Source organism: Centroberyx affinis, unplaced genomic scaffold, assembly GCF_046629955.1.
Source record: "Centroberyx affinis isolate AG114_WGS23_722 - 3 ecotype Tasmania unplaced genomic scaffold, CSIRO-AGI_Caff_v1 ptg002186l_1, whole genome shotgun sequence".
Classification (NCBI taxonomy): domain Eukaryota; kingdom Metazoa; phylum Chordata; class Actinopteri; order Beryciformes; family Berycidae; genus Centroberyx; species Centroberyx affinis.
This window is the reverse complement of record NW_027280494.1, coordinates 18,712-90,800: the sequence shown is the minus strand read 5'-3', so window position 1 is coordinate 90,800 and position 72,089 is coordinate 18,712. Positions and strand designations below refer to the sequence as shown.

The 72,089-nt window shown below is 43.2% G+C and overlaps 1 protein-coding gene across 1 annotated transcript; it reads left to right on the top strand.

The window, feature by feature from the left end:
- Positions 1 to 14,473: 14,473 nt before the first annotated feature.
- Positions 14,474 to 42,222, top strand: LOC139655057 (chemokine-like protein TAFA-4). Its single transcript, XM_071532360.1, has 4 exons — positions 14,474 to 14,588; positions 22,836 to 22,991; positions 33,775 to 33,899; positions 42,049 to 42,222. Exons 1-4 carry the CDS (start codon positions 14,474 to 14,476, stop codon positions 42,220 to 42,222), a joined length of 570 nt encoding a protein of 189 aa, XP_071388461.1.
- Positions 42,223 to 72,089: the final 29,867 nt, after the last annotated feature.

Sequence of the window (72,089 nt, the reverse complement as noted above, 5' to 3'; positions counted from 1 at the left end):
CGAGGATGGGGTCAGAGGGAGACTTTGGCAGTAGAGATGTGGAACATTTTCCATGGACGGCAGGGAGAAGGGTGGTGACTGGCTGACTGGCTGACTAAATGACTAGTGAGCTGAAAACAACTTTGATGTTCTTGGCTCGGAGCGCAGCAAACAAATTTGCTGAGGGGCGATTTCTTAAAAGAACAGCAGGATTTCCTCCCAAATCTCCCCTGATCTCCAAGTGACTCTGCTCCGTCTCAGCGCGTGATTGCCATGCGTAAAATGAAACACATGATAAGCCAATTTAAGCGGCGTCAATGCCAATGGCCGTAGTGCGTGCTGTTGGAGAGGGCAGCGAAGATTGAGGTGAGATTGATGCAGTGTTCACTACTGTGAGGTTAAATAAGCGATCGGTCGGAGCTCGGCGCTGCTTAGCACCTATTGAGTGATCTGCGAAGCTGATCCGCTGACCGGGCTCTTTTCACGGGCTCCTAATCGCTTTGCATGGACTGTGATCGGCTGGGAATAGAGAGGAGAGCGCAGAGCTCAGGCGTGTGGGAGAGAAATGAGCTGCCGCCGGGTTCTCCGGGCAGATTGCGCACAGAGGCAGGGAGGTGTGTTGCAGAACCTGATGGGCACAGTCTATTGGGCGCACACGTACACACGCACAGACAGACACATAATCTCTCTCTCTCTCTCTCTCTCTCTCTCTCTCTCTCTCTCTCTCTCTCTCTCTCACACACACACACACACACACACACACAGAGGAAAATGACTTGGTGCATGTTAATGGGCGCAGTAATGAGACCCAACCCCTATCGTGTTGTAATTGTTAGTCATCCTTGTCTCCACCCCTCCCTCCTCTTTCCCTCCTTCCCTCCCTCACTTTCCCTCTCTCTCTCTCTCTCCCCTTATATCTCTCGCTGCCCCTCTCCTCCGCTGTTCGGCTCTGCAATTTGTACTGTATTGAGAGAGTGTAATTATTTCCCCATTGTTTTAGGTGCGGCAGTGGCACTCCACAGAAAGCGGTGTCATTAGTGTGACAGGGGGGACAGGAGGGAAGAGAGGCAGAGGAAGAGCCTGGTGGCGAGAGAGAGGATTCGTCCAGGGACTTAATTCTCATTGACAGTCACATTAACACAGGAGCAGCACTCTTAATCCTGGGGAGATTACTCTCTGCAACCTGCCCCCTTGTCACCCAGCCGTCCTCCACTCACACACACACACACACGCACACACATACACACACCCCCCCTTATTCATAGGCCCGGCATCTTTATGTCATTGAGTTTGAATCTCATTTTGAATGACGGTGGCACGCTGATGCCTGGCTGCGCTGCCTTCCTGTCTGCAGTGGAAGGCTTCTCCTCGGTTTCTGTCACCCTCGGTAGTCCCATTTTTATCGCCTTACACCCATCCTCCCATTGCATTTCACACAGATTCACACACATACACACACACACACACGATTACACACACTTGCAATTATTCCTGACTCCAGGCTCACTCTCATCCGGACCCTTCCTCTCCCCCTATAGCAGGTCCCAGCGGTGGGACAGCCAGCATCCTCAGAGGGCCCTACGGCTCTACATGTTACAACAGCCTCCTATCTACTTACACCACAGAGGGCTGTTCAGGATGACTGGCTGGGAATGAGGGGGAATGGATTGTGTGCATTTGTGATTGTGCATGAGGACACGGCCGAGCAGAGAGGTGGCGGACGGCGCAGAGGGAAAGGGGGAGCAAGGGAGGCGCGAGAAATGAGCTGGAGAGACAGAAAAATATTTCTGAGAGATGAGGCGAGGGAGAGAGATTGTGCGCGTGTGTGTGTGTAGGTTTGTGTGTGTGTGTGTGCAAGGGAGAAAGAGACCGTGGATGTGTGAGATGACCTGTGTGTGTGTGTGTGTGTGTGTGTGTGTCTGTGTGCAAGTGATTTAGAGGGATTGTGCACGCTGGGATGATGTGTACATGTGTGTGTTTTTGTATGTGCAAAGGAGAAAAAAACGATGTGCACATGTGAGATGACGTGTGTGTGTGTGTGTGTGTGTGTATGTGTGTGTAAAAGGCCAGTTCTGGGCCTATCTGCTAGATGAATAAGCAGGAATCCGACATGTAGGACTGGTGAGGCAGCAGCACCGCGACAGATTGGAGATCACCTCCTCACACACACTGGCATTAGCAGATTGACTGTGATGAATGGATACTTCCCAAGTGGAGAGGAGAGGAGAGGAGAGAAGTGGAGAAGAGAAGAGGCGAGAAACACTCTTTAAAGTCACGGGTAGAAAGATGGAGAGAGAGAGGGCCTCTCATCTGTAAATGACATTGCTCTGGATAGCTATTCATCCTCCCACTCCTTCTGGGTGTGTCGAACCAGAGAACAAGAAATAGATGTCATGCAGAAGACGTGGACGCTGGGATTAGTGTCTCGCTTCGGGGGAGGCGAGGAACGGGAGGTCCAGGACTCTAATGAAAGGAGGAGAGATGTTAGATGATGTACGAGAGAGTGTGTGTGTGGCCTCTGTATGTGTGTGCGTGGGTGTATCTGTATCTTGTCTCGACCACAAAACCACAAGCGGACAGGGGTCATGACTCCTCCCCTTGTGGTACATAGGGCAAAGTTCAGAGGGCGCTGACAGGCCAGAGTGCACTGCTAACACGCGGTACATTGTTAACTATGTGTGGCGGCTTAGACTAGATCCACTGAGCCCCAGCCTGCATGAATCAAAGAGGAGCTCTCTCACTCGGGGGAATGATTAATTGAAAAAAAAACAATTGAAAAAAAAAAGCACCTTCACTCTTATGCATCCTCTCTCCATCTCTCTCTATCTCTCTCTCTCTCTCTCTCTCTCTCTCTCTTAGGATAACTGACCCATTCTCTGACACACACACTAAGACACACACCTATCCTCTCCCCCGTTGTGTGTAATTGTGTGGCCCCAGGAGGCTGTGGACTACAGCAGATAACATAATGGAAAATCAGCATGTGATGGTGGACAGATAGATAGATAGATAGATAGACAGATAGATAGATAGATAGATAGATAGATAGATAGATAGATAGATAAATAGATTGCATAGGCCCTTAGAACTGTTCTCTCTGTTCTTTCCATCTTCCAGTAGCTCAGTGTTAAAGTGTGTATGTGTGTGTGTGTGTGTGTGTGTGTGTGTGTTTATGTGATTCTATATCTATCAGCCTACATGTGTGTATACAAAATGATGGGATGGTTGCATTCAAAATATCATCCATGACTCATTACTGAATATTTGTTTAGGATTATAATCAGTAACACAATTTACAGGAATACTCAAGTTTACTAACCATATCTGATAACTTTAAATTTCACTTTTGGAGTATTCTCCACATTAATTTAAACAATTTATTCCACTTTAAAGACTGTAATTTGAATAATTTCATTACCATCATTTACAACTATTATTGACCATTATTTTGAAATGAGCCAAATCGCATTAATGTTGATACATTCTCAATATAAATGCCTTTCTAATCCAGCACGCAATTGCTAATTTATTTCAGTGGTGTATGTAATCTAATTTCTCTGTTTCTCCAAAAAAATGATGCACTGCAGGTACCTTTTATTGTAATCAGATTAATAAATCGTATTACATGTAATCCGTTACTGCCCAGCCCTGTGGGTATTTGAAGGGTTTCACAGTTCTATGTATCCAGGGACATAACAGAGACTAAATCCACATAAACCCAGTTTACTCACCTTTTTATTTGCAGGAATAGAGTTTACCCAACTTTTTAGACCTAAATTCCTAGTATACATTAAAATATGTAGCATCAAACAGATGTAAGTTTAAGATGTAAGTCTTATGAGGAAAATAAAATAATGTTTTTGTGAAAGTATATTTTCTTTTTGTTTATATAGGTGGTTGTTTGCCTGACTGACTGTATAGTATCATCATAGTTTACCCACTTTTTTATTTACCGCTACATCACCGTATATATCCATTTTGTAAAAAATAAATTTGACCCGAAATTCAGTTAATAAGAACACTGTGCACTCATAAGTGCAAAGTCCTATCATTCCTGCCACACTGCCCCCCAACACACTGCCACACTGCCCCCCCGACTCCCCCCTCCCACCAGCCCAGAGAAGATGGTGAAAGGCGCAGCAGTGACATTTCAAGCTAATGCTCTCATGGCTTGAAACTAGTTGACAGATTCCTGGCTAGTGGATTACTGTTCCTTATGTGCCAAATGCTTTAAAACATTCAGTCATATACCACTGACGTAATATTTTTTTTCAACAGCTGTTAGGGATTTTCGAGTAATCAATTTTAGCTTCAATTTTAGTCATTTTCAATTGTAAGAGACTTTTGAGGGCACTGTAACCCTACTGTTGCTCAAACTCAAAATAACACTACTTGAGTGGTCTCAAGGTGATTTTCTCCACAGATCCAACTCACTTTGACCATGACAAATCTCCCTAAGTGATAGTAATGATTGTAATTGAACAGGCACAGTTCCTTCCCATGGTGCTCTATCTATCACCTTGGACGCAATCTGCTGCTTCTACTGGTGTGTGTGTGTGTGTGTGTGTGTGTGTGTGTGTGTGTGTATGTACTCGTGTGTATCTGTGTGTGTCCATCTGTGTGTGACTCTGCAAGAGACAGAGCGTCCCTGTTCGCTCGCCTCTGGCAGCTGGCAGATGTGCCAGTAACCGTGAGCGACAGTGTGTGTGTGTGTGTGTCTGTGTGTGTGAGAGTGTGTTTGCAGGATTATGAAAAGCTCCCAGCGTAGACTGCAGCGTGGGTCCATTGTGCGGCCGGGGCGAGGAAGCAGTGTGTTGGTGGCAGAGCCTGGGGTGGTCATCACAGCAGCCCTCAAACAACACAACGCCCCGTGAGGGGGGAAGAGGGTTTAACCCTACGGGATGCAGAGCTTGAAAGAGGAAGTGGTGGAGGGAGGGAGGAAGGGGAGGGGGGGGGGACAGAGAACGACAGAGAGGGGCAAGAGAGTAACCCAGGCCCAATGTGGCTGTTAATTGAAGAGAGAGATGGACTGAATATGTGTGAGAGAGAAAGCGAGAGACAGAGAGATGTGTGGGTCTTTGTGGGTATAGTCAGGATGGAGGAGTGAGTGTGTGTGTGTCTGCATGTGTGTGTTCGAGGTGATGGCTATGTAATGAAAGCACTAGGCAGCCGGTGGTCTGGGGTCCTTCTTGGTGGCTGACTGATGTCACTCACAGCACCGGCGGACAATAGCTTCCCCTGGGGATGCCTGCCTGGACGAGGATGAAACATTATTGTGTGTGTGTGTGTGTGTGTGTGTGTGTGTGTGTGTGTGTCACGGTTGGAGTCAATTCACTTTCAATTCAATTCATTCAGGAAGTGGATTGAAGAAAAAAAAGAAAACTTTTCTTTCTTAAAATGGAAAATAGTTCATATATCTTATGTTGGATGAAATAATTGTTTGTCATTAAGCAATCAATAGCAGCTTCACTTATACTTTTATACTTTGAATTGATTGAATTGAAGGTGAACTGCATGCCCGTGTGTGTGTGTTTGTGTGTGTGTGTCTCTGCGTTAAGAGCATGCAGGTACATTTGTGTGTGAAAAAATGTTTGAGTGTCCATTCATGATATCCTAGTGTTATCCTTGTATGGAGTTGTTTTGAGAAATGACACTGCATGTCACAGTGTGCTAATGTATGAGTATGTGCATGTGCATGTGTGTGCATGTTTGCGAGTGTGTGTGTGTGTGTGTGTGTGAGAGAGAGAGAGAGGGAGGGTTAGAGGCCCTCCTTGTCTCGGGGGAGCAGAGCGATATGGTGTCATGCTCCGGAGACCCACAGACAAATTAATTCACTTATTGACACTGCTGACACGTCTCAGTGACTTTGTAAAATGAACAATTGATCAGGCCTCTTCTCTCTCTCCGCTCTCCCTGTCTGTTAGTCTCTCCCTTTCTCTCTCACTCTCCATTCTCCTGACCCCTCTCTCTCTCTCGCTCTCTCCTTTCTCCCTCTCCTCCCCTCCCATTTCCTGCCCTTACCATTCTCTCTAACTCCTTCCTCTATCGTTTTCTTCCTTTCCCTTCTTTTTTTGTTGACTCCCTCGTTCTCTGTGACACTCTCTCCCTCTCCCTCTCCTCTCCTTGGCTAGTCAATTGACAGGCGTGGCACGTTTGGTAATTAATATAATTACGCGCTCGCCGGCACCAAGCTGGTCATTAGCGGCAGAGGGGACTGATATAATCAAGATGTTGGTTTGTCTGCATATGTGAGTGTCGATGTCTGTGCATATATGTGTGTGCGGAGAGAGAGGGAGAGAGAGAGAGAGAGAGAGAGAGAGAGAGAGAGAGAGAGAGAGAGAGAGAGCAGGAGAGAGGATGTGGAAGCAGATGTGAGTGAGCTTTGCACCTGGGCTTCTTTATCTGTGTGCCCATTGACTGGGGGCGGTTGTGTGAATGCAGCACGTGGGCTAGAGGTGGGCTCCAGTGCATTTCTCTGGGCTAAGGACCAGGGATTAGCTGCAACTACAGAGAGACCGAGGCTCATAGAAAATCAAAGCAGCCTCCACATCAAGGTTGTTTATTTTCCATTAATCATAATTTGGACACAAAGCACGATGAATGGCCGCTGCTCTCGGGCGACTCGCTGTCAGGGCCTCAGCCTGGCTTTGTTTGGCTCTGGGCCGCCATTCGATACCGACAACCATGAAGGCAGGGTCCAGTCAGGCTTAGCAATACAATGCCTTCTCAGTCTTTTACTTCCCTCTCTCTCTCTATCTCTGTCTCGTTCTTTTTCTCATTCTTTTTCTGACTTGGCGCCTATAGAAAGGAGCAGGAATCAGTGAATGGGTGTAGGAACACGCTGTATGTTTTCATTATAGCTTGGGTTCTGCTGTCCTCTCCTCTGTCCCTCTGTCCCTCTCTCCCTCTCTCCCTGCCCAATTTCTCTCAATACGTCTCCTTTTGATCTGTCCCATCTGCAGGTTGAGAAGAGAAAAATGGATGACAGAGGGAGGGAAACAGACAGAGAGGAGGGGAGAGAGAGAGACTCAGAGACAATATGAGAACAGGGGGGAACAGGATAGATGCGCATGGGGAAGGAAGGAAGAAAGGAACTGTACACGAGCATTGGTGTCTTCCCACTGCAGGAAAATTGTCCTTGCTTTTAGAAATATGTTTAGATAATGAAAATTCTAAATTTGGCCTTATTGCTCAACAATTACATGTATCCAATTAAGAAGCACTTTTGAACTGCAGAAGGTACTGACACTGGTAACAAAGAGTTAAGTCAGGAGCCGGGAACCAAAGTTACACTTCTGTTTGTGTGTGAGGGTTAGAACAAAGTGTATGTGTGTGTGTGTGTGTGTGTTCTTGCATGCATTTGTGCATGAGGGTGGGTATGAAAAGCACATTCTAGGGGGAAACATTGCTGGAGACGTAGCGGGGAGGTAGGCAGATCAGTAGTGGAGACAGAGAGCTCAGCGCGAGAGCAGAGCAGTACATAAAGATTGCGCTTCACCGTTCTAAATCACAGTGTTTACTGTTTATCACGAAAGCTAGCTGCAGCCAGCAAGAATAAAAGAGGAGTAACAACAGGAAAAAAGCATCAATATAGCAGATACCTAGTCTGTCTAGAGCGGCGAGGGGGGGGGGGCTTCAGAAAGGTGTCCAGGTGTGTACACCCGTCTAAAATTGTCTCCGTGCCTTTCTACCTTGCCATCCGTCTTCTAGTGCTGAGGGACACTGACTTTTAATGGCCTTTTATTGCTTTATTAGAGTGCGCCGGATTTACGGCCCGGGCGCTGCCTCTGTCTGTCTGGGGCACTGAGGAGGGTTGCTCTGATCTATGTCGGGCCACGCTGGCTGTCTAGGTTTAAAACGACACACTCGTAAAGAGGCAACCAGAGACTGGGCCGGGGCCACGGACTTGTTGTGTTAGCGAGCTAATGTTTATTAGCCTGTTAGCGTCTGCGCTTGTCCCTCCATAAAACAAGGAACAGCCCACCTCCGCCTCCCCCCCTCTGCTTTAGTGGGAGAGGTTGTTACAAGAGTTTTTAATAAGACTCTGTTGCAATGCGTGAATGTGACAGGTACATTCAGCAAGCCTGTGCTGTGGAATAGGCTATCAAACAAGCTCTCCACTCCTGTTTGAGTTTGGATTATGGGCTTGTGTCTGTGTAGACTGTGTGAGTCGAGCACATTGTATGTGTGTGTCTGTGTGTATCAGTGTAAGTATATGTGCATAGGTGTGCCGGTCTGTTTTTGTGTGCTGGTTTATAGATAGGCTTACATGTATGTACTACTATGAGTGTGTGTGTGTGTGTGTGTGTGTGTGTGTATGAGTGTGTGCATGGGGTGTGCGTGTGCTAATGTGTTTGTATGTATATATCAGCAGGGGAAGAAGGCCCAGACCCTGTGGAGCGGCTGGTCGCCTGCTTGGTTGGACACATGAAACACGCGGTGGGACTTGTGGTCACGTCTGCTTTTCGACCAGGAGAAGGGGAAAGGGGGGATAGAAAAAAAAACAAGAGAGAGAGAGAGTGAGAGAGAGAGAGAGAGAGAGAGAGAGAGAGAGAGAGAGAGAGATGAACAACCATGGAAAAAAGAGATTAAAAAACACATGGACTTGCTGGATGCTTGCACACGCACGCGTACACACACACGCACACACACACACACACACACACTCATACCACACACACACACATATATATTTTGCGGTCACCGGATCCTGAGACAATGGCTTGTGCAACAGGGTGAGATTTGGACTTAAGTGCAGGCCGATCAATTGAGCTGTAATGGTACCTTAGTGCCAAAGCCATTCTCTGAACTCTGCAGTCAATACCGCAGCCAGGTAATGGTCCTGAATTCAGACTTCCACTCACAACACTTTCTCCTCTTGTTCCCCTACCTGGCCATTTCACCAAACGGAGGATCCTCAGCTTAATTGCTTGTGGGTGTAAGGGAGGAAATAATACTTTGTGTGCGTGTGGCGGCTGGGTTTGGGGGTGGGGGTGGTATGGAGGATGGATGGAGGGACGGGAGAAAACAAGTGGGACGGTATTATGTGTCTCTGTGATGGCTTTTGACCTCTCTGGCTGCCCGCGGTGATGGAACTGTGGTGTGTGTGTGTTTGTGTGTGTGTGTGTGTGTGTGTGTGTACATGTGTCCAACTCGCATGCAGTATGTCCAGGAAAGACTATTGCTTTACTGTCTGTGCTTAATACCACAGTGGGAAGAACTCCCACGCACATTCTGACACGGTTATAAACACACATACGCACATACAAACACGCACGGCAATGTGTTCATTTATAAGAAGAAAGAAAAATTGGTTGGATATGATTGGAACTAGCAGTGGGGAGATATTGAGTTTGTTTGGAGCAGACAGAAAACAGTGGGAGAGGAGGGAGCAGAGATACTCATCTGCACACTGATAAAGGGAGGAGAGAGGGAGAAAGAGAGAGAGAGAGAAACACACACACAGACAGATGTACTGAGACATGGATACTGTAGAGAGCAATAGAGAGAGACATAAGGAGGAACAAGAAGCAGCACAATAGCAGGCCACAGAGACTGAACATAAGGAGATAGAAAAATGTAACGGCTGGCTTCTGAATAAATACTGGTGTATTAATTTAGGTTTGTGTGTGCGTGTGTGTGTGTGTGTGAGCACCCACCCGCACACTCTCTATCTGCCCAGCGACCCAGAGGAAATGGCGGGGAGCAGCATGCTGTAATGATTCGGAGTTGGAGGCAGATAAATATATAGAACCAGAACATTACACACCCTAACTGAATGTTAATACTGTGCACATCGGCAGAAATCTGAAACGCTTCTCACAAGATTCCACTGGGCTTTGTGCCTTCACCCGTTTCATTTTCAATATCTTTCCGCCTTAGGGAGATGCACTTTGTTTCACACTGATATGCCTTTTGTCTGCTTGGTTTGTGTCTGGGCACAGAGAATTCAGCATGCTGAGATACTGGTGTGATACTTGTGGTGTCTTAAGACTCACTTTCTCTTTTACACACACGCATATAATGCATGCATGCACATTCATATTTGCTCACAAGCATGCACACATGCGTTCAACCAATATGGGTATTCAGTGTTTCCCCCAGAATTGTATTTTTGTCAGGATGGAAAAGTCTCTGAAACAGCATTTAGACCATCGTGTGACACTAAAACCATCCGTTCAAACCCAGACTAATGAAATTCTTTCTGGGTTAGCTGCTGTTTATGGTGACCCACCGCACCTACAGTGGTAGGAGAAACTCTGGGATACATTACTGCCTCTAAATGAAGAATTAATGTAAAAAAAACTGTTATTGAACCATTAAATTACAAAATAAAATGTGCAGAGAAAATCTAATTTCATTGCAGGTTTACAGACTGATATCTGCACAAAAAGCCAGTATTGGTCTGGTATATTAGTCTATCCCTAACGCGCGCGCACACACACACACACACACACACACATAGACTGCGAGAGTGTGTGTGTGGGAGACAAACAAAAAAAAAGCATATAATGATGTCTACCTAATCTAACAATGTGATGCAGATTTTTACAGATACATAACACATTGTTGTTATTTTTTATAAAGTTGACTGGGCTGAAAAACAGCACTTTGAGAAATGCAATTAATGTGAGATAACACATCTGTTTAAGAATTAGCTGGGAGGGTGTTTATGAAAGATAAACCAGAGACACTCACAAAAGCCCAGAGAAGAACACTGTTCCATACCAAACAGGTGACACAGAGCTAATCTAACCCTGTGCTTATCAAATAATGATGCAATGCCTCTTCAGTGCAGCTGTGTTGAACAAGAGCTTCCGGTGCCGTCCTGCCACATGCATCTCATCTCTGTGATTGCATGTTACTGACACACAGCGTATTCATCCCCATCATGCAAAAACTGTTGCACTGTTTTGTTTTTTTTTGACGTGCAATATCATGTTTCCTCTGCCGCGATATTTGACATTGAAGTGTGTTCCTGTGTGTGAATTTATGTATAATTTTGCACATGCGTGTGTGTATGTGTCTGTTTGTGATTGTGTCTGTGCCCTGCGAGCGCTGCTGTCAGATGATGCCGTTTGGATGCAGGGCACACAGATATATTTGCGGCCGAGGTGGGATTGTCTCGCTGCATGTCAATGAGCCCCCGTGTCACTCCTGTGTGATTACTGCAAGAGACGACACAAATCAGCCCGATCTCCCCTTCAGCCCGGAGAGACGGAGAGAGCGAGAGAGGGGGAGAGGGAGAGAGAGAAGTAAAGAGACGAGGACCGAGAGAGAAAGAGAGAGTAGGTGGAGAGGATGATATAGGAAGCGGAGGGATAATTTTGGAAAGTGTGCGAGTTGATGTTCTCAGATAATCTTGAGCTTGGCTGTGCCCTGTTTGTTAGAGTGTGTGTGTGTCTTTGTGTGTGCGCATTGTGTGTGTCCTTACTGCTGCCAAATCCAACAACTCTTCACAGCCATGATGGCCAGCTGCGCCCCACACACACCTCTGCTCCCTTCCACTCTTTGCCCAAGGGACATTGGAGTGTCTTTTTTTTTTTTTTTTAGATAGATGTTTTGTATGAACATGTTGCTTTTCAAATTAAAAATGATCATACGCTAATGTACATGCACTTAAGCATAGCAATGCACAGATTGTGCCCTTATGATTTTACTCTGTGTGTGTGTGTGTGTGTATGTGTGTGTGTGTGTGTGTGAGAGAGAGAGAGAGAGAGAGAGAGAGAGAGAGAGAGACAAGGCAGGGCGACAACATCATTGTGACTGATGGGACTCTTTGTCCCTTAAGTCCTGACGAGAATGAGCTGCATCTGGAGACCACACACACACACACACGCACACACACAGACACACAGACACACACACATACACACACACGCACACACACTATTGTGCTCTTTTAATGAGCGCATCAGAGAACAAAGCTGATAAAAATGCACGCCATGGCCCAGCCTTTAGAAAGAGAATAAGAAATGGGCTACTGTGCTGCCATGCAGCATGTCTAATCACTCGACACACACACACACACACACACATACACACACACACACACACACACCCACACACACACACACACAGCACATGCACTACGCACTCTTTCATGTACTGTACAGGAATGTACTGCACACACACACGCACACACACATGCACACACCACACAAATAAATCAACATGCACATACAGAGTACACAAACAAATAAACACACAAACTCAAATCCATGAACACGCAAACAAAAAAAAACACACCTACCCACACATACCCACCTATGTAGGCCCGCCACTCCACACTCCACTATATGGGCTGCCTCCGACACTGTTTTTGCATTTGCATTCAATATAGTATTTCCTCTGCAGAAGCGCACACTTAGGAGTTACTCAGTATCTATATTCAAAGTCATTCCCTCTTCCTTCACAGTGTGCATGTGCAGCCTCTCCTGAAAGAAACATATGCAGCCTATATGATGTTCTGAATTTTTCCACTCCCCTTATCTCTCCTATCATCCTTGCTTTTTTCTTTTTCCATAACCTTTCCTTCCATCCCCTGTTCATTTACTACCATCTCATCATCGCTCCGTCTCACCACCTCTCTTTCCCTCCATAACATATATCATCCTATCTCTCTCTCTCTCTCTTTCCCTCTCTCTGACCTATGTCACTCCTTGATGAATATTCTCTCTTGTTTTATGGCAAAATTTATCTTTGTTTTTAGTGACTGTAATACCCAAATGATGAATTCAACTGAAATCTATTAATTCTGTCTCTGTCTCATCGCTGTGTCAATTTGTCATTATGTGGTAGGGTATCTCTTCCTGTCGATGTTATTGCACTGATCACTGATCATTGCTATGATTTCTTTCTCCACAAGGGGGCAGTGGCATTACACTGATGGCTTGGTAGGGGCAATGGGCTTGGTTGGAGCTGACACACTACTAGGAAGTTTGAGAGCATATCAGCACACTGAGTTGAATATCAATGAGTCATGATGAATAATGAAGGTTCGGGGAGGGGAGAGCATTTTGTTATTAATGTGAATCTGTTGTCTTTCATTTAGATTGCAGAGTTAGTCCCTTTGTAAAGAAAGGTGTGTTGACACTTACAGTAGGATGGTAATTCACTGTGTGTGTGTGTATGTGTGTGTGTGAGAGAGAGAGAGAAAGAGAGAGAGAGGGAGAGCGCAGATGCATCAGAAGCTGTCACTCAGCTGTAATTAGAGAGTCTCCTGCTGTCCTCTGACACTGTTTGAATTTACCTAGCAAACACCATGTGTGTGTGTATATATGCGTGTCTGTGTGTGTGTGTGTGTGTGTGTGTGTGTGTGTGTGAGCGTCAGCTTGTGTATATGGATTGTTTGATCATTGGGCTTGCTACTGGTGTATGTTTTAACTATGACTCCCTTCTTCCTGTTTTTCTATGTGCATCCATTTTAGAGTCAGTTTATGTTTTACTGTGTTATGTATACTGTTTTACTGTGTACTGTCTGTGTCCATCCATATCTGTGTGTATATGCATGGGAGAGAGAGTATGAAGGAGTGTGTGTGTGTGTGTGTGTGTGTGTGTGAGAGAAAAAGAGTGTGAGAGAGAGAGAGCTGTGTGTGATGTCTAGTGTGCGGATCACATTCAGCCTGCGGGTAGGTGAACCCATTGTAAACAATGGATCTGACAGAATCTAGGTCTTCACATCTCTACCCCTGTGTGTGTGTGTGTGTGTGCACGTGTGTGTGTGTGTGGACCTTCGTACAAGGCCTGTGGTGGCCACTGAGGACCCCCAGGGCAGACCGCCCTCTCTGACCGTGTGTCTTTGTACCTGCTTCCCTAGGGGCTTCTTCTGTTTGAGGCGAGGAAGAGGAGGAGCGGGAGGAAGAGGGGGAGGAGGAGGAGGAGAGCAGAGGTGTGAGTGAATGCAGCTATGGCCTGTACCCCCTGTCCATAGAGGAGCTGCTCACGGGACAAGAGATCAGAGAAGACAGAGACGACTGACAGGTGAGACGACATCCAGTATAGATACACAAGATGGGGAAAAAAACCCAGGAAAAAACACACCGGCCCATAGAGTCTCATCCAAACCACATATTTTTTAATTTGGTGGTGAACCGCATCTTCATTTCTGTTTTCTTTTTCTGTTAACTTGCCATGATTCATACTGTTCGCTGTGTCAACTTTTCATATTTGTTAACAGGGAGAATTAATCCCAATGTAATGTTAATAGGCATAAAGAGATGTTGGTAGAATTGCTGGTGAGTTGGCTGAACCCAGACGGTCTTATGTGTATCTGTGTGTTGGTGGAAGACCATTTTCCTCAGGTCCCTTCTGTTCTGGAGCTTGTCTGTGTTTTTTTTACTGACCTTTGCTGGCTCACCTCTCACATTGCTTCTGCTCGTTGGAAGAGCACCATTTTTCTAACCTCTTGTGATGCTCTCTCCTTCCCCCTCTCCTCCCTCGCTCCCTCATTCCCCTCTCTCTCTCTCTCTCTCCTCTGTTTCCCTCTCTCAGGATGAAGCTGTGGGCGAGGTCAGCTTGGCCCTTGCAGGTGGCCTTCCTCGTCGCCGTGGTGATGCTCTGCGTTGACCCCTTGTCCGCCGGCAACCGTAACCATCGGGGACCGACAGGTACACAAGGTCTTGCTCCACCCCTCCCCTCCCCAACACTGCAAGAGGTTAATTACACTGTCAGTGTGCAGGAACAACACATGTTCCCTGAGCCTGTCATTAACTGAGCTCCCCCGATCGCGGGGGAGGGGGGCTCTGCGGGGACAATTTGCTCTGTCCCTCAATATGACAGACTGTAATCTAGACGAGACCTCGTTTTGGGCTTGGATGCAAACACACCCCCGTTGAATGATAGAGCCCATGCAGCAAATGGCACTTAAGCTGTCACAAGCTGTCAACACAAATAGATCAGTACGGGTGTGATCTGATCTATTCAGAGTGGTTGCAGACATCCAGTAGGATGGAGCCGATAGCATTGTTCTCGAGGGGCCTGATTCATAGTGGTTTAGGGTTACTGTAAAATAGGGCATAGGTCTCGTGTGTTAGAGGCCGCGTATACCAGGCTAGGCTGGTAACTTCTAATCCCAAAGCTCATAATTGCCCATGCCTACATTAATATGCATAGCACTGCAGTTCCTCCCCTTCCACCAAAGCACCGCCTCAGATATTCCTAAGAAATCCATGACAAAAATAAATAAATAAGAAAACCATATCCACCGCTGCCTTAATTGAGACCCACAAGCTAAATCTATTCTCTATCTTTAATTTCCATAAGTCATTATGACAGGCTTCCCTCCCAGCCAAAAAGTGACCAACACAATCTTATTAATATTGCATTGGGGCTGGCTACAGGGACAGTTGTGCTGAGTCACAGCCTTGGGTCTTGCGCCGTGACTGGTCGCCGACACCTTCCCAAGTCACTTCTTTCTGGCACTTAATTATGACAATTTCCTTAATTATCTCTTGGTTTCTTAGCTCTCACTGCTCGTGTTTTTCCTCCCGATGCAAGGTGACCTTTATGTGCCACAGAAATGCCACCAGCATCCAGTCTCCGCAGTGACTGATGGTATTAGTTTCCTTTTGACGGAGAGGAGGCAGCCTGCTTACGGCAGGGACGCTGCTAATTGCAGGCCCGGTGTGTTGTGAAGGTCAGCCTGGGTCCCCCTCCTCCTGCATCTACCCCCTCCATTCACTCTCGCTGTGAAAAACGCCAGATGACTTGCTCCCAAACCGACTGGTGCATTTCGTTAGAGGAATTCCTCTAATTGGTGGAAGTTTAGGACTTGTTGGCAATGAAAAGCCACATGACACACACACACACACACACACACACACACAGCGGTTTGAGGCTGAAAAATAATTGGCTGTACATTATGACTGCTAGATAAGTTTTTCTCTGTTTTCTACTTAAGTGTTCCCTGTTACTTTCTTGGCAGGTCAATGAGGCATTTGTTTTGATCCGTGTTGGCTGGTGTTTTACCATTTGCTGCCACATGGTGGCTCTGGAGGTCAAAAAATGCTCCACTAGAGCTTTGTTTTTTTTTTCTTTTTATATCTCAGGCTCATTTACTCAATGTCATTCTCAGAAGCAATCTGTCGTTTTACAGAAACTCACCACGAAAACAACAACTCTATAATGGGAATGGATGGACTGAATGACATCTAAACATGCAGAAATGATTTGACTGACAGTTGTCAGTTTACATAATGTGCCTTTTTCTTGTTTCCTGCCAATGCTCTCATGGGTTTAAAATATATACATTGACTCACCCTATTTGTTCTCCCTTACAGTAATGGTGTAACTCTTAGTAACTTCCCCACTTGGGACAGACTTACATGTTTGTGTGGATAAAATCTTGTACCTATAGAGGCAGTCAGGTGACAGTTAGGTGCTACAGGGGCAGGCCTGTGAGTCTAAAAGCCAATTTATGTTGTGTTGGTGCTGCTTTTGAACTGACCTGAAGGCCTGAAGTGAGTTTCAAAAGTGTACTGGAAAACCAACAAATCTAGCCATCTGACCTGCATGTCCCCGGTATACGATAAAAAAACAAAACAAAACAAAAGCATGGAAAAAGAAGAGCTCTAACAACCACAGTCAGAAGAGTATTTTTACATTTTGGGACCCATATTGCTCTCCATTACAGAGGCCCTATATCTGACTAGCGATTTCATAGCTGGAAGGTTCCTCCCGACTCTAAGGCTTATCAAAGTCAATGAGCCCTGAATATCAAGATATTAAGTCTACAAGTTACTGCAAGCTCACCTCTGCAGGAGACCTTTAACCAAATACACTAGTTCTCTAGGAAAGTTATGCTTCACTCACAGTGTTTAGACTTTAGAAAAAATGGTTAAATACAAAATTAATATTCACACATCATCTCAGGGATTATTGCAAAAGTTCTGGTGACATATCACATTGGTGAGTTCCACATGTGAAGTGCTGTAAGTTTGAGAGGCACTTGATCATTTCTTGAGCTGACAATGTCTGAAATGCATACATAATTGCATTCAGTTATATTTTACACATATGGAGGCATAGTCCTGGAAAATGTTTTTACTACTCCACAATTACTGTATTTACAAAGTGATACGAGAAAGCTGTAAAATTGGGGATTTAGAGCATTCTAGTCTGCTTTAAATGTGAGGCATTTTGTTATAAACACATCAAACATATGTGTTTGCATGTATATGTGAACATGCATGTGTTTCTAGATGTGTGTGTGTGTGTGTGTGCATCTGCAGCTGCGCGTGAGTTGTCTCCTTGAAAAACAGCGCTGGCAGGGTCTCAGTGAGTAGGTTTTATTGGGGATAGATTTGCGTATAAATGAGGTACGTTGCGCAGGAGTAGTCAGCCGTACCAACAACCTGTTATAATAATTAGCATAAAGCCGGGGGTGGGGCCTGATGTGGGGCCTGTTAAACACAGATAATGTCAGGAGGATTGATGGGCTGTGCAGGATCAGGGAGAGGGGGAGATGGAGTAGGTGAGCAGCGGAGGCGAGGGGGAAGAAGGGCAACGAGCGAGCCGAGGGCTTAAGGAGGGCAAACGAAAGAAGGAAGGGAGGAAGGGTTGGAAATTAAATGTGAAACAATATCATGAGATTCAGCGAATAGGGGGAATGAGTGGAAACAGGCATGTTGGGTTTGTAGAGCAGTCCAGTAGAGGATATGGGAAGACATATGAGACGTTTCCATTTTTGTGTCACACACCTGATCATCATAACATCTCATCTTTCCCTTTGGCTGGTACTTATCATATTATCTTAAATTACATCCCATTGAAATCTTCAGTGCTCCTGAAAGTGGCCTGCGTGTTCCCACAGAGACCTTGCTGCACTGTGACAGGAACCTAGCCCGGGATGTCCCCTCTCTGCATTGACTTGCCGCCGACAGAGATGCTAAATGTCTGGCCTTTCACGGCAGCGGACATGCTCGTCAGTTATTGACAGGGAAAGACACGGCTTTTTGATAAATTGCACAATGCTCCTGCTCGCCTGTGTCTGTCAGAATACATCAATCGCCTGGCTAACCCATCAGTTCAAGGTAGCTCAGTTTGTTGGCCGCCCAGCTAGTGTCAACCCCCCCGTCTTTTTGCCTGCCGTAGGAATAGAAGCATTTAGCCATGCTTGAGAAGTCTTTTCATCTCAGCTTGTGCTCGGCTGTATTACACTGAGACGGCCATAACAGGATGGTTTAAAAGCAACATTGAGACATTATACACTGTCATTATATATATATACAGCTGGAGGCTGACTGCTCAACACATGAATCTTAAACAGATCAAGGGCCACCTAGAGCGAGAGGCACGCTCTGTAGTCTGCACAGAGGCTGGTGGAGGAAAGACTAACTAGAAATATGAAAAGGCTTACAATCAGAACTGTAGCACTTGAGTCTCAAGGCCACTTTTCTGACGACTTGGACTTATCGTACCTATTATGACACTATTTTAGTTTCTGCCACTATTGGATGTTGACTCGACCTTTTCCTTCCTATCTAAAAATGTTCAAAGTTGTTTTTCTCCAGCTGATCTAAGAAAAAATTACTGGCTGCATGCAGCCCATCTTAGATCAGACCTGCTAATGGAGTGCTGAGCATCTTTTGAAAATTCTTCATAGGCAGGAAGCAGTAACTTTCATCTGAGCTAGCTGGCCAACCACCTTAACCTCCTTTAGGTAGGCAAGATGTTGGCATATTCTACTTCAACTGGTTGCACCAACCATGAAGAATTTATGAAAAGTTTATTGTAATAGAAACACTAAGGCATCTAAATTTTGCAGCAAGTCGAAAGTTGTGACAACCTCCATTTTTAATAGAATGTCAGAACCTCCAACCACATTTGTATGATACCATGATGCACTAAATATAGTACATGTAAATGTGTGTATTATGCACTAAAATAAATAACAAAAATAAAATTGCATGACACCTCTTATTTCTGGTCAATAAAAGTGTGTAATTTTATTGAGCTTATTTTCTTTCTTTCTTTTTACATTTACAATTTAATAGATTTTAGCCATAGAATCCTGTGTATCTAACACCCAAGTGTTCTGACCTTTTGAAAGAGCCTACATTATCAATGGTGTGGCATGATGGAACATTTTCTCTTCATGGGAGAGAATGTCAGCTGTCCATTACAGTTAAAAATAGCAAAAATGGGCATACAAAAAATGTCAGGACGCCATCAATATGGAGCAGTAATAAAATATTACTATTACTGCTTACACTGTGGCTCTTGGACACATGAAAATTCTCATCAGTCCCAATCCATAATTTCAGTATGACACCACTCGTAGAAACATTGTCACCAGTAGATTTAAGACAGTTTTTCACTCTCAAATTGATTGACTGCGCTCTGCATTCAAGGACTGATAGAGTCAAAACAAGAAATAAATCAGTCTTTCGTGTATTTTGAGGCTGTAAAAGATTTGATTTGTTGAAAACAGTGAGGTAAAACAAATCAATATTTTGAATTACATTGTGTTATAAAAGTTGAAAATAGCACATTTGTTCAGGTCTAAATCTCTAAGAATCTAAAAGTGAAAATACCTCAAGTTTATATCGGGAACTTTAAAGAGTAATTCTGCACCCAGTTTGAGCTTCTCTCCACCTACTGTGTGATTTAAAATAAAATGCAAGACACTGGGCGTGAAGAGCGGGGGAGAGGAGGAGGGTCTGGGGGTCCTGGTTGGAACGGGGTGGAGTGTTTGTGAGCGTGTGCATGCTGGGGTGGTAACATGTTTTTAACAAATGACGCCTCTTTGTAGTACATAAAAAGGTGGGTAATCTATCACCTCTAGTCTGTGATTGTTACAAGGCAAACAACCAGCAATATAACAAAAATCTGTTTCTACTTGCATTTTGGAGTTGGAGTTGTTTTGTAATGCCCTTTGGAACTAGCCATGAAACAAAGCTTTTTCAAATTTTCTCTTGAAGAGCCTTGGAACACCTTTTCTCATTAAGCACCAACCTTAAACCAAAGTTCAACAAATACCTTCACACACCAAAACCCCAAAAGCTCTCTCTATCCTCTTTTCTTTGAACAACAAAAATCACCTTTAGTTTCAGGAAAAAAAGTAATGTATGTTTTTTTCCCTTAAAGACTACAGTATATCCTCATATAACTAACATCAGTCCGACACTATTTACTACTATGATGCATACCATGAATTTACCTCATGTATACTATGCATTTACTTTATTAAGTTCAATTCAAGTCAGCCTAAATAAAAAAGGTTGGGTATTCTGCAAATAAAAAAAAGACGGGTAATAAAAGAGTTCAGGGGGGTTTACCCTCCACTGCGTGCCTGCTCACACACACATTCATTACAGTTTTAAAATACAAACAGCCTTGGCCCAGGTCTGATGTATGCGATAGGAAGAGAGGAGACCTGTGAACCCTCTGACCTCATTATGCCAGCAGGAGGCAGGCTGCTCTTTGTTCTCCCTGCTGCCTGACACAGCCTCTCCTCCTCCTCTCTCTCTCTCTCTCTCTCTCTTTCTCTCTCACTAACAAGCTTCCCGTTTCTGAGATGGGGGCAGCTGAGTGACCATCCTCACCCAGTTATTTGCAGGACACAATTTCACCGCTGCACGAACAATGGAAATAATTTTCAATCCAGTGGAATGATAATGATGGTACAAGTCTGATTAAAACAAAAGCAATTTGTTTTTTTAATTGTACTTTCAATTAATTCCAGTGTTACTCAGTGCTTAAATTATTAGAATTACTATTGAGGCTATGTAAGGCTATGCAGACCAGCCTTTGTCTCGTTGAGTCCAAAGGAGAAAAAAAAGATTGCCATTGTTTGAACAATAAAGTTCTATTCTGTTCTATTCTATTCTAGATTTTATCAGTTTGTGTGTGTGTGTGTGTGTGTGTGTGTGTGTTTGTGGGGTAATCCGGCAGCTGCTCCAGCCCCAGGAGAGCCTGAGACAGAGGAGTGAGGGAAATGAAAGTGGAGGGATGATAGCGGAGGGGCGCCCTCCGAGAGCCAGGGATCATTGATGGGGCTCTCTGGAGGAGAGAACAAACAAACTTTAAATCAGAAAGGATGAGAGGGGCCACGGCCTGCAGAAATGGAACCCTCTGCAGAGTGTGTGTGTGCGTATACGTGAGTGTTTGCGTGTGTGTGTGTGTGACTGCGTGCGCCTGGGCGTGTGCACGCAAGCTTACACACATTTGTGTCTGTCTGCAAAGCTCATTCAGCTGAACATGAAAAGTTTTGGAGTCTCGACAAAGTCACGTACATAAATGAAAGCTGGGCTTATGGTACAGTATAACCAAGGTTTTTCCCGGGCTGTAAAGAGGCTTAGGCAGCAATGTCGCCAGCAGGGTTTGCTTTGCCTGGGAAAGGTTGTCGGAGACTCTCAGGAGCGCACAACAAGCTTTGAGAGCAAATACAAGGCTGCTGGAATCTGCTCAGAAGCCATACGCTAAGATTAGATTTACTAAACATTTTACCCAACATTTGGTGTTCGCATTTTCCTTTAGGTGCTCATAAATAAACTCTCCTTCTAAGAGTTAGTGGGCTGCATAAAATATAAGATTAGCATTGATGTATACACTAGGCACTATGCAATACACGCTACTTAGCATTAACATACAGCATACGCCCACATTCACACATTATCCTCTCTCTCATACTGTATGTGTAGAAAACCAGTGTACAGAGTATATATCAACAGATTTGTGGCAAATATAAAGATGTTAAAATATGCACTGTAACCTATAAATTGTTGTTTTTTTTCAGTAAGAAGAAGCCACAGAGATTGTGGTTGAACGCTCACTATTTAGCATCTGGAGAATGTTTTAATTAACAAGACACAAGTCCTTTTGTGAAGGGTGGAGATAATCAAGGGAGAAATTATAAACTGTTTGTTCCAACAGAAATTGTTCTGATTAAAAGCATATGACTCTTAGTAGCATCACACACACGCAGACACACATTTTGCCACTGGCTTGAATATATACTGTATATATCTGTAGGTTAAATCCATGTTAAGCTAAGCATGCCCTTCTATCTCATTACTGTCAGGAGAATGTTATAATTAACGAGAGCCAAGTCTCCTGGGAAGTGTGAAGATAATCAAGGGAGATTAGAAGCTGTTTGTGTGTTTGAGGTGTCAGGTGAAAAGCAATTATTCTGATCTAAAATATGACTTTCAGTATCACCACACACACACACACACACACACACACACAAATTCAAACCGTTCTGATGGTTTTGCCGCTGGCCAGAACCCACAATGAAGTGTATCCTACTTACAGAGCAGTGGGTTGTTAAAACTCTTCCACATGACCTCGTGCAAAATATTCACATCTTTTGTTTGCTTACATCAAGTGGTTTATTATGAGCGAGAGAATGGAAATCAAACCAGCTTATTGTTTTTTTTTTTGGTTTTTTTTACACTTCATACTATTGGTGTTGTTTTTCCCTGTACATAATAGCAACAACAGAGCTGCCTCCTAATGAAGGCACTGGGCTGAGAAAGGAACCAAAGTATCACTAAATAGCTTTTACTTATGAATCAAAGTGTATGGGACTGGAATAAGTTGTGGAGTTTATACAACAGTAAATAATTCAGCAGTTTTTATTAGGGCTTAGGCCTAATCCTTGGAGTAGCTGGTGTGGTGTATATTTTATTGTTATTTGCAACACAAATTTAATTGAAATTAAATTGGATGCTTTTGCACCAAAAAACCTTCAAAACACCACCACAAACCACACCAAAAGGAATGAATTTCAAGTAAATAATCTCTCTCTCTCTCTTTCCGTCTCTCTCTCTCTCTCTCTCTCTCTCTCTCTTTCCTATACCCTCTGTATCTCTCTCTCTCTCTCTCTCTCTCTCTCTCTCCCTCTCTCTCAGTCCCCTACCAGGTGAAGCAGGGGACATGTGAGGTTGTGGCCATCCACCGCTGCTGTAATAAGAACAAGATTGAGGAGCGCTCTCAAACCGTCAAGTGTTCCTGTTTCCCCGGCCAGGTTGCTGGCACCACCAGAGCCAGACCCTCTTGTGTGGAAGGTAAAAATCCCAATGACCTTATTCACACAGCGGCCATTTTGAGCATGCCGTGTGAGAAACTGTAGCCTATACGGAAGATATAAAAGTAGTGTTACTTCATCAGACAGACTTAGTTAGCTTGCAGTCTTGGGAACAACAACCACAATGACTGTTTGTATTTAGCAGGGACGTTAGCTAGCTTAGGCTACTTGTTAATAAGCTATCTTACTAGTTAGTAGGCCTAAGCTATGCTACTAGCTACCTAGGCTAGACTCTGGTAGCTAGTGATAATGGGACAAATATATGAAATTGTGAATCTATATCCCTCCGGTTTCTTTAGATCCATTTGTTTTGTAGTTTTTCAGTGGGGAAGCTGTGAAATGATATGTATTTGTATGATGTGCATCTTGGTACACAACAATAAGACATAGCTAGTGTTCAAAATGGCCACTGTGTGAATAACTGTGTGTATTCAGGAATATGGATATATCTTAAGGTGTGGTATTTAAAGCCCTGCTATCCAAAGCCGCCCTTTATATTTTCATCCCTGGCTCAAAGCATCATTCACCAGAGTTGTGAATTTATCCACACAATCAGACATTTGTGCAAAGACCGCACAAAACCCAATGTACCATGTTCAATTTGTGAGATTTATTTAAAAGCTGGTGTCAATTGTCACCATATTTTTAGTGAAAGCTAACACTACATAGAATTTTTGAATGAGAAGAACTCTTCACCCGTTTGACAGCTGCCCTTGAGCATAACACTTAACTGACAAAGTGGAGCTGCTCAGTGACCGACAGCCCCAGCCTGTGCTTATCCAGGTCAGCTGCAAAGTGTGAGTGTGTGTAGCAGTCCTTTGCAACTACTCCCAAGGGCACTTGCTGTAAAAAAGGAAAGCATTTTTGCTCTTAATCAGCTTGCCTGGTGGTTAAAGATGCTACATGTAACATCAATAAATCATTACCACATTCATCTTGAGAAATTAGTACAATTACAATTAAGCTTAGCAGTTTAGTTTGTGTGCTACTAGGTTGAATTTCACGGGAAATCTGCTGGATTGATTTACAGCACAAAGGGGATTGCTTTATGACACAAATCAGGTAGAGGCACTCTTCTTCCAGTGCAGATAGAGCTAAAGCCTTCAGAGTTTATACCAATAGCACATGGTGGAAGGGGTGAAAGGCTGATGGAAAAAATACCTTCCAACTTCCTTCCATCTTCCTCAGTAAAGCCAAAGAGAAAACAAATGCATGTGTAGTGACACCAGGGAGGGGAAGGGAGGACTAGTAGCATCCTCTTTGCCACAGGAAGCAGCAGGGTTTATGAAAAATGTGGTCTTAATTTTGAGAAACGCATGCAATAACAATACCAATGGTGTGAGATAAAGACTACAAATCATCTTGGTCTCATTTGTTGTTTCTCATTTGTAACTTTACCAAGGTATCACAATTAATTAGACAGTTGTACTATAAAATGGTACTTGCAGCATCTTCAAAAAAGGGTTAAATAATAAAATTTTTATTGTGTAGTCTTGTGATAAAGTCAGGCTGTATATCTTGCTAGCCCAACAGTTTGCGGTTCATCTTGTCCCTAAGGAGATCATGTAACATTAAAAGTTAAAGCCACTAATGCAGGTAATGGAAAACCAGTCACTAGTGTCTCCTTGCTCTCCTTATCCCCCTGTGTCATATGAAAGGAGAAACAAATATACGACAGCTGTCGGCCAAGGCTGCCTCAGCCCCAAGACTGGAAATTCAAACCGCAGTTTAAAAGGCCTGATTTTATTTGGGACAGCGTTCCATTTCACATCTAGTCAGGAGTACTTGAGCGCATGTCAGATGGTAACAGATAAAGTAATTTCTAGTCTCTTGCACTTTATCATCAACTGGAGACTCAAAATGTGGTCGGATCATGTGAACACAAATAAGACCCAGGCATGGGAAATGGGTAATGTTTTAATATATGGGGATATGGGAAATTAAGGATGTGTGAAATCAAATAAGGGTTTTATTCAAACGCGCTAAAATACAATATGGAAAGAATTATTCTGTCAAAAAAAAAACCCAAATCTAAAAAAAGATTAAAAAAAAAAAAAAAAAAAACTTTATTAGTTATCCAGAGGGAGTTTTGCTTTCCTACCAGCATTTGCTTTATCAGAACAGGTTTTACATTTTTAGTTGGGGGATATTTCATTTTTTTAAACAAACTATATATCTCCATATACTGTGTGTGTATATTGGCATGGGTATGTGTGTATAGGTTTGCTTGTGTGTGTGCAAGTCCATGTGTGCATGTATTTGTTTATGTGTGTGTGTGTGTGTGTGTGTGTGTGTGTGTGTAAAGCAGTTGTGACTATAGTGATGGGGGTCATTTTCATGGACCTTGGTTCCACCAGTTTGTCCCCTCTGAGAGCTTCAGCCCAGCAAGAAACATACAATGTCACTGACCCCCACCATCCATAGACACTCCTACTCCACTGGGATCACACACACACACACACACAAACACACACACACACGCGATCAGCCAATCTGATCCAATCGAGCTGTATTAGCCCCCTACCAGTGGGAAATAGATAGTTGTCTGATGTGTGAGTGGAGCCAGTGAATCACGGAGGCACACAGGCTATACAAACTGTTAAGGTCAGCTGGGGTGTGAAAACTGAATCCACACAAATATACAGACTTTGATGAGATCTGTTGACAAAGCTGTGGAGATACATTTTCATAGACATAGAACTCAGACATAGTCGCCCTCATGCCTCCTTTCCTGTTTGTTCATTCAACAATTATTTCCTATCATCCTATTGAGTTATGTATGAATAGATTTTTCACTGGAGAGCTATCTAACTAGCTTCGTTCTGCAGTGCAGATGCACAGTATGGAGTGGGTGTTCAGTAATGCTGTATAACCCATTTTTTGATGGCTTGGGAAACGGTTTAGCATTTTACATTACAGGATGAAAAATAGGCCTACTTGTGATTATTTGAATGGAATTAAACTACAGTTCTTATTGACAAATTTTAGCTTGGTGGGTAAAACCAAAAGTGGTTTGCACTCAAGAGACTGAAAAAACAAAAATGCTTGTGCTTATTTCATTTTTATTTATTTATTTATTTAATGCAGATTAAACCTTTGATTTTTTCCCAGTTTCTTCACTTTCTTTCCACTTTCTGTATTTATACAGAATACAGACATACAGAAATAAAACAGAAATAAAACAGAAATAAAACCAAAAAATATAGATTATGTTTTTATGTGCAATAGCTTTAATTCTTCCTTAATGCTGGCTCAATTCTGCATGCACTCGATTTCCCAACCACCTCCCACATACAGTCATAAATATCCATATGGCACCACATCTCATCACTACCTCCATCTAGTGCGGTGCTGTTCCTGCGTCTGGCCAGTAGAGGGTGCTTTTCCCATTCAAATGACTGAGTTACAAAACAAACCTGCTAGTTCATTTCAGCACTATTTTCAAAAGGTAGATTTGTTATTTAACCTCTTTGATGAGTTCCTAGATGGGAACAATAGCTTGATAATGATAAAATCAGGCAACCATAACAAAGATGATTGGCTTTTTAATGAATGCTGAGATAAATAAGGATTTTGGGAAAATTTCCCAACTTCTGTCTTCACTCCTGCCTAGTTTTTGTTTGTTCACTTCTCGTTAAAGACTCAGTATAGTATGCTGAGAGTAAGAAAATGGCACAGAGGAGAGACAAACAGACAGACTGACAGCATTAATGCCTGACTGAATGGCATTCTTTCTTGATCTCTCTCTCCCCCTCTCTCTGTCTCTCTCTCTCTCTCACACACACACACACACACACACACACACACACACCACAGCTCCCCCGGCCACTCATCATGAGGCTTTCTAATTTCTTATTCAGACCTCACCTCTGAGGCTCACCACCTCTCATCACCTCCAAATCCACTTAAGTCATGAGTCATGCCTGACCTCTGAGCTCATAGTTACAGAGGATCCCGCCTTACAACACTGTGTTATACACCGAAAAACACACACGCACACGCTTGCACACACTTCTCTCACCTTTTAGGGTTTAGTGCTGATGCAAAGAGACAAAACCCCCTCAGTAGCTAGCCTTTGTAGAAAAGCTGTAGTGTAAATGGAGCTACATTATTGATGCTGGGTGAAAGAGGAGTAAATGGCAGCGGATCCAGCGGATTGCTGACTGCTGCATGGTCGGGCCTTTTAGTGTGAACGTAACTTGTTAAAGAGAACTCTATTCAGCATGATATTTTTCAGATTTTTTTCTGCTTTCCACCCCTATTATGAAGTCCACTTCTGTTTTTTTTATTTGATGTTTTTTTAATTTTTGCTATGAGAACGCATGGTGATGCTGTGTGTGAATAAAAGGCGTGTGCTTTAAGTAGCAAGGCGCTTTGGGAAAGTCCCTTGAAGACTTCATCAGTGCTGGAGGCTTACAAGATTGAGTTGTCGGGGCGGAATTGATAATAGCCAATAAGCAGAGGTCAAGAGGATCAGCTCTATTTATTAGAATGCAGCACAGGGGAAGTGTGGTGTGTCCGCTTGGGTGTGTGTGTGTGTGTGTGTGTGTGTGTAGACGACTGTGTGTGTTGTGTGTGCATTCAACTGTCGCTTCGCCCTCCTGTGCGTGCCTATTTTTGTGTGTTATTACTCCATGCTTGTGTGTGTATTCAAATGTTGCTTCACACTCTTGTGCATTTGTGTGTGTGTGTGTGCATGTGTGTGTGTGTGTGTGTGTGTGTATTCATGCGTCTGTTGGTGTGTGTTATTTAAGTGTCCCTTTACACCCTTGTGCATTTATGTGAGTATGTGCGTGTGTTATGTATATATGTGTCTGTACGCTTGCAGGTATGTGTCTAGTTGTGTGTGTGTGTGTGTGTGTGTGTGCGTGTGAGTGAGTGTGAGAGAGAGAGAGTGTGTTTGATGGCTACACTGGATCCCAGTAAACATGGACATTAAGCCTTGTCAAAGACACTGCCACTGAAGTGTGTTTGGTGATGCAGGAAGAGAGAGAGACCAAAGTAAGCTAATAAAAGGTGGATGAGTGGATTTATTTTGGTGTGATACGGTGGACTCCCGGGACACACACACACACACACTGTGTGTTCCGTTATTGAGCAAGGGAATCTAGTTTAGATTTTCATCACACGTTAACCTGCTGTTTATATAATGTGTGCTCTTTAATGTCATGCCTTTGTCATTTTGCCATAGTGTCCATCCCTGTGTGTGTGTGTGTTGTGGTTGTGCAATTGTTCACCATGTATAATCAATTTCTGACATTTTTTCAATTGCAGTTTTCACTTGCGTTTTCTCGTCATGCATACCTGGGTGTGCTGGCATGGCTGTGTGAGCCAGAGCAACAGAGATACAGTGTGTTAGTAAATCATTCTAGAAAGAGATGGATGCTTCTCTCCTGCTGCTTCTGTACACTGGGATCACTGAGTGGAACAGTTACAATGCCTGAGGGTATCTATACCTCTGGGTCCACCCCACTTCTCTTTCCACGTGTGTGTGTGTGTGTGTGTGTGTGTGTATGAAGGTACATTATATTCCCTTTAAATAGTAATGACCTGGGAGCAAGGGCATCGGAATGCTTGTGATGCTTTTTTACGCACTCACTGCCCAGTGGGGACCGCATCCATGTACGCACACAAACACACAAAGGCATGTATGCATACATGCATGCAGATGCACAGTCACACAACCCACACACACACATACACACAAACAGATGCATTTTAAAAGTAAACTTCCCATCCCAGTTTGCGTTGCTCTGCTCTGAGTGAGTTCAGCCAGCGCCTTTGTAAAGTATTAATGGGCAAACACTCTAAAAGACACATGCCTGAGTGCACATATTGTATTAGTATGCCCTGCCTTATATCAAACAGCATCCATTGGGATGATACAATGGAATATGTATTCACTGAGTTCTGCCTTCTACAGTATATCAAAGGCTAATCTATTATTTTTTATCATGTGACTTGAATGCACACAGATGAAAGGGTTATAGGGCGAAGGAAACCCTTTGAACTTGCATTGTCGGCAATGTATATCCAATTATATCACATGAAATACATTTCCCAGGTCAGCTGTTAAATAGTAGAGCAAAGTGACTGATCTGATCTCACATCTCCTGCCTTAGTATGGTCTAAAAGAGAATATTATATATACTCTCAATGGAATTATTAATGTAGTGTGTGATAAAATAAACCACTTGTATGCATCACCAGAATGACTGAAGCCTGAATTTCATCTTTCTCATTTCTCTTGTCTTCCCAAAGGAGCAGGTTGTTAACTGTGTGTTTGTGTGTGAGCTTGTTTTGTTCTGATCAGAAAGTCTTTCCAGCCAAAATAAGTGTATGCATAAAGTTTCTGTTTGCAGTGTTTGCGAGGCTGTTGTTTGTTTAACACCTGATGTTGCCTGGTTAACACCTGATGAGGGTTCTTTTTCAAGCTTTTGATTAGCCAATAAGAATGCAATGGGGAAACAAAGATGCTGAACAACTGAATTATTGAACATATTGGCTTATAATTGCTCACAGGATTCTGACTAACGCAGCAATTGTTTATGCATGTGAAGCCACAGAGTAAACAGGCGACGTTGGGAACAGAGGGAAGCTGCAGTTTCGACTTTGTCCACTTGATGTCACAAACATTACAATGACAATGCTGCCGGCGGTGTAGGAAGAAATATAAACAGTGGCTGTTTTGGGATGAACACCCATATTGCTGACTTGTTCCCACAAACAACAAAATAAGAAGTCTTGTGTCTGTAACCACAGTAGGCATTACAATGAGCTCCATTCGTCAGGTGTGTGTTAGATCGACATGTCGTGATCAGTGGGAGGAGAGACAGAGCTGTAGGCAGCCTCACAGCGCCATACCTCCACAGACCTTATTTAGAGAGCCCCAGAGACGAGACAAAAACCCCGGGACTAACATAGCCTCAGTCCTTGTGTTGCTTAATCACCTGCACCTAAAGCAAAGCAGGCGCACTGTCTAGACATTTGCCCTCGACTGAGCCCAAATTGGAAGTTTGAGTGAGAACTCAAAAGGGAGTAGCCATTTTGAGTGCATATTCTTTTTCTAATGAGATGATAATAGCCCTAATGAAGTGTATGCATGAGCTGTATAAGTTTTGCAATTAACATACACACCTTTTGTGAATATAAATGTAGAGCCTTAATGAGACTGACGAAAATAAAGGAGGTAGGCTGAGAGGTATGTGCTATCCATATACGACTGCCCTCTTTATATTCATAGAACATATTGAAGATTTTTACATATACTTGTTGGAAAAAATAGTAAAAAATGTTTAAATGCAGAAAAATGATTAGTTAGTTTAAAATTTTGCCATCCACTCTCTTCACGTATTCACTGCTCATTGAGACTGAGGTTAAAGAAGTGGAACAATGTTGGAGTAACACAAGAGAATGACAGGAATCAGTGGCTGTCTTCTTTAATGCAGCCCAGCCAATGGCAGCCCAGTCATGTGACTGAACAGGCCCGGCAAGAGCAGAGTGAAGTGAAAAGACTAAATGAAAAGCTAGCCGTGGGCTACTCACGCAGAAGCAAAAATAATGATCCATGACCGAGTGTTGACGACATGGTACAGTAAATGATAAAAGTACAGAATTGGAGAGGTCCTGCAACCTCAAGACGGTAGACATACTCAGAGTGGAAATCAAACACTGTACTTGACACTGCACATATTCACCTTTGCAGTTTTGGAACTGTGTAAAAAGAGTCTTCATTGCAGGTCATCTATATCTGATCTGGAAGGCCTCAGTTTTATAGTGCATGCAATTAGCGCCCATCACCCAGCTCTCTCTGTAAGGATTAAAGCACACACCCACTATTAGTGCGGCAGCAGAAAATATTGTCCCAGAGGTGAGGGTCTCACAATTAACTACTGCACACTCATTGAGCACCTCTGTAATCTTTTTATCATTGACCTGTTGAGACTCTCTTGAGTGCTATCCATCCAATTGCCTTTGACCTATGCATGACATCACAGGCCATTCACCCACTCCTGTTCATTTTCTGGCTTGACAGACAGGTGCTTAGGTGTCATGGCCGCCCCGCCCTCCCAGTATAGCGTGAGATAAGCTGTGGGGAGCTCTAACTCCATAATAGCACTCACAGGCCATGCTCATTAGCTCTAAATAACACCCTCGCAGTGCAAAGCACCATCGCCGACACCATAATGGCCACATTAACGAGCATTACACAGCCATTGGTTTTTAGAACCACTTACTGCCACTGAGCTCGTGCATCATAACAGCATGTTCAGCACCGCGCTCCCTGATGGCTGTGAGAAATTTATTGTGGTGACTTGGCAACTTCCTCAGCGCTCGCTTCCTTCTTCTCTCCCCATGTCTTCCTGCCTCTATCACTGTCTCTCTCTCTGCATTTGTGCCGCCTATTTTCCACTCTTTGCCTCAATTCGTTACTCTCGTTCTCTCTGTTCTCTTTGTTTAATCCTCTTCCTTCCCTCTTCCTCTCTTGCTCTCTCTGATAGTCACCCTCAAACGGTCTCTTTCCTTGCTGCCCTCCTCTCTCTCTCCCTCTCTCAGGTCCCTTCGTTACTCATTTCCACACTTCAAAGATGTTTTCTTGGTGAACACCTCCCATTATCTCTCCTTCTCTTCCTCCCTAGCCCCCCCCCCTTCTCTCAGTCGCGGCTCTTATTCTTACACGACGCTTGAGAGGATTTGTCCATGTTCTTTTGCATAATTCTGCTGAAAGCCCATTTTGCTGCTGATACCTCCTCATCCTCTCCCTTTGTTGGAAACAATAGTCCACAGAACGAAGCTCTCTAGGATTCTGTCTAAACAGCATCATTCTCCGGGCTTATTGAAGTTAGAGAAATGTTGTTGGAGTTAACTATTTTTATCCATCCTTCTATCCACACTTGAGAAGGGAGGATGGGTGGGTGAGTTAGTAGAAGAGGTATTAATTTATTTTCACTTGTCTGGCTGTCTGCTGTTTAGACAGTGGGGCAGATGATCTGTAAGTTGTGATGAAAGTTTGGGCTTTCTTACTGTTGTTTATCTTTAGATCTAGTAAAGTTCTGGATCTGGATTTTATCCATTGTACTAGATATACAAATTTCACTTGATTTTTTAGACCAATTTTTAATATAGTAAATTTCAGGTTCAGTTAAAAAAAAAACCAAATATAAAAAGCCCTTTTTCAGATTTTTTTTTGTTTTCCTATAATTTCATTAAGGTGTTTCATGAAGGGCTTTCACACCTGCCATAATCATAGGTCTTTAGCACAGTGTCTCTTGTCTAAAATACCTGAGGGAAGTTTGACGTTTTAATTGGTTGCAACACCTCATCATTCTCTCAACTGTTTCTCTCTGTATTATGCAATAGAGTGACACTGGCTCATGTATAACTGTGCCTGGTGTTTCCGTGATTATACCAGAGACAACAGGAGTGTTAGATGAGTAGCAATCATTCTGATTTAAATTACAGGATGACTTCCAGTAACAGACACACACACATGCACATGCATGCACGCATGCACATATGCACACACATACACACACACACACACACACACACACACACACACACTCACACACACACACACACACACACACACACACACACACACACACACACACACACACACACACACACACACACACACACACACACATGCATGCCTCTGGGAACACTTTTCTCAGATATCTAAATGACCAGCTTTTACCACTGGATCCGGGCCGAGGGCCCAACACTTGACATTGAAACGTCTTCATTTTCACAGTGCCAGCATGATAGCCTTTTAAAGTGTGAATGTGAAAGGTAAGTAATGTCTCTCTGAGGCATTGCTTTGGACATTAATAGGTGAACAGCACTGTATGAATGTTTAATTGATAGGTGGTAATGTCTGGTACATTCTGGTGGGCTCAAATTGTATGTCTCTCCCTTTCTGTCACTATATTTCCTGTCACTCTCTGTCAATAGTATCCAATAATGTAGAATGACATAAAAATAACCATAAAAACCAGGAACAAATAGATAAATGGGCTGTCTTCTGATGCAGAGCACCGTCAGCAGCACAGCATGACTGCATCTGATTGGTCCTATCAAGGATAGTTCAAGGAAATCTGTTGTCCTTGCTGCCTAGGTGTGACAGTGTAGTCTTGCGTCATATTTCTCAGTGGCATCTCCTATTCTGTCCAATGCCATCTATGTTTCTCTTACGCATTCCATACAGGGCTGGGGAGGAACAGATCCCATGTTGAGGGATTATATTAATCTGATTACAATAAAAAAGGTAACTGCAATACATTTTAGCTTCCCTGAAAATCACGGTAATCTTATTACAGATGAAAAAACGAGATTGTTCAGAGCAACGGCATTTACATTGTGAGAATAGAGACACTACCATAATTTTGCATATCTTCAAATAAGAGGTTATAATAGTGGAGGGTGTTAATAATAACAAATAATCAGGTTACAGTATGTTACTGACTTAAAATATTCCAGTGATTAATTCCAGTGAGCAGATAATCATTAAGAGATTATTTTTTAAATAGGAACCTTCCCAACCGCATACGGGTCAATGCAGTACTCCAAAGTTACCCTTGAATGTGAGCAAGGGATCAGCTTCCCAGGCTCCAATTTTAGCTGTCACACTCAATGGGGGGAAATTGAAAATCCAAACCTAGTTTAGCATTTGGCGCTAATTCACAGTGCTCCTTATCGTATCATCCATTCAGTAACCTGCTGTCTTTCTTTTCTTCCAAATGTCCCCTCCTCTCCTCCAGCCTCTATCGTAGCCCAGAAGTGGTGGTGCCAGATGCAGCCATGTATGGATGGAGAGGAGTGCAAGGTCCTGCCTGACCTCACTGGCTGGTCCTGCAGCACCGGCAACAAAGTCAAAACCACCAAGGTGAGAGGGATGCCTATGTGTGTGTGTGTGTGTGTGTGTGTATGTACTTGCTAACTGCTTTCCTGCTTGCATGCCTCTCTCTCTTTCTTTCAAGGTCTGTCTATCTGTATGTCTGTAATTTTTGTGTGACATTGACTAGATGTTTGCACGTTTTATGCATATGTCACCTCACACACACTTTTATCCTTCCCTTGCATGTGCTCCCTGTAGTGTTTTCTGTGCCGCCACAGTGTCATCTATATCTAGCCAACTCCAATTAGCGCAGAGTCTTTGATAAAGACTGACTCCTAATTTGAATGTAACAACAAAGCACATGACCCTATCAGCGTTCACATCAAAAAGTCCCTTGAGAAACACATGATGTCCAGAAAGAATAAATAAATGCATTACTGAGCATGTTCCAGCTTGAGTAACATTTGATGTAGCTAGAATTGACCTTGATCTTCAGTTGAATTGATCTTGGGTTTTTTTTAGTAAAGCATCTTGTCTCAATTAGTGTTTGGTAAACAAACTTTCAACAAGATGAATCTTATTCCTGTTTTTCATATTTGAAAAGAAGGAACAGAAGTGTGCTTACCGAGCAAATTAAGGATAGTCTTGTAAACAAAGGTTGTTTGGATCTTTAAGATGCACACAAAAGTGAGTGTAGTGTAATTTAAGCGCTAATTCAAAACATCAGTAAAAATAACAGAAAAAAGAAAGAGCTAATCAACAAGCAAGCCCCCTAGTGAGCCTTATTTGTTAATCCGCTGTAACTGTATCTGCTGAGGCGAGGAGGAAAACACTTGATGGAGAAAACAAGAACTCTATACGTTGTACACCACACAACCACTATCTGATGCCATGTAAATTGATGCTATTCAGATGAGATAAATTGATTTAAATGAGGATCCTTCATGGCCCTTTGTAAGCTGTCGAAGTGTGAAAGTTAATTTGCGGGACTGACGACCGGGGCGTGTGTGTATGCGTGTGCAAGAGTGCGTGCTGTGGGATGGAGCAGGTGCAGTTTACTTACAGGTGAAATATAAAAAGAGAAACAGTTGTGGGGGGAGCGGCGCAGGCGCCATAAGAGTAATTGTTCCGAGAGATGGCATAACAGCACAACATCTGTCGCATTCATTAGAATGCATTATGGCTCGGGCCTTCCACAGAGGCTTTACAATTAAGAGTCGTAATTAAATTGGTGAGTGGGATAGACTGAGGAACAGGGGGACTGCTGGGCTCAGTCGCTGGCATCAGAATTAATGACCCTGGGCCAAACAACAACTCAGGGATTGAGAGGTGGAGTCGTCCTGATCCTGTTGCATGTCGCCTCTCTCTCTTCCTCCCTCTCTGTCTCTCTCTTTGTCTCTTCCACCCTGACTGACTAGCCGATCAGCTGTGAGGGGAATGAGGAGCCAATGGCTGACTGCATCAGTGGACATTAATTGTGCATTTGCTAGGTGCCGTGGGACTGGGAAGCAGTTACTAAGAGACTTGGTGGCAGATGTCACTGAAGATAGCTGCAATGTGACATCGACTCCCTGGCAACTGCTCCCTGCTCTCTCTCCCTCTCTCTCTCTCTCTCTCTCTCTTTCTCTCTCTCTGTTACTCTCCCTTATCCTTCTTCTATCTTTCTATCCATGACCTCCTTTCACTACCTCAGTCCCCCATTCAAGATGATGATCTGTATCTCTCTTTGTCCACCTCTCTTTCACTCCCACACAGTGTAGGTGTGCTGTAGAAAGATGCATGGGTTGTCTGACTGAGGCGCTGGAACACTGTTGAACAAGGAATAGCGAAGATACGGTGCTATAGGACACATCATTTCACATCTCTCATTTCATAAAATTGCCCACTGTATATGGTCAAACATTTTAAAAAACACTAATAAAGGATTTTTGAGTATAAGAACTATCTCTATGGGATAGAGTAGGATTTGCTGATGGAAAACAAACTCTTGACAACTCCAAATAGACTTTTCTGCTCCTGTGTGTAAAAGCAATGTGTAACTGAATCATTACAGCTTCAAGACATGTGAAATTCACTTTTAGCGGATGACACACTGTTGGTCCTTGCAGTCAATCAACCAATCAATAAGGGTGCAAAGAAACATTTTAAATCAAATGAAAGAAACATAAAGCCAGGAGTGGAGTGAAAGTGGCTGGACGGGGAATTCTATACTCTGACCCTAGACTGGGCAAAATATTCATATCAAGTGTGAAGTAGAGCACAGAGTCACTCCAGGTAATTACATGTCTCAGTGTCACTGGTTCACTTCTCTCATCTGTGGTACTGTTTCTTTTCTAGGTCACACGATAGCGAGAGAGTCACTGAGCCAAGATGAAACCTGAAACTCTGAAGAGATACTGGAACTCCACGTGCAAAGGATGGATGACTCACTTATATTTACCATACGATGAGGAAAATATCAATGAAAGGAAAGCTGTCAGGCTATCCATCACACAACAATGGGATAAAATGTACTCATTACAAACTATGTATATCGGGGTGGATGGAGCCGAACATATGGCACACTGCTGCTTGTTGAAACCAATGGACTACAATTGCGGATACCCAGGGTACATCGGGACAAAAAAAAAGCCTACAGTCATGGACTCCCTAAAGGCCCGATAATGGACAAAGTGTGGATTGATTAAAAAGGGTCAATTTCAAACGCTGACTGAGCATTTCAACAAAGCATTTGTGGATGAGTGTGAGATGCAAACTAAAAGCTGTGTTTAGATTGCTACTGGACACAATCCAGACCTGTTATCAATATGTAGAGCTTGTTGCTATACTGGAGATGACTTTCTATTTATGATCTGGGAAAAATGAAAGCAAGAGATAGCAGCTCATAACTAGCGAATAGCAAATTAGCGTCAAATTGCTCTTGTGGGTCAAGTCACTATCATGAAGACTGTTTTCCGAGAGTCATTTTGCAGTTCTAATTAGGATTGCAGCGTAGGATCATAACAACGTATTAAAAATTCATGTAAGATATTTGCACTAGTTGAAACCGTTTTGGGAATGTTTTGTTTTTCTAGATATCTCCCATCTTTTGCCGTGGATGTCACATGAAATTGAGGGCGAGCAGGATGTTTTGTAAGATGTCTGCCTCTTGAAGTAGATATCATGCCCCATTATTCCTTAGTAGTCATTGGTTAAAAACTGGCTCAGATTATTGAGCCTTGCCTCCATACAGCTTGGTACAGTATGTGACCATGGAGCTAGCAAAGTGTGATTCTTCTGTCTCATTTTTGCCCAGAAACATTTCCAAGCTCAACCTCCAAAGCTATATATCTTTGATCTATTATATTCTGTCTGTGACATCTCTTATGTTAACTGTTAAAAGAAGGCCCATAAAATGTTCAAACAAGGATATAGAGTTGTCTTTATGTTGTGATTCCACTTTATTGCAGATGTGTGTTTTTTTTATTCTCTGGTATTTTCTTCTTTCTCTCCAAGCTATCATGTTCTTTCCTCCAGGTTCTTAATCTTTAAAAACACTGTAAATACAAAACAATTGTATACATAGAGGTCTCTCTAACTACCTTAATTAGGAGATGTGCTTTTGTACTCACATTGCCTATTGATTGCCTCCAGAAACCCCTACCACATCAATGCTTCACTGAGATATACAGAAATAATTGCCACAGATAATGGCAGTTCAACCTTTTGCAAACATGTTTTTCCCTACAGGGCTCGATCATTACTGCGCTGAGTACAATAGCATAGTGCCCCAAACAACCATCTCACATCTCTCAATTATCTCTGTCCGTTTCTCCCTCTCCCCCTCACTATCTCGCTCACTCACTCTCTCTCTTTGTGTCTTTCTCTTTCATTTCCCCACATAGCTTATCACATAAATGATGGCACAGTTAAAATACTTTTCACACGCTCTGTCCTACACACTATATCTCTATTCCTCAGCTGTTTGTACTGCTGAGATGCTCATTGCTCTTATGCTTTCCCAATTTGTCCCCCCCCCCCCCCCTCTCTCTCTCTCTCTCTCTCTTTCTCTCTCACACACACATGCACACACATCATCCCACTGCAAGTCTTTCTCAAACTGTCTCTGTCTGCCTCTCTGATATGTGAATGTGTTGGGTCAGTGTGCCCAGGGGCCAGGCCAAGGGGGGCTTCTCTTCTGCGGGTGAGAGCCCCCCCTTCAGACATGCTGCTTTGTGAGCAATGATAAATCTATGGGAGCGGAGCTGCTGCCTCTCCAGCTCCAGTGCTGAGCTCTGAGCCAGAGGGAGCTGGGGGACAGCAGGGCTACCAGTGGCAGGCAGCTCCATTCTCTCATTACTGAGAGGCCTGGATAGCACTGGGCTCCTCCCGGGACCGCTGACATGGAATATTTTTAGGCCTACGGTGCAGCACTGCAGTTAGGCCAGTCACACCACAATGCCCTCTTTCCTTGAGCTGTGTCTACAGCAACAATGGTCCACTTAGAGCGGGGATATGGTGACATGGCTGCATTCAGGCACTTAAACACACACAAGCAAATACACGCACAATCATATAAAGTCATGCAGCCACACATTTATACACTTTCACCCACCTACCCACACACACTCACACCGACACACACTCACACACACCGATGTGGGAGAAAGTGACAGGCCTTAATTACAGCCAACATAAGTCCAAGCGTCTCAGCGCACAGTGCGGCTGTGCAATATCGAGCCAGATGAGGGCTCTGTTTCCTTTCCTCCCCCTTCGCTCTTCCCCTCTCTCCATCCCTCTCTCTCCATCTCTCTCTCCCCCAGAGGTTTGGTGTTCAGTAGATGAGCCTGGCGCCTTGCTCTCTCCGTCCTACATGGCTCTCTGCAGCAGAATCAATATTTGAGGACAATTTGCGCTGCGCTGCTCCCTGGTGGCTGGGGTCTGACGCTGCAGCTCCAGCTCCAGTTCCAACCACGCTCGGAGGAGAGACAAAGACCTGCTAGAGCAGAGACAGATTCACAGCTCGTCTCGGGTCACCACTATTTAACCAGGGACGCTGCAAAGAGCACCATGTATACAATTACAGCTGCTGTGCAGGCCGGCTGCCCCTGCAGGAAGACAGAGGTGCCCTCCTCCTCCTTTGCCAGTTCCTGAGAAGGAAGGGGATTGAGCACATTCAGAGGCCTCAAGCTATCTTGAAGGGATTTTGTATCGCCATATCCACCTTTAATGAGATGTTACATTGTGTGCCAATTTAGCAGGAATCAGTCCATACATTGTCCTTTCATCGTATAAACCCCTTTATGTTGGAACCATTTCAAACATCCGTGTAACCAGTTAGCTTCAAAAATAATAATGAAAAAATATATTCATTGTATATGAATTATGCTTATAGGCATAATTTTTTAATGTAAAAAATCTTCAATCTTTAGCTGGTAGGGGGTGTGTCTCGGTGTCAGCAGGGGTCTGACCTCCTTGTCTGATTGGAGGATAAGCGTCCCGTGGTGATTGGTTGCTTTCATCTCCATGGGCAAGCAGCGGGAGGGACCCAGAGGGCAGGACTCACAGGAGCAAACAAACAGCATGGAGGAAATGACTGCAGAATAACATGCTAATGAGAGAGGAGGGGGAGTAAGAGAGAGAGAGAGGGAGAGAGAGAGAGAGAGTTGAGAGCATAAGAACGATGTGCTTCCTAAAAGAAAAAAACAGAGATAAAGAGGTATAGCTATAGTGTGTGAAGAGTATTTTAAGTACGCCTTTGTTTATGCACTAAGTCTGGGTGGCTCCCGAGAGGCCACTTGCATCGTCAAACCAAGCACCTCCAATAGTCCATCATCACACTCTTCAGCAATTCACACAATCACTACCTGGAGGGGGAGAAATAAAGGGATGAAACACCGTTGCCTTGGCTTCTTCGTCATCTTTTGTCAAGTCCAATTTGTATTAGCCTCCAGCCATATCCAGGAAATATGGGTTCAGTATTCATGTTCAGTGAGAATGGTAATCTTCAGATGAACAAGTGAGTCTGTCAGAGGCAGAGGGATGTGTGACAACTTGAGTCAGCTCTAGGAAAAGAGAGCTTTGCCATCGCGGAGAAAACTGTCTCGAACTTGTGCTGTCTGAATCTGACGCTGATTTAATAGATGTCAGACGGAGATTAGCTGATGATGAAGATCTGATAGGATCGGCATTATCTCTGTCAGAAGGCAGTCGCCGGTCATGTCACTGTCACTTCAGAGGGAATAAATCGACTTCAGCGAAAATGCTTCCTTCATATTTCTTTTTTACGGAAACCATGATATATAATTACTCAAATGTGTGCAGACGTGTGCTCAAAAGCTCTCAAAACACTTGATTCAAACCTCATCTAATCATATTCAGGCCTATTATCAACACTCAAACTCACTGGGAGTCATATCATCAGCATGAGAAAATCTGTCCTCTTTGTGCTCACCTCTGCATTTCCTGTCATTAATCCCTTTTCAAGAACACAATTCATTCAGCCCTCTTCATTCTGTATTCTAGTGCAGCACACTAGAATTGTGCAACATGGTCACGTGATTTTATTGGCTACCACAGCTGGTTAGCCTTCAGGTGATGGTGCGGGGATTAATTGCATTAGCCACACTCTCTTACCCAGCATAGAATATGTGACAAAAACACCACAACACAGGCCATTAGAATTCAATGAAACCAAGCAAAAAAACGGCAAACAATCAAAAGTGTCTTTAATATTCATTTTGCGGTGCGCCTGCGACGGGCCGATATTGACGGTGGAGTGAACAGGGATTCATTAACGTCTTCTCCCTCGCCGCTTCCTCTCGCTGAGCCGCTCTTTGCTGCGTCGTCAAACTCACTTATCTCTCCGAAGCAATTAGCCACTGGAGGCTCCATTGACCTGAGCCTTTGTTAGACTAACGGGTTGCATTAGCATGGCCGTAGCCTGGCAGTCTTGGCAGTGCCTGTGCCGATGCCAATGTGAACAGCACTGATAAAGAGGAGCCCTGCGGTGTGCGTGTGTATGCATGCGCACATGAGTGTTTGTGTTTGTGTGTGTGTGTGTGTGTGTGTGTGTGTGAGAATGGGGGGGGGGCTAAATACATGCATATTAGCTGGCCACCAGTGTGTCCTATTGGTCTGAAGCAGCCATGGAGGCATTATATTACGTATACTCTATGTGTGCGTGTGTGTGTGTGTGTGTGTGTGCGAGCATATTTGTGTGTGTGTGTGTGTGAATCTGTGCATCTGTGTGTAAATTGAATTTTGTCTGCCTCTTTATGCAACAAATTAAAGAATTGAATGCACAATAACACAGATAACATACATAGCTATCAGACACTAGCAATATACACACAATATCTACATGCAGAATGTGGTGCACAAACACAAGTGACAGCTTTGATTTTGCCTACTGAAGCTATAAGATTACATGCACATACACGTGACAAAATAATGAGTTTCAGCACTTGCAGTGGAACACATTTTCTGCAGTCTCTATTCAGCATACTGTATGACTATACAGACCGTAGCATGGTGCATGGCCTGTGGCACTCAGTTGGAGAATATATGGTATAGTAACTGTGCTATTTAAAGCCCGTTTCTAATTTGTAGAAATTGCATTTGCTTTACTGTCACAGTCTATCACTGTCAAACATGTAGCGAGCTCCCTGACATGAGACAAACACAACAACAGGGAGAAACCACAGTAAGACGACAGATAAATATGAATTTCACCGGCAGGCAAACAGCCTCCATTTATGCTAAGCAGAGAAATGGCTTACCAGTAAGTGTTTCAGTGTTTACGCCAATGACAACAATGGCTAAGTACGCATGCATTATTCATAATTAATAACCCCAATGTGCTACTCTTTCCTTATTTACCAAATTAATGGTTTGTTTTCCTGAGAAATGTCTCCTGTCTAGTATGTTGGGTGGAGAAACAGTGTCCTCATAAATTTCCCTGGCAGGTGAGGTATGGAGAGAGTGATGAGACAGAACAAGGGAGGATCTAACACAGAGAAACCATTAGTTCCACCGCTTCTGTGGCCTGCTGTTGATATTTACAACTTTTACAATCAGACAGATGCCTCAGTTTGTTCAAATTATAAGACATTACGGTACTTGTAGTGTAGTACTTAGGCAGGCTGTGTTGGGAAACGGACTGCATGTTTTCAGCCTATCAGCCGTCCTGGTGGGTGCTATAGGCTGATATTTTCAGAGGCTCCTGAGCGTGGCCGCACAGCTGCCGGGACTGGCAGCCAGATGCCGTCGCCTCACCCAGACCTCGGCCCAGACAACAAGCTCCACGGGCGGCGACTACGCGTCTCTTATCCCGCTTTACCCTGTTCACCCTCGGAGCTCGGGGGCTATCCGCCTCTACGCCTGCCTCTAGCGCCAGACTGACAGATGCCCTGTCAGCAGAGATGTGTATGTGAGCGGTGTGTGTGTGTGTGGAGGGGGGGTTGGGCATGTGTGTGGCAGGACAGGGCTAAATCACCATGTAATCAACGAGTGTGGTTGGGAGGTGATGGGGACTCAGCGGGCACGCAAACATTTACAATTGGCCAGGCAGTCCTTGTAAACAGGAGTGGTTGTACAAAAGAGGCAGGTTGAATAATTGATGGGATGTAAGAGGATCTGGCTTTGGGGGATTTTGGAGCATTGATTCTGGCTGAGGGGAGCGAACACGGGGGAGGGAGAGAGAGTGAGGCTTTCCTGGTGCTAACCTTTATAAAAGCTTGTCTCTTTCGTTTACCCCCACCTCCGCCCCCCCACACTGCTCCCTACCTCCAACCCCCACAACCCCCCCACCCCCCACCCCAACGCTCTCTGCGTTTCTATCCTGGCCGGGTCCGTTTCCTCTGTCTGCCTCATTCCCATTCTGTCTTTCTCTCCTCTCTATGTTCTCCTTTTGTCATCCCTTTCTATGTGAAATGGTGTGTATGCCATCATGCCAACACACAGCAACAACACACCCCAGAGAGAAACAAAGGAGCAGATGGCTGCAGAGAGAGACAGAGAGAGAGAGGGAAAGAGGGGGAGAGAGAGAGAGAGAGCGAGAGAGAGGGAGAGAGAGAGAGAGACAGAAATGATAGAATGAGAATGCTAGAGGATAAACACGAGACAAAAAGAGAAAGACAAAGGGAAATAAAGAAGAATAGATAGATAGATAGATAGATAGATAGATAGATAGATAGATAGATAGATAGATAGATACTCAGTGAAAGGGTAGAAAGAGGAACGGTGTCATATAGCAGAACATTTCAGTCTGTCTGTCCCCGGCACAAAATGTCGGATGATGTAAGCTTGTGAGTTTTCCCCACTTTACCTGGACATGATTCATTAAAAGTCCACTCTCACACACATGCACCTACACACAAACACACACAAACACACACATCCCATATGCTGTGGTAACCCTTCCCTTTAATCTCTCTAGCTGCAGGCATCACAAAACGAGCTGATAGATACATTGACCAGCCGGGTCTCAACCCCTGCTCCCAGCCTGCCCATGTTGCATCTATAAGATGCACACACACACACACACATACACACACACACACACACACAAACATGCAGATGCACACTCGCATACAGAAACAAAGACACACACACACACACACACACGCATACAGAAACACAGACACACATGCAGACTCACACGCATGCCCATGTACACACACCCTCACACACACGCACACACACACACACACACACACACACAGCCTCTTTTGACTTGCACACTCTGCATTCGCACCACGTCCACAGACTGAGACACGAGCTTATCTGTGGTTGTTTCACTTGAGCTGTGCTTTTGAGAAGTAGCAGAAAATGTCTTGAAGTCTTATTCTGGTCTCATCAAACAGAATAGGTATCAAGATGTGACAGTTCTCTCATTGGTCACTGGTAAAAGCGCTACCGCCTTGCTCCTGTTGTGCAAGTGACAGGCGCTAGCTCTATTCAGATGCTAATTCTCTTTGATGGAAGACGTATTACAACTGTTACATACCTGCCTTGAAGTACTGCATATTAATTTGGAAATATCACAAACAGTAGAATGGAATATTATAATAACAACAACAACACCACCACTCAACAACACAATAATATCATTGCTGCTCCAAAGTCCTACGGATCAGAATTTTTGCTCAATGCCCGACTGACTGCCATTGCTGCAGTAATTTCGGTGCTCTGGTCTTGCCTTACCGTGACACTTTGCAATTAGCTGTAATGCCTATGCTAATGCAGTCCCTCCTCTTGGCAACTCTTCCCTTTGGTTTCCTAGCGGAGCTTGTGGGTCCAAGGAAAGTAAATAGAGATGAGCTCTCTTCTTGGATTCTGTCTTGCTGGGGGATTTGGTTTATCTGTACTTCAAATGAGGCCCTTTTTGTGCGTGAAGTAACTGAGGACAGTGGGTGGCTTCTCCTAGACAAGAGACATGTGTTTGTTTGGCATCGGGTGGGTGGGTTACATCATCTAGCTGTCCGCCTCATGGCCATGCGCTCCTCTGTGCCGACACAAAGACATCGCGCTAAGACCCTCATTAGAGGAAATTAGCTCAGTAGCGTTGAAAGCGCTCGCTTCTCACAATAGCCAGTGGCCATGCTAAATCATTAGCCTGTCACTTCGTTGGGGTTGAGTCCAATTATTCTCTCAATCCACCTCCGAACCAAATTGCATTATTGCAATTATATCCATTGCATGACATATTGTCGCAGCAAGGCAGTATGAGATGGGGGAAGCAGGAGAGGGACAGAGAAAAAGAGGGAGATAGAAAGGGAAAGTAATTTCGGTGGCATTAACAAGCACCGGGGAATGTCTCTGTGTTTGCTGGCTGGCTCTTTAAAAGGGCATATTGATTGTGTTTTCCATTGTAATGGACGTTTGTATTTACCACTTAAACGTCTCTCCCAATCACCCTTTCTCTCACTTTTTCCCATCGATTAAGACGTTTCCACGTCAGGTTTTGTTATGGGACCTGCTCTTGTTACCTGGACCTGACTTCTCCTCTCTTTTACCACTTCTCCCTCCCTCCATCTCCTCTCACTTTCTCTCCCTGTCCTCTCTCTCACTTTCTCTCTTTCTCCCACAGTCTCTCCCCTTAGCTTTTGCTGTCACAGCACTCTTGTCATCAGGCTGTCATTGCTAATCAGGACATGGTGCTGCTGATGGCAGTGTATTAGATCATTGTCCAGACCTTCCATTCTGATGAAGTCTGAGGTGTCACGCAACGTTGTCCTGTCAAACCCACTGCCAGTTGTCTTGGCTTCACCTGCTTGAATTGTAGATCATAGTTCCTGCCATGAGAGTCAGTCCTGTCACTGGGATGTGGGGGAATCACACTGAGGTATACACCAGTTACAGTGACTGGCTTTACACTGCTGCACTCCAATCTGCAGCCTGTTACACATATTGGCTCTCTATTGAAACAGTGGACTTCTATGTTTGTTTAAGATGAGGATCAGCTCTCCAAGCCTAAAAAAGTTACATTTTCCAGATTCCAACAGCTTCACTTTTAGCATTTCAAACCTCCAACAGTTCAAAAGTTTACTGTTGGTTGACCGATTTTGGCTTTTAGCCTAATCAAGGTCCTTATTGGGTTTTTTGCCTTTGCTCACCCTGTCCCTTGTACCGTATGTGTGTGTGTGTATGTGTCTGCAGTGAGACCTTGGAACCAAATGTAATTAGACTTGGTAATGACTGTGGCCTGTTTACAACTTAAGCCCTCGCTAATGATAAATGCAGTTGATTTATGTAGTCCAGACTACACTTCAAACGGAGTCTGTGGGATGAATTCCATATCAATTAGTCAGCCAGAGGTAATATATCATTCATTTACATCCTGGACGTCCTGCACAGAAACCATGTCCTCAGAGATGCTTGAATTTACCACAGTTTTGACAGATTGCAAGAAGAACCCAAATAGTGCAGCACCTTGATGCAAATATTTCACATATATGTATATGTCTCACATTGAAAGATTGCAAAAGTTGCGTTTCACATCTGTTGCTTTTTTGCTGTAACGGTTGTGGCTGAAACTTTTACTGTACATTCAATTTACAGTCTTGATTCAAAAGCTATTTAAGTTGCTCATTTAAATTGTAATAAACATAATTTTTCTCCTGGTCACACAGAAATGTCCTGGTGACAGTCCGGATAATGGAATGTGTATTTCCCTTGGCTGTGAGCCTGGTGCTTGGCATTGAGAAATAAGAAAAAGAGAGAGAGAGAGAGAGAGAGAGGGGGCATCTTTAGCCATGGTCTCCAGACCCCTGACCACCTGCTCTCCCTCCCTGCATGCCAGGCTGCCTGGGGGTCACGACGGACAGACACGCTCAGCAGACCTCCACTTATACTCCTTGGAATTTGACTCGAATGCATGTTCCCCCTCATTAATCGAGCCAGCAAGTGTGTGTGGGTATGTGTGCATGATCAGCTTGTGCATCTACATGTGGTGTGTGTAAGCAGGAGTGAATGTGTGTGTGTCCCTGTGGCTGTTTGTATATATATATATATATATATATATATATATATTTATATGTGTGTGTGTGTGTGTGTGTGTGTGTGTGGAGAAGCTGGCCTGGCCCCCTGGGGGGTGACACGGTGGGATGGTAGGAGCTGGCTGCCTGGTGATGTGACAGCGCCGGGGCAGAGCAGGGCCGGTCGGTGCAGCTCCATCTGTGGGCCTTCTGTTCTTCCACTGCCTGACCTTTGACTGTCTTTAGGTGTTACATGGCAAGGGCATCTGGGCTCCACAGCCCTCTGGGGCTGTTGCTGCTGCGGTCTCAGAGCACCTAAGGGTTACCTTGGTGGTGGAAGTGTGCATGAAGTGGCTCCAGAATGAAACGCACCTTCCGCCGTAAGGTCAAATGGCTGTTGGATTCAGGAGTGTGGGGGGTTTCTGGATAAAACTGAGAGGGGATTTTGTAGAGGCTTTTATTCATACTTGACACTGTGTTAATGAGAGAAAAAAACTGTCATTTCACAGCATTAGTTTGGGTGCAATATCCCAAAGTCAGCCAATCCACTGAGGAGAGGAGAAAGAGAAAATTAAGCATCTGCTTCATTTCCCTAACTGGCCGTAGCCAGACTCATTAACAAGAGCTATGCTCATACAGCAAGGCTCCACAGAAACTGGAGTGTTCATAGAAACATGGAGACAGCCAGTTAAGGGAGTAAAGCACATAGCAGACTATTAAGTTTGCATTATGGCTCACCTCCATTTTCAAAATCATATCCAGAATCAGAATGAGAATCTCAATGGGATATCATACATTGACAGTAGATTAGTGACAACCAATGACATTAACTTAAAGGAGCCCTTTATAAAACCATACAGTTTGATGCTCCAGACTCACTGCCTTCTGTCTCCAATGAGAAGGAACATCCTCAATTAACCTCTGTGGTGATGATGGCGAGCTGCAGGGCTGGCTTAAACAAAGCTGCCTATCAGGCTGTTAGTGTGATGGGAGCTGCCTGGCAGGATTACTGGGTCACTGAATGTGAGAGCAGAGCTCCAGTGTGACATAACATAATGGAGGCTGTTGTCACTGTGGACAGAGACTGTTTATGGCCTCAGCAATATTAAAGGTTTCAGATAAAGAGGTTAGTGGGAGTCAGAGGAATCAATTAGCTTTTCGTGGGGCGAGGTTCTTAAGATTCATTAGTGACAGCCTAATTACAGAGGAACAATGGGCTGATAATTACATCTGCAATAATTAATACACTTAATGTAACAAAGGGAGCGTTGAGAACACAATCATCTGCTAATAGGTTATTACCAAGTTGATACAATCAGCAATTCTGTAATGGGAGACGACATAGCTTGAAAACTTGTCTCAGTGTGGAGAATGATAGGGCCTTTTATTACAGCAGGACGCTTTGACTAGAACATCAAAATGTATTCTCTCGAGTCCAGATTTTCGCAATCAGGGAAGTTCCCTTCCTCACCAAACAGTTTTTTTTGCAATGAAAGCATTTCATTACAAAGAAATACACAGCAATCAGTGAACAATAATAATTATTAATCCCCAATCTGAATTTGTGATGTATGTATGTATGTACGTATGTATCTACAGTATGTATGTATGTATGTATGTATGTATGTATGTACAGTATGTATGTATGTATGTATGTATGTACAGTATGTATGTATGTATGTATGTACGTGTGTATGTATGTAAGTGGGGCGTGACATTCACCCCATAATTCTGGCTTTGTTTTTGTTGATCTCATAGGATTGAAGATGTCGATGTTGATTTTGACGACGCTTATAGATGTTTTTCACACCCACATCTATTGACTGAGTATTTGATACACTATGTGACGGCTAGATCTAAATGTAGTTCAAAGCTGTAAATGGTTTGTTTAACTCTGTAGTTTACAAAAATATAGAACAACAATTTTGTGTTAAAGCCATTTTACACCAATGCGATGCAAAATGAAGTGAGTGAGTGAAGTGAAATGAAGTGATTGATTGAAGTGAAAATGCAAAAAATGTGTTTTTCAGATCAGACAGGAATCTTAAGTGCTCTGAAATGACCTGAAATGATATACCTTTTGAGAATTTACATGTACCCATGCTGACATTTTTAATATAGTAACATGTACTGTGTAACATTACTGTGATACGTATAACATTAGATAAAATAAAAATAAAATAAAACAACAAAGAAACCATGAATTGGGGCTTTAAGCCCCATCTCCCAGACACTAAGTACCTCTATGAAGCATTATTTTACTAGTATACTATAGTATTGCATACTCTGTAATACTGAATTTCTTCACAGCAGTTCATTTTTTAGGGATTTTTTCTTTTTTGTTCTGCACTATGTGTGGGAGTCCTCTTGATGTCTCTATATTTAGTGGCATAAATGAATCCCAGAATACGTACCACTAATTATGTTTATAATTTCTGCCATATCTTTATGAATCCTGTCATTCCATTCTGCAGCATCCATCTAGCAGGTAATTTAAACCCAAGAGAGGAGGGTAGTTTTTAATTGATTGTTGTATGCTTGGCAGGTAGTGCCTTGGAAACCCTGGGCCATGGTCAGGGGAACTATAACTGCTCATTAGATGGTGTAATAGCATAAAGTGTCCACAGGGAAAGTCATCAACCACCTCCTCATTATTACTGCCGCACACCTTTACTTGTGTGAAATGGTGTAGTCCACAGCAGTATAAATGCAGGAGAAGCCCATGAGATCAGACTGTCTGCTCTGTTCTCAGCAGCCTTGACAGATGTCAACATGTGAAAGACTTGTCCTTGGGTAAGTCTCCACGGGGTTGGGGGATATGTGGCTATATATGATGTAAGCCGTAGGAAACGAAGAGTCCTTGGCAGAGTATGAAGCTTTATTGGAAAAACTTGTCATGTTTGTTTGAGCTTACTAATGTTGGTTTAGTTTCAGAGATCCAAGAGGCAAACACATCAATGTCTAAACTAAACCAGCACCAAAAATTAATTAACTGTGTTTTACTCTATAGTTGCAGTGAGCACGTTTTTGCAATGCAATCTTTTTGCCATGAGCCTTTGGACCTAACTCACTCTGCCTTGTCATATTGATTCCTGAAGGGGGAATTTAGTAGGTATTTAGTATCTTGGTCAAGGACACTTCAGCAGGGAGGATGCTGGCTGTCAAAGGGATCAAACCTGGGTCTCTGTTTTGTGTTCCTCTAAAAATCTATCTATCTGCACATTTAGCCAACGCATATTGTTTAGTTTATTTCCGCTTCCTCATTATTTAAAGCATCACAGCTCCCCACTGCATTGAAATGAGTATAACTCATTAATTATGTCGACCTTTCAACGTCTGCCGGCACATCTTGTGCATCGCTGCAGGAGGCAGCGTGGAGGCAGCGGACTGAGTCAAGGCTACATCTGACTCTGTGTCTGTCTGTCTGTCTGTCTGTCTGGCAGACAGGTATATTGACTTTCATTCACAGGACATATCTCAGCGTTTGCTCAGGGTAAATGTTAGAGCTGTGGCTATGCTTGACTGATGCTGTGGATCTCCCTCAAACTAAAGTAAATATTCCCCTTGTGAGCAACCCTAGCTAGGTAGCTACAGGCTGGCGGCAGGACAGTCACCGCTCTATTACAACTGGCAGAGAACGACACAACTCAGACAAACAGCCTGACTAATTTGCACCTATATTCACATTCTGTACATTGTAGTTCTGCCAGTTTGGCCTGTCCCACTTTCATCCATTTCTGTGTGTAAATATGTGTACACAGCTATGTATCATTATTACCAGTCAATATAGTTAATTATTTACTTTATTCTTGTTTACATGAAGCATGGGTGTATTCAGGTCAAGAGATAATGAAGTTATCCCCCAGTGCATTTCTTTCATTAGTCCAACTATAATAAACTTGTTGAAAGTAATATCACCCCAAAATTCAAAGGAGTGAGAAAAGAAATGGCAAAATATTTTAGACATTACTAACACTGAGCAATTGATCTTCTCTTTCTCAGAAGCAAAATCTATACGCCTAATTGTTTTATGGCTTGACCTAAGTGCCCGTTTTTCACAGATGACATGAAATGCACCCCGGCACCAAAACACATTGACTTAAAACACCAGAGGTGAGTAAGAAATTGAGTAAAATGCAACATAAAGCTTGCCGTGGCCAATTAGATAGTCATGTCATTCTTATTTCAAGACCGGTTTGACTGACTTTCTCAAAGTTTCTCAAAGACAACAGTGTCAGTGTCGCTTACCAATAAATATCTCTGAGTATGCAATTACACACAGCACATACATGACTTCGTAGGTATGAAACTGGAGAGAGAGCATGTGTGTTTCTGTGCATAATGCTCTCTGCTTCTGGCGTCTTAATTAGAAGCATCTGAACTCGAGTGCTGTAGTAAGTGTGTACGCCTAACTCCCCTTAGATCCAACGTGGGCCCTGTAGGGACTTGACTGTACTGGCTGCTAACTATTTCTCATGCTGCGGCTGGCCCCCATGCAGTCCTCTGAACCCTCCACCTCCCCAGCCTGCCTCCTGGTCCCTTCCCCATGTGAGTTCAGGTCGTGACCCTGTCAAGCCTGCTCACCTGGGAGGTTAAACACGGGGGAGGTGAACTGGTAGCCTGGCAGCGATGGGAGTGCGCTGGGTCTCCTGAGAGAGAGGTGTATGTATGCGTGTGTAATTTAGAAGAGGCTGCTTGTGTGTGTGTGTGTGTGTATGTGTGTGTGTGTGCTAGTGTGCACATGCATGTGTCTACGCAAATGGAGAACTTGTTCCTTGAATTTGCATGTGCTTGGATTTATGTGAATGTGTTTGTGTGTGCCTGTATGCATGCATTTACATATTGAGTGTGCATGCATGTGCCCCTGCATGCAGTTCTGTGTGCACATATGTCGTCCCTGCACTAAATACCCCCCCATACACACACACACCCTCACCCGTCCCTCAAATGTAGGGAAATCAATTTGTGGTCACCTCGGAAAGGAATTTCATACTGTTTGTTATTACCATTGAACTCCCCCTGCCTGCTTGCCTCCACCCAGCCTTTGATTCAACATCACGGGGGGAAGAGGGGGTGAACTGCATGAGATTCCAGTGACAGCATAGCTTCAGGCAGGGCTAACCCAACCCTCCCCAGCATTTATAAATCTGTTAGACTTAATCTCCCTGCTTATTTCCAGTGGAGGTCCTGTACTTTTTTGACCTTTTCAACAACAGGGCAGGCTCTCTGTGCCCCTGAGAGAGGTCTGCACCACCCATCCCCCAGTCCAGTGGCTGAGTAAGCACTGATTAATACTGTGCACTCATCTTTGACTCTTAAGTGCCTGGGTCTGTCACATGGTGTACTTAGCTTCTGGGGTTTCAAAGTCCATTTTACCTCTGGAATGTAGTACAACTTTACCTTTACCACTCACGTTTGTGAGTCAGCACCCATTGATTAAAAGTAGTGCGATTGTTCAGTGATAACTTAACATCAGAGGTGTTGATTAAATTCAACTCACTCCCCTGTCAGTGACGTTGTTACAAAGCTCTCCTTCCCAAGTCTTCTTTAACCTGATCGCTTCGCAAAGAGTGGATTTTCTCTCTAAACCCCCGCTATTCATGTTTTATTAATGTCATATGCTGTCGAGTTTGTCTCTCCTAACTGACTTACCAGGTCATCCCTTTCCTTGTCACAAATCAAATTAGCCCAGGCTGTGATTAATCATCAGGCGGAGCACCCAGTGAAAGGGGGCTGACACCTTATTAATTTCCTTAATTACATCTCGTATTAGGTTTCAGAATTGTCCCCTCTAATTACGCCGCCTTTGACTCCCAACTCTTTCAACCTGGCTACGCAAATTATTTGTGCAACTGGAGGTATTTAAATGGATTCCATTTAATATAGGTGAGTGTAATTAATGTAGTAAATACAACAGGGGGAAGTTCAGGTGGAAGGTTCTCAAACTGCTTTGATTTCAAGTTCTTTAATTCGCTACACAACAGGAAGTCTGGGATAGGCTTGAAGGATGGCCTACTCACCACGTTAAGGCCTGGATGATACGGGTAACACATCATCTTGAAAATAAACTAGTGAATGGGTTTATGAACAACTGAAATGTTGTAATAACTATAAATATTCTATAGCCTATATGCACTACATTTGATGAGTACCTTGCTCGTCTACAAGTCAATTTTTCAGTGAATCAAGCCCGATAAGACCCAAATTGGACCAAATGAAAGAACAAAGAGGATCTTTTAGGGTTTGCAATGGTTGGTCACACTTGATGTATTTCATTGTCTATCACTAGTAGCCTCTATAATGCCAATATATTATTATTTAGTATGCAGTAAAACAAATATGACTGCTACAGCAATGGACTATGGTTCTGGGTAGTGGAAAATTATGAATCAGCCAAATGATCAACACATTTCATTTGAGCTAGTGGATAGGGTCGCAGAGCTTTGCTGCCGCTGTCATTATTTGTGTTTGGAAGGCAATTCTGGAGGTGCTGAAATGAAAAAGAGAGATTATGTGGCTGAGTGCACACACCCTGCCTATGAATCATAGGCAGAGGACTGTGCTGTTTAATCGATGACACAGTCCAGGCATTCATTTACTAAGTTGCTCATATGAGAAGAGAGTTTAAATAGTTTTGCTCTGAGCACTTCACGAAAATGCACTGCCAGTGGTATATGAAATGAGAACGGTGGCAAGGGACATCCCCACGTTGGCCTGCAGCATATCTGGGGATCACAGTTTCTCTCTAGGAGAACCTTTCACATTAAATTTCACTGAATGTCGCTCCACTGTGTAGAATGCACAAAACTGCTTCTGTAAGTTGTAAATGCCTTCAGTGAAGCATAGTTCCAGACCCATGTTAATGGAACTGCGGGAAGTGGGCTTTATGTAATCAGACAGTGCATGGGTTCTTCTGATATGCCTTTCACACCAGACTATAGTGACCAGAGAAAGAGTGAAAGGTTGCACTCCGCTGACCCTGCAAAATGACCAAGGTTGAGACCCGTGTCAAACTCTACTCTGCTTGGTATGAAAATTCACTGGTTAACCCATGTCGAGGGGCCACACATCCTTGGCTTGTTTTTACTGGTGTTTGAAAAGTTGAGAGATTGCAGCAGCGGCAACAGTGTCTTCAACTCCATAACACATCAACATTGTGCAGTGTTAATAGCTGTGTGAGGCTTTGGTTTGCTGATTGAGTAAATACTTCAATACTATGAACTTCACAAGTTCACAGAGCAATATCTGGAGCATCATGTTCTCCGCACTTGAGTAAGTGGGTCTGTCCAGGTCTGGTGTGACTGGTAGTGACACAGGACATTCCTGTGTACAAAGCTCAGTGTGAATTGCCTCCTACATGGGATGGACCTGGATTAGCAGCATATCATAGTATTCCCGGACCATGAGTGTGAAAGGGGTATGAGTTTACCTGCAGGTAACTGTCTGACCTCTCACCTGAAAGCCAGGCTGCTGCTTCATTTATCACACTGATATGCCTCTCTAATATGGCGGGACGACGGGATGAGAGGTCCTCCTGGGCTGCGTCTATCCAGTGGGCTGTCCCCTATCTCTTGCTAATAGATCCATGAGGGACAACGAGTGAACAGGGCGGTCACAAGAGACGCTGTTTTCAAAGCATTTCAGATGCTAAGCATTCATTCTTATGCAGCCAAGTGTTTTCAGGAATCATATTTACTATTTCCTTTGGCATCATGGCTATTTCCATAGTGGTGTCTGACTGATTTTCTTCAGCTGTCGCATAGTGTGCCAAAAGTATGACCATGAAGGCCTGTCATATCTCATGCTGCAATCCGCCAAACAGAGTCTTTCTATGCGACAGCTAACAGAATACTATGCTTATGAGATGTGAGAGGCTATTAATATCATTCAAGTAGACCAATGCAATTGCTACAACACCATCCCTTTTTCAGCTGTACCCGTATTACATACATACAGTATTAAGCAATAGGTTATTTATTAAGGCACTGCAAATGGCATGGGTAATATGTGTAACTTAGTTCTCAAAATATAAGGGAAACATTGTGCCGCAATACAGCCAGTTTTTACACAGCCATGTCTTACACCATGACTTTTTACACTGTCTGTCTATCCAGTTGTGCTCATCGATGCAGCCTGACAAATAAAATGCATTGTGCTGATGGCTCAGGCAGTGGTATCTCACTTCCAATGTGGATCAATGGCCATTGCCTTGAGACACAGACACCATTCTATTTGGGATGATAGCTTGGGGAAAAACAAGGTAGGGAAGGTAATACAAAATAGAAGTACCCTGGACAGTCATACCCAGGCAGTGTCATGGGAATAACATCTAAATTGATTTCTGCACCATGCTCATGTTAACATTCCATTCTAGCAGCAAGGTTTGCTGTACTGGCTAGATAGATATAGGATGATGTTCTGCCCTTTTGTGTGCTTGTCGCTAGGTTATGGTGATTTGAAAAACAGGCTGTGAGTTATATCTGGTTATATATTATACCCACATAGCACATTATAGTAATTCAAACCAAATGCTGGTGTTGATAACCTCAACAAGATTTGCAAAATGATTACAGCTCACATACAGTTGCCTATAGCTTGTGTTCTTGGCACTATACAAAATGCAAGCATTGTACTTAGATTTCACCTGCCTAAGTGAAACAATAGTGTTGAATCTAAATGAGGTGCGCTAGGCCCTCCAGGGTGGCTCTGTCTCGTCCTGGCCCAAAGACTGTGTCCTTCACAATCCCTGCTTGCCCTTGTGCCTTTCATTTGCATACCAGAGAATGAGGCAGCTCATTGGCTAAGGGTAGAATTGGGAATAGCGGTTCCATCCTGCGCCCATTAGGCAATCACCTTTACCATTAACCCACACTGAAGACTCTGCCGAGAGCTGTTCCCAGCTATATTGCATCAGTGCGCTAATTCACAATGCCATTAATGAATCTATACTTCAATAAAAAATAATCAACACAGCTAGTACATGAAAACAACTTGCAATTTAGGTAGATTGGGTAGACTGCAGAAACTGCTGAAATCCATAACCACACATTCAATGTTCTATTGGATGAAATACCCTCTGGGCGACAGTTTTCATCACAGGGAACGGGAGAGTCAGAAGACGCCCAACAGGTGTGGATGACAACCGAGATGGGGAACAGAGACGGAGGGCCGATAACTGAAGATCGTCTGTCCAGCTCGTAAGTCCTGAACAATTTACTCTTGTGCACTGGAATATAAATGGATGGACGGATATGAACTATGAGCTTAGGCTCTTGATATTACTGAGCTTCAACCCAGTCTTCATTTCCCTCAATGAAACGCATTTAACCGGACTAAATACGATTGATATAGATGGATATACTTGGTTTGGCTATAACAGAAAAACTCACATTAAGGCCCCAAAAGGGTCGGGAGGTGTGGGTATTTTGGTAAAAAATGAAATTTTCAGGGCATACAGGGTTAGTCTAATTGATAAATCAATAGATGGCATAATTGGTTTACAGTTTAAGCGTTTGGTGTCAGAGTATTGCTTTATAATTTTCTCCTGCTATCTTCCCCCTGAAGGATCAGTATGGGCTGACTCCTACAGTCAGGTATGGGTTGTATAATCACCTATTGGTTCAGGTTTATAATTTGTTAGAAGTTGATGCTGTTTATGTTTGTGGGGATCTGAACAGTCGAATAGGGCAGCTGGAAGACTGTATTAGTGATACTGATATGGATGTTCCACCCAGAGTCAGCTTGGATAATGTTGTAAATAAACAGGGTGAAATGTTGGTAGAATTTCTGAAGGACTCCAAATGTTGCGTTTTGAATGGACGGATATCTGGAAATGATAATTTTACCTCAATATTTGTAAAAGGGAAAGCAGTTGTGGATTATATAATTACTCCTCACGATTGTTTAAATACTTGTATTGAATATCCACAGTCCAAATGAGTTAATTGAGAGTGGGAGCATCAGTTGTCTCAACCTGCTACGTGATCGGTGTAGAGTACCTGATCACTCTATGTTGGTCTTGACCTTCCAAGCAGGTGGGGGCTCTGCTGCTGATTATATGGTTTCAGACAATGTTCAACTTAGACAATATCCACAGAAGAATTTTAGAAATGTTTCTCCTCACCTCTTCTCCTCCAGTGAGTGCCAAATTGTGCTTATTGAATTTGTAGATAAGCTCACTCAAGTACAACATCAAAAAGAAATTGATAAATGGCATGGTTATTTGGTAAATATATCTGTAATGTAACTGAAGTCTGTAGAAGTCCATACTCCACCAGGAAAGGTGGATTTTCAAGGAAACGTAAACCTTACTGGAATGGACAGTTGAAAGTAATGTGGGAGGAATTGAGGATGGCTGAGAAAAGATTTCTAAAGTGTGATGGTAAGGATATGAGGAAGCAACAGCTAACAAATTAATTTAAGACTAGACAACAGAATTTTGACAGAAAAAAGCGGGCTTGCAAAAGAAAATATGAGAGGGGGCAAGCATTAAAAATAGAACATTTGCAAACCAATAACCCCCAGTTGTTTTGGAATATGATAAATAATTTGGGCCCAAAAAGAGTTAAAAACATCCTGGTGTTGGAAAATGGATCCTCTGTCTTTGCTATTGATTGTGTTCTGAAAAAACGGGAAACAGATTTTGGTTCTTTGTTTTCTGGAAGTAACTGTCCAGCTGAGTGGGGTAATTGTTTTCTTGCAACGATAGTTGATCTTAAAAATACTATGGAGGCTAATATGCAGCAGGATTCTTATTCCTTCAATCCGTACTTAAATGCTAGTATCACCGAAGAGGAAGTTAAAAGGGCAATTGGCGGACTTAAACTGAGAAAAGCAACTGGTATTGATAACCTGCTCAATGAACTATTGAAACTACCCTGTTTATTTTTAGGTAATCTTCTCTCTATTTGCTTTTAGTACAGCTTGGTTCCCTCTGTTTGGCATAAATCTATAATAAAACCAATCCCTAAGTCCCAAAATAATGATCCTAGAGTTCCTTTGAATTATAGGGAGATAAGTCTTCTCAGTTGTGTTTATAAACACTATATTCTTAATGAGTGACTGTATTGCTATTTGGAAACATTTGGTCTGTTGGTAGATGAACAAAATGGCTTTCGAAAGAATAGAGCTTGTATTGACCACATATATTCTTTATCTACTATAGTTCATGCTAGAATACAAGAAGGGAAGCCTACTTTTAGTTGTTTCATAGATTTTCAGAAAGCTTTTGACTGCATAAACCATGATCTTCTCAGTTTCAATTTACTAAAGTCTGGTATAGATGGTAAATTTTATAATGCCTTAAAAGTTATTTACTAAACCCCAGTTGCATGTGTGCAGGTCAATGACTATAGAACAGGTTGGTTTCCAACCCCATTTGGTGTAAAACAGGGGGGATGTGCTCTCTCCCACGTTGTTTGCCATCTATATAAACGATCTAGTACTAGAAATTAAGCAAGCCGCTATTGGTGTCAGATTAGGTGATTTTATGGTTGGCACTCTTCTATATGCAGATGATATAGTCCTCCTTGCACAGACTGAAAATGATCTTCAAAGTTTGTTGAATATTGTGTACTGTTGGTGTAGTAAATGGGGATTGAAGATAACAAAGATAAAACTCAGGTTATGCATTTCAGGAAGAAGGGAGAGTTACAGACTAAGTTTAAATTTCATTTTGGCTCAACACTTCTGTCATACACTGAGCATTACAAATACTTAGGACATACTCTAGATGACCATCTTACCTTTGAAGAAGGAATAAAAGTCTTATCAGACTCTGCAGGTAGGGCATTGGGAGCTATCCTTAATAAGGATAAGCTATGTAGGGATCTTGCTTATACACAGTTGTATACTGTAAATCTTGTGTCTGTCCTATTTTAGATTTTGGTGCAGGGGTCTGGGGTTATTGCAAGCAAACCAAATGTGACGCAGTTCAGAACAGAGCTACGCGCTGTTTTCTGGGTGTGCATAAAATGGCCCCAAAACTTGCAGTATGTGGTGACATGGGATGGGAGCCATGTCAAGTGCGGCATAAGGGTGACATGTTGCGACTGTGGAATAGATTAATCAACATGCCCGATAATAGACTCACCAGACAAATTTTCTATTGGCATTTTTCAAATAATTATTCTTGGGCAAGGGAGCTTGCAAAAATATTTGGCAAGGCAGGTCTCCAATATATATATAGAGATAAATTATCTTGTAGTATTAGTCAAATGAAAACAATACTATTTGAAAATTGTAGACAGAAATGGTCAGAAGAAATTTTATGTAAACCAAAATTGAGAACGTACAGTCTGATTAAGTGTATTTACCATCCAGAGCACTATGTCACCCTTAACCTGACCAGAGCACAGAGGTCTGTCTGTGCCCAGTTGACATGTGGTATCTTGCCTCTGCAGTGGAAACCGGACGCTTCCACTCAATTCCAGAGGAGCATAGAAAATGTCACCTGTGTGATCTGGGAGAGGTCGAAAATGAAATGCACTTTTTGTTCTATTGTCCGTTATATCACAATTTTAGATATAGGCTTTTCCGTAAAATATCTGCAGAATGTCCTGATTTGTTTTCTATGTCTGATGAATGTAGACTTCAGTACCTGTTTACAGACAAAGTGTTTCACCTAGCTCAGTTTGTGTTAAATGCCTACCAACAGCGTAGGAGGGCGCGTTATGTTTGATGTGTTAAAGGCACAGTCTGTGCCTCAGATGTGCCTAAGTTATGTTTTATAGCTGTAATGTCTAAGGAGCAGGATTGTGTTCATATTTGGTTTGACATTGTTTGACATGTATGGAGGTGTATTATATTTCTTCTTTCGCTCTCACCATGTTATTGCTCTTGTTTGTTATGTTTGTAGTGTCTTGTAAGCCCATGCGGGCTGGGCACCTTTTGGTGCATGACACTTTGAAAAATAAATTACTTACTTACTACTCAATGCACCAATTGTGTTTTTGCAAGTAATTCTGTAAACCTATTGTTTTTTTGTACAGCAAAATTAAAGGAGTGCTCCAACATTCATTTAGGCAGCTGATTATTCAATCCATTATAAATCCTCTATCTAACATGCATTGTGCTGGGTGAGAAAAGCAACACGATGGTGCATTTGCTTCCAGCTAACCTCCCAAAGGTCATAATATTTCTATTTGAATGAATATACACTCATGTGTATTATCCCATTGTTGTGGTCTCACACACTGTCTATCTTGCTCTCCTATGCTATTCATATTTTTGTGTGTTATCCTGGTGTTTATCATGTAAATCAAGAGGATTGCATAAATGGTAGCACTTATAGTGGCAGGCTTGGTATTTTGTGTTATATTTGAATGACAAAGGACAGGTGACAAGATTCAGTGCCAAACCCAACAGAATAAAAAGCCTTTTAGTATGAACCCCTTGAGGAGGAGTGATATAGTGTGGAGAGGAGACAGACAGATAATGAATGAACAAAGAGGTTCATCTTAAGAAGTTTCATGAAAAAGTTGTTAATTGAAATCCATGAAAGTGTTTCTCCATGGAATTGTGTGGGCTCTTGATCAAAAGGACTTCAGGGAGTGTTTTTGACTCTTAAGAACATCAAAGAAAAGTCTTGGAAACTGAAGTGAGAATTTACACATAAATCATATCTCGTTTGTCATGTCCTGCACAAACATCAGTAAAGATTGAATATTGATCTGGTTGACAATTATGGTGCAGTCGCTTGTTGAAATTGACAGCTACTAATACCGAGGTCATATGTGTCTTCACCTGTCTTCCTTTCGCATAGGATTTCTATTAGGGATGATAGTGGTATTACGCTGATCAATCAAATGATTGAACTCTGTAATGGATATGAATGGTGTCATCTCTGACATGACATCTAGTGTTCAGGTAAAACATGATATAGGCCTAATACACAGAATAGAGAGTGTTAATGTATTGTTTAGAACCTGTTGTACTATTGTTTAGAATTTTAGTCACATTTACAGAAACACATACAGTAGATTAAGAGACACTGGAAACTCAAACCCCTACATATAGAATATTTACCTCTATATATCATTTTCTAATTATTTTTTTATAGTACAGTATAATGGCTGAAGAAAAATGAGACCATCGCCAAGTCGTCTTAGCGACAGCTGACGTACAATACTACCACTAAGGGACTCAAGGGGTGGCTAAATTCATCAAGTTTCAACTTCTATTCTAGTAGCTTTAAAAAATAGAGAGATCATCCCTATCGTCATGAACCCAATGACACAACATTACTTTGAGGTCAGTGTGTAGGCAAGACACATGCTCTAGTTTTTCTTTTCATAGTCACAACTTTTGACAACTGCTCTGCAAAATACTGTGTGTGTGGGCAGGTATAGGCTGATAGCACACTACTTTCTGTCTCTGGCTGTGCTACAAGCAGCTCAAGGCCAGCCTTCTGTTGTGAACTATCCACACAAACTTAGAGAACCTGAGATCCCATCTGAGCTCCACTGATTTATACCATAGCACAATCTGTTCCTGGTCTTACCATGGAAACTTATACATAGATATGCTGTAGGCCTTTGCATGGATGGAAAGCTATCTTTATCCTTACAAAAAAGTCACTTGAAATTTCCTGTTTCACGTGTCCAAAAAGCCCATGTGCCTTGAATTCACATGTGTATTTTCACATGTGGGCGATAAGCAATACTAAACCAGTCACGATAATAAGGCCATTAATTCAGTTAACTAATGCATTAACCAGCAAATATTTCTATAGTCGTCTTTAGAGCATCTAACCTGGGGAAAAGGCAGGGCAGACCCGGCGTCAAATTATGTTTAAATATGTCAAGCTGGAGAAAAGGTGGGTTAAAATAGCCTGGCTCCGCAGCTCGCAACCTGTGTTCTGTGTGAGTGAAAACCGGAGAATAGCAGGAGCAAATGCCATGGTAACATCTTGGTAACATCATGGTGTTATCTTGGACAATGTCTCCCACCCACTCCATGACGTGCTGGTCAAGCACAGGAGTACATTCAGTGCAAGACTCATTCCACCGAGATGCACCACAGAGAGCCACAGGAAGTCATTCCTGCCTGTGGCCATCAAACTGATCAAACTGCTCCCTCAGAGTGACACTCTGAGTCAATAGACTGGCTCTTGGACTTATTTCACCCCTGTCAGCAGCTTTATAACCCCATAATTTATAATTTATATTTTAAACTGTGCAATACTGATTCTGGTAATAATTTTGTGAAATAATTATTTAATTATTTACACTGTTGTATATATTGTAGTATGATGCACATATTTGTACATATTTCTTATTTCTCTTATTTCTATATTATTATTATTACTATATATTGTAGTATAATGCACATATTTAACATATTTCTTATTTTCTTATTTCTATTTTTCTTATAATTTCTCTATGCTTACATATATATATTTCTCTTCTAGAATGTGTGCAACTGCAATGTAACCCAAATTCCCCTCGGGGATCAATAAAGTATTTCTGATTCTGATTCTGAACCATCTCACACCAATCAGATTATCTACTGCACTGGTTCTCAAACTATGGTACTATGGTACCACTGGTGGTATGCGTGTTCCCTTTAGTGGTACGTGGAGGAATCTCTGAAATATTCTTGAAAAAATGAAATAAAATTTATTTAAAAACATATAATACTATCAAAATACTACTACGAATGAAAATACCTTAACCATGAGATAATTGAAATGGGATTTAAAATATGTTTTGTCTTTGGTGTAATATTTTTGTTTCGAAACAAAAGAAATGTTTGCACGCGCTACTACCAGTAGTAGCGTGTGCAAACATCCACAATTAGCTACAAGCTAAACTGTGATGGCAAGATAGTAAGCGGAGGTAGCTAAAATGTTGAATGGTTCAAAAACACTGTAATCGTGGCTCCAAACGGGAACTATTAGGAAGAGAAGTGCGGCTCAGGAGGAGAATATTTCGAGCAGCCCTGTAGAAACTGAAGTGGACGACAGTGAACTGGGCACAAGTGCTAGTGGCTACTTCAGCAGCGGCAGTGAAGTCTCCACAGCACCTGCTAGCAGCAAACGGCGCAAAACAGTAAGGAAATATGCCTCGAGTTACATCAAATTTGGATTCAGCTGGAGCGGGACGGAGGAAGAGCCCAGGCCCCAGTGTGTGGTATGTGGTGCTGTTCTTAGCAATGAATCCATGAAACCATCGCACCTCAAACGGCATCTTACAACCAAACACACAGTGCTGAAAGACAAACCAGTGGATTTTTTTCTAAGAAAACGTGATGAACTGAAGCAGTCCAAGTCCACGATTCAATCCTGTGTTACACCCGTAGCCAAAGCACAGGAAGCTTCGTATCGTGCCAGCCTCCACATAGCAAAAGCCGGTAAGCCACACACAATTGGCGAACAACTGTGTCTACCATTAGCCAAAGAGATGACACACGTGTGGGGAGAAGGCTGCCAAACAGTTAAACTTGGTGCCACTTTCAAACGACAGTGTCGCGGAGAATAGGAGCCATGGCAGATGATGTTAAAAAGACACTGAGTGCATTAAAAGTAGTCGCTATTATTCCATCCAGCTGGACGAGACTACTGATGTTGCAGATTTGGCCAATTTGCTGGTTTCCGTCAGATATGAATATGATGGTGCAGCTCAGGAGGACTTTCTGTTCTGTCAATCACTGCAGACCAGAACTACAGCCGAGCACATATTCCAGCTCCTGAACGCGTTTGTCCAAGAGAATGGGCTCGATTGGAAAAAGTGTGTTGGAGTCTGCACGGACGGCGCCAGGGCTATGACAGGTCACCACAGCGGAGTAGCAGCTCGAATTCGCAAGATGGCACCCGAGATGCGATGGACTCACTGCAGCAGCCATCGCAAGGCGCTGGCGATGAAGAAGATGCCTGATGAATTGAAGTCTGTGCTGGACTCGGCTGTGAAAACTGTGAACTTTATTAATGCCCGACCGATGCATTCTCGCCTATTCCATGTGCTCTGCGATGAGATGGGCAGCGAGCATGTCCGACTCTTGCTTTCAAGGCTTTTCGAATTGCACAGAGAGGTCCAAATGTTCTTACAGGACAAATGTTTCCCCTTATCAGATGTTTTCGAAGATACTGTGTGTCTCAGTCAACTGGCATACTTGTCGGACATTTTCTCGCGTTTAAGCAAACTGAATTTGGGACTACAGGGACTCTCCATCAATGTTTTTGATGTGCAGGACAAAATCAATGCAATGCTGAAAAAGATGGAGTTGTTCGAAAAGTCAAGGCAGGTGATGTTTCAGCTTTTCCCGCTTTGGAGAGTTTTCTGTCTGACAATGACCTGACCCTTGATGATGGAGTCAGGGACAATATCGTTGCATACCTCGTCTCGCTCAGACAACAGTTAATATTCCCGCGAATATTTCCCAGTGACGGCCTAAGCAAACAACTGGACGAGAAACCCATTCAGCATCGAAACCTCTGAAATTACTTCACTGTTGGTGAGCAGGAGAGTTTAATAGAGCTGTCTTGCGTCGAAACATTGAAGTTTGCTTTCAGAAAGCAGTCGTTGTTGGACTTTTGGATAAAGCAACACAGCGAACACCCTGCGCTTTCGGACAAGGCCGTGCGCTTTCCCTTTTGCGACCACATATCTGTGCAAGAAAGGCTTCTCTTCACTTGCCGTCATAAAAACGAAATACAGAAGCAGGATGGATGCTGAGCCAAACCTGAGGCTGAAGCTGACCTCGATTGACCCAGACATCGCAGGACTGTGTTCGCAGAGGCAGGCGCACCCTTCTCATTAGGCTTATGTAAGTTGTCAATAGTCACCAACATGCTGTGTGTGTGTGCGTTTGAATGAAGTACAGTTGTTATTCTTAATGTTCTCACTTGCTGTGTGTGTGTGTGTGTGTGTGTGTGTGTGTGTGTTTGTGAGGGGCTGCCCCTTGCATTGCATGAGAGTTGTGTGGAAGAGTTTAAGTGCCAGTTCTAGTGCTACCCCTTTGTACAGCGTGGCTGTGGCTGACAAAAGTCAACAATAAATAATATTCTTATTAGGAATAAATTTGCCTCCTGCGTGAACTGTGCGTAGCTGAATAGGGTATGCCTACGCCACTGTATTTTAACGTGAGTCATAATGGTGGTACTTGGAGAGCCAAATATTTTCTGAGGTGGTACATGGTGTAAAAAGTTTGAGAACCACTGATCTACTCTATAGGGGGAACCTGTGGCGTAAGTATGAAGTTTCTATCATGTATTGTTCTTAAGGTCTTGTGTTCACAAGAATATGTCTACACACAGACAGACAGATGTCACCATGACAACATAATGTCCTGCGTACCATATGGTGGAGGGACATAATAATAATGTCTTGTTAGTCATCAGCAATCTAGCTCTACTTTGTCCCCAGAAACGTACTCGATATAATGAGGTAGAAGTTTTGGTGGGAAATCAGATGCCAAAAAATAACAAAAACCCTTGTGAAAATACACATGTGAATTCAAGGCACATGTGCTTTTTGGACACATTGGCTTTCAAATGTGAAAAGGTACATTTCACATGTGACTTTTTTGTAAGGGAGACATCAAAGCCTGCCGTCATATGCTGTGTATCCTTGTCCTGTAGTGTGATTGTAATATTCTGATAGTCATGTTTATATAATTGCTACCTGGACTTTATCATATTTCCATGATTGAATGTGAAATAATGCATATCTGTAAGTTTCAGTACCAACTTGCATGTCTGTGCTATGTGTTTGATCCAACACTGATGAAGAAGGTGGAATATGATGCTGGATCCTACCCAGTAGGTAAACCTACTGGGTAGGATCCAGCGGAGAGCATGCCGTGCAGGAATAGACTGTGACTCGTGAAAATATACACAGTGTGCTTGTATACTTCCCTCAGGCTCAGCGCAATGTATTAGGTCCTTGCTCTACCCCATCTCTCTCCCTCTCTGCCAGTGTGGAATACAGCTCTGGGTCATTCACTCTCAAGTGGCGGACGATTGAGAACCAGTGTGCTGACGTCTGCCTGGCTGTGTGAGACATTGCCATGAAAAATGCTCTCTGTTTAATGGGAAAGTGTGAAGTTTGAAATCTCCCAGGAAGGCTGGTCTGTGACGGCGCCGGTGCCCCTAGTGGGACAAGCCCTGTCATGTTCAGCACACAGCCATTCATGAGGAACATGATGGATCTCATTGTTCGAGCCATCGCAAGGTGCCGAGTTTTGGGTTGACGGAAGCGAGGAAATAAGGTGGGAGGAAAAGGTAAAGCAGAGGAGAAATGAATTATCATTATGACTGCTGCTGACAATCATAGACTGGCAAGTCATTTGGCTGAGAAGTGTATTGGTGGTTGGCGGGCATGGCGTAGTGTCGTGGGAGTCGGACAGTGATGTATTGCGTGCCCATCAGAGTATGCGTTCATTTGTCACAAACAATGGTGTTGTAACAGGGCACCGATCTGTTTCACAGTACATTGTTTGCTGTTGTGATCTTGTTTGGAACGTCTAAAACTTTGCAAACTGTCACACAGGTGCAGTATATTGAACTGAACTTTGGCAACTTTATATTAAAGGTTGTAATCTTTGCAGAAGTTTGACGTCAATGCCTACTTAGTCTTAAAAATGACATCAGATCCTCCTCGTTATCAGTATAATATGTTAGTTAGGACAGACTGTACTGACACTTTAGGTGTAATGATGGGTAATTTTTCCATTTCACTTACCATGTCCCATGATGAAAAAGAACTCGACTAATATCTACTCCAACATAATTCTGTCTGCTATTATTACCTTCCATAGTGAATGGACCTCTCCTAATAAGTGCCCATCAAAGTGCTGCATGTAAGCTGCTGAACAGCTATCACTGAGACAAGTTTCAGTATCATTAATGATTTTGAGGGGTTCTTAGGAGTCCAGGTCCAGTGGATGTTCAGTGTAAAGGCGACATCCAGAATGACTCATGGTCAAAATGACTTTAATTATAGACCGCATAGCCGCCAAAAGTAAGAATTATGCCCTTTCTAAAGATTATAGGTTGCTCTGCAAAATGATTAAAGAATATGGATGCAATAAAGCATGTAGGGCTCACAGAGCAGTGGAGCCTCCCACTAAGAGCTACTAAAAGCAACCAAGCATTTAACGTCTGCGCAGGGCAAAGTTTAGCTTTTACCTGAGATACCCTTGGAAGTTGATACAAGTTAAGTTTTAAACACGACGCCATCCGGAATCTTCCATACCCGTCCTTGGTGTATGAAAAAGGTTGTCCTTGCTGTCAGTCGTAGATTAGCTGTCCAGCTTGACATGGACATGGCTGTCTCTCGGTGGGAGGCCGGCAGGACTTGATGGATGTCTCTCCTCTGAGATCGCGCAGCACTGCAGAGGAGGAGGAGGACCCGGGCCCTGCTATCTATGCATGCCTTGTTCCTTTCTGCTCCGCCTAAAATGGAGCAGGACCTCCCTCCACAGCACGGCTCCATCATCTCTGGATGGAGCTAAGGAGTGCATAAAAGAGAATAAGAAAAAGCACCTCTTCCAGTTCTGATCCCTAAGCACCTTTTAAGGAAAAATCCACTTAGAACTTGCATAAGCAGGGAGGAAGAAAGCCCTTGATTTTCTACACAAGCACTGAGTTTGAGGATAATCTTCACAGTGCGTCGCGACGGGATGCCTGTCTCACAGACTTTGGGTACCCTCTCTAAAGATACACACAGAGAATTGGTAAAACAGACAAGTGCTCAAATGCACTCTTACATGTATACATTCACAGCAGCAAATACACACACACACACACACACGTGCACACACGCACTCACAAACTCATTCACGCACTCATTTTGTTATGCACAGGCTCAATAAGACTGCAGGACATAGTGAATCCTATTAGATATGAGAAAACAAAGACGGGAACGGCTCATTGAGAAGGAAAAAACACGTTCTTGCTCACTCTCCCTTTGCATATTCCTGCGTGATTCTGGCAAAACTGCTGGGAGATTGATGCGTCTGTCTTTTTCATACCTTCTGTGACTGCTCAGTGAGGCACCGGGTGCCATGAAACCAGCCAAAATCCTAAATGATGAATATACACTAGTGTGTCTATTGGGAGAAGAAACAAATCTCACATCAACAGAGAGAGGAGGTTGATATTGAAAATCATCTTGAATTTTCCCTGGCACGATATTGGAAATCTTTATTCTAATTGCATGAATGAATTGAATGTGCTATTCTGATAAATCCACACTGCCACCAAGGGAATTGTGTAAATGAAGAATCACAGATTCATTTGCGCGCACGCGCATGTGTGTGTGTGTATGTGTGTGTGTGTTTGTCTGCCTGCTAGACATTTTCATACTCGCCCTGTGCTGTTGTTGATTGCTTGTTTACTCAAGCAAAAACTCTGTTCACAATGTTAACACATCATATGAATGAAACTGTGATAAGATCTTCCACCCATATATTACAATATATCAAAGAATCATAACATGAACATATGTCAAAATATCAGTTTACATAGACCGTGTTAAGGAATGGGAGACAGCATATCAGTATAGAAAACCCTTTTTATTTCTCATAAGGCTGTCCTGTAATGTACTTATATCTACTGGGGGATAACTGTACGTTTCTCCAACGTGACTAATACTTTCTCAATGTCATTTTGAATAAATCATCTGAATAGTCTCTCTGGTGTGTGAGAGGGAGACCTACACATGACAAGCACAGCCGAGTAGTCATCCACAACCATTCTCCACAGCTGACACACAACAAAAAAAAAAGAGTGTCAGAATAGATTAAGTGTCTGCTCATGGTCCAAGTTGTACTGCTGTTGTTCTAGATCAATACTTGAATGGAAAGCTCTGGGGATGTTGGTGATGCTGCTTTCATCTGTGAGGCAGTTCTGTACAGTGTTTTCATCATTACAGAAACTACAAGCATTGTCTTGCTGAACCAAGGACATCGCTGAATGAGTAAAGTGACTGATATTTTTATATTCCAATGAGGCTTTTTTCAAGAAACTGAATGCAAGCAAACGCTGCCGAGCAGTTCGATACAGAGAAGGGTTCGAACAACAGCCTCTGGATAGGTATTCACTGTACTTCAGGGGCCAAACAATTATTCCACCATGGGGCTCAAGCTCCTTATAGTCCTAAAGAGAATTTTCAGCTCCATGACTCTCTCTTCTTATATGTACTGTATTTATATATGTATATATACACAAAGTATCTTACGTACAAAGAAAAGAAGTGCTCATGAATTTACATAGGGCATGCCCACAAATAAAAGTCAAACCGACATGTCAATCATGGAGGATGATGGTGAGGCCGCGAGGTGGATCCTGTGGCCTCTCCAAGAGTGTTCATTAGCTCAGTACTAGGCTGCCAGCGCTCATAGTCACTGCGATTCCACAGTGTTTTCCAACTAAGTCTCCTTCATGTAGTCAGAGCGAAGCCCACCCGCCAGGATGGTGCTTCAAATATAAATGCCTTTCCATACAGATGAAGAGAAAAAAAAAAGATATCCAGATTTTTTCCCTCCCATGTGCCCGCAAATGCTGTTGGATCCCATGTTCAAATCCATGTAAGCTCCTCAACCAGTTTACCTTTGGGCTGGTGGGGCGAATGTCTCCAAATAATGTTTTTACAACCTCTAAATAACCCCTGCTAAGCTGTTTCAGTTTTGAGGGAGAGAGGGGGTGAGAGAGAGAGAGAGAGAGGGGGGGGGAGAGAGAGAGAGAGAGGGTAGGTAGGAAACTGGCCACGGCTGTTGTGGAAGAGGAGAGTCACCAACATGGGGCTCATTGATCAAAAAGGGGATTAGTCTGGTTTCAAATCCTTGGCACCACGCGAGCAAAGCTGTTTTATCTGGGCGGATATCCTTTCTGTGGTCCCAGGTAATCCAGTCAGTGGCCGTGGATGTAATAGTTTTAGTTCGGTGGGAAGAGAAGGGCTAGAGGAGGGGAAGAGCCTGGCACGCAGCCCTGCAAGGGGAGCTCTCTGTTAGGTCCTGGGATGAATCTGCAACACAGAGGGGAAAGAGGAGAGGAGAGAAAACACATATACACTTAGATAGAACAAAGGCATACAAGTGTGCGAGGATTAGACCCTGAGGAATTGCTCCACTCCCGTGTTTCAAAAACAAGGGGAGTCTTTTGAACTGCAGAGGCTTTGTACAGCCCCGTCTCACCTCCTGGTTCCTGCTGCTACTAAAAACAGACAGCTTATGTGAGAGGAAACAACGCTGAAATGGAGGTGCGTTTGGCATTTATAGGTATATCAGGATATATCAGAAAAACGCTTTGTACAAAAAAACCCTGGTGTGTTTCCATGCTGTGTATGTCTGCTTCACACATTGCCACTCTGGCATATTTTTGGCTTTATCTCACACTGCCTTACCCGCAACCCCCTCTCGTCTGCACCCTCATACCGAGCCAGCCAATCACGGCTGAGGATTTCCTCCAACCCAGTAAAATGACTTTGGCTCTGCTAAATGGGATCAGGGCCCCCACTGTGGAGTCTGGGCTGTCTCTCTGTGACTCTGGTTCAGGGACTCTTATTCAGCCTCAGTTGCAGACCTGGACATATTTCAATGGAACATTGTACAACCTTGAGACTGCTATTGAATGTCCTGCTTTTCAGCATCCCTGCTCAACTTGAAGCTCAATAAAAATCTGTGTGCATGATGTCTACGTCAGTTAAGGTAGTTGAGTTCCTTGGCCTCTTATGACTGTCTAGGCAGCACAACCATGTAAATGTTTCCAAGGACAACTGTATGTCCATGCTACAGGGATATAAGTCTGAAAATGACTAGATGTAGTCTGAACTGGAGCCCATTTCTGAACTTCTACCATATTTTCCAGCTATAATTTTGCTTCTTTAAGTTTTTACCCAATCTCTAGGACTATTAGAGTAAGTAAAGGAAAACTGGGGTCCTCTGCACACTATGGAGCCAATTAGAAATTCCATAATCCTGTGGCTCAACCAGCAAATACAGACGTGACATTTCCAGTGGGCTCAGCAGGTGGTAGCCAGGTGGCGGGAGTGGGCTGGGGCCCTACAGTATACTGTAGGACACAGCAGACTCTCTCTGCTAGCAAGACAGCCAAATCAAGTAGAAGGAGGCATGGATAGTCGAAAAATGTGAGGTTACATCTGAAACTGATTTTATCAACCATTTTTGTGGGTAGAGTAGCATTCAGTCACCTGTACTCAGCTATGGTTTGTTAGTTTGAGATTATACTTCAGAGAACAATAGTACGGGACACTGTCAGGCATGATGCATTGCGGTTTTCTCAAACGTTTACCTTGAGTGTGTGTAGAAAAGTTGCACAGTGGCAATGCAGTGTTTTCTTGGATGGACAAAGTTTGACCTGGCAGAATTGCTCGGTGTTTGGACTGATATGAAATGTGTCTCACAGTCTCCCGTGAGGAAATACTTAGCAGTACTGAGTGATTCTCCCGTGTCGACTACATCATGCCTGTTCAAATAGCCCCTCCCCAGCTGTTCTTCTCTGTGTTCTCTAAATAGCTGCACAGCCTCAGAGTAGCATGTCGGTTTCTCCTCTAGGTCTTGTCACAGCGTTCCTTTCTCTGTACAGAAGTGGTCCTTTTCCTCAGTAATCCTTAAACTCAGTAATCCTCTGGGCTCGGCTGTCCAGCATTTGCATCTGTATCATCTACGACAACTTATCAAAATGTTGGCTTTGTGTTCGGGCAGAAAATGACCTCTGCCAGAACAAGAGCAGTAACAGGTTACCATTACGGCTCACTTTTCCAGACACAATCCACCAGAGGTTTGTTAGTAGGAGAAGAGGGAGTTGTATGCAAATGCTGTCATTTCAACCCACATGCGTGTGTGTGTGCGTGAAGCTGTCTCTGTGTGTGTGTGTGTGTGTGTGTGTGTGTGTGTGTGTGTGTGTGTGTGTGTGTGTGTGTGTGAAAGTGTCCTCTGTTCTTTTTTGTCCTCTGTCTCTTCAAATGAACAGTGCAGCAGGTAGTGGCGGATTGCTGAAGGATTTCCTGCCTATCCCATCTTTGCTGGCAACTAAGCCGTCTGCATCCTAATTTGCTGGCCGCATTAAATTGCAATTTACTCAGACTTCGGTTAGTAAAAGGAGCCAAGGACAATTGCCTTAGCAAAAGAATTTAGAGCAAACACAGCCTACCCTTTCTCCCTTTCTCGTTTAGTGCTGAACAAATCAATCAAGTCAGCTAAGAAACCTCTTCAAACACTACTAAAGAACACCCTCTAAAAACAGAAGACTCCAGACAACAAAATACATCAAGATCCATTTAATGTGACATTGACAATGGAAAAAAAAGAGAGAAGAAAACGAGTATAAATTAATCAGTAGCACTTGAAATGAACTCCTCCATCCTGAGCCTTTATAAAAATGTCATGAGGACGACAATCTGGGCGTCGTCAGCAGTCCGGACTGCTTCTGTCAGCTTATAACATCTGACATCTCATTCTTTTCCCAAAAAAAAAGGGTCTTAAATGACACACAGTTGTCCACTGTGTATGTCTTTATGATTGTCTTCATGATAACATTATACAGGGCTGAAGGTGGAGGAACTGCCAAACACAGAGGTGGAGCAGATGATGTCTCGATGAAGTTATATTGGATGTGACTGCAGTATGAATCTCCCGATTTGACAAATTAGATGGTGATGCATCTGCTGGCGGGTCACTTTTGCTCTGAAACAGTCTCACAGATGGGCTACATCCTGCCGCAGTGTTTTATTTGCTTGAAAAGGTGCCCTCTGCTCCTCCTAATAAGGGACATGTGGTTCTCTGAACAGCTTAAGTAAATCATATCTGACTAGTTGGAGTG

What these genes read in the sequence shown, in the direction of transcription:
- LOC139655057 (XM_071532360.1), top strand. Translation starts at nt 14,474, where the DNA reads ATGAAGCTGTGGGCGAGGTCAGCTTGGCCCTTGCAGGTGGCCTTCCTC. An exon ending in TAACCATCGGGGACCGACAG is followed by an intron (nt 14,589 to 22,835) that starts GTACACAAGGTC and finishes CCTCTCTCTCAG; the next exon opens with TCCCCTACCAGGTGAAGCAG. An exon ending in ACAAAGTCAAAACCACCAAG is followed by an intron (nt 33,900 to 42,048) that starts GTGAGAGGGATG and finishes TGATATTTTCAG; the next exon opens with AGGCTCCTGAGCGTGGCCGC.